Source organism: Oryza glaberrima, chromosome 2 (genome assembly GCF_000147395.1).
Source record: "Oryza glaberrima chromosome 2, OglaRS2, whole genome shotgun sequence".
Taxonomy (NCBI): Eukaryota; Viridiplantae; Streptophyta; class Magnoliopsida; order Poales; family Poaceae; genus Oryza; species Oryza glaberrima.
This window is the reverse complement of record NC_068327.1, coordinates 26,709,103-26,770,050: the sequence shown is the minus strand read 5'-3', so window position 1 is coordinate 26,770,050 and position 60,948 is coordinate 26,709,103. Positions and strand designations below refer to the sequence as shown.

The 60,948-nt window shown below is 43.3% G+C and overlaps 5 protein-coding genes across 5 annotated transcripts; 1 reads left to right on the top strand and 4 right to left on the bottom strand.

The window, feature by feature from the left end:
* Positions 1–8,383: 8,383 nt before the first annotated feature.
* Positions 8,384–10,139, bottom strand: LOC127761477 (ethylene-responsive transcription factor ERF027-like). The gene has a single exon (XM_052285775.1). The coding sequence runs from the start codon at positions 9,572–9,574 to the stop codon at positions 8,789–8,791; it is 786 nt and encodes a 261-aa protein (XP_052141735.1). The 5' UTR covers positions 9,575–10,139; the 3' UTR covers positions 8,384–8,788.
* A 6,168-nt stretch (positions 10,140–16,307) lies between these two features.
* Positions 16,308–19,993, top strand: LOC127762629 (uncharacterized). Its single transcript, XM_052287107.1, has 3 exons — positions 16,308–16,465; positions 18,739–18,896; positions 18,975–19,993. Exons 1-3 carry the CDS (start codon positions 16,308–16,310, stop codon positions 19,991–19,993), a joined length of 1,335 nt encoding a protein of 444 aa, XP_052143067.1.
* A 4,066-nt stretch (positions 19,994–24,059) lies between these two features.
* On the bottom strand, positions 24,060–29,336 carry LOC127761550 (RING-H2 finger protein ATL7-like). Its single transcript, XM_052285859.1, has 3 exons — positions 28,606–29,336; positions 26,077–26,174; positions 24,060–24,963 (listed from the first exon to the last, which is right to left on the bottom strand). Exons 1-3 carry the CDS (start codon positions 28,828–28,830, stop codon positions 24,624–24,626), a joined length of 663 nt encoding a protein of 220 aa, XP_052141819.1. The 5' UTR covers positions 28,831–29,336; the 3' UTR covers positions 24,060–24,623.
* A 9,056-nt stretch (positions 29,337–38,392) lies between these two features.
* Positions 38,393–40,448, bottom strand: LOC127761879 (protein DETOXIFICATION 49-like). Its single transcript, XM_052286214.1, has one exon. The coding sequence runs from the start codon at positions 40,263–40,265 to the stop codon at positions 38,616–38,618; it is 1,650 nt and encodes a 549-aa protein (XP_052142174.1). The 5' UTR covers positions 40,266–40,448; the 3' UTR covers positions 38,393–38,615.
* A 9,519-nt stretch (positions 40,449–49,967) lies between these two features.
* LOC127763016 (lysophospholipid acyltransferase 2) lies at positions 49,968–57,749 on the bottom strand. Its single transcript, XM_052287574.1, has 8 exons — positions 57,316–57,749; positions 53,608–53,663; positions 52,905–53,125; positions 52,433–52,829; positions 51,793–51,878; positions 51,212–51,275; positions 50,997–51,109; positions 49,968–50,466 (listed from the first exon to the last, which is right to left on the bottom strand). The coding sequence occupies exons 1-8, from the start codon at positions 57,615–57,617 to the stop codon at positions 50,326–50,328; spliced, it is 1,380 nt and encodes a 459-aa protein (XP_052143534.1). The 5' UTR covers positions 57,618–57,749; the 3' UTR covers positions 49,968–50,325.
* Between the last annotated feature and the right edge of the window lie 3,199 nt (positions 57,750–60,948).

Here is a 60,948-nt window from a genome sequence, read left to right as displayed (position 1 = left end):
ACATAGACTAATGACAAACCCATTCCATAAACTTGGACTAATTCGCGAGACAAATCTACTGAGCCTAATTAATCCATGATTAGACTATGTGATACTACAGTAAACATGTGCTAATTATGGATTAATTAGGCTTAAGAATTATGTCTCACGAATTAGCTCTCATTTATGGAACTAGTTTTATAATTAGTCTATGTTTAATACTACAAATTAGCGTCTAAACATTTGATGTGACAGGAGCTAAAGTTTAGTCCCTAGATCCAAACACCATCTAAGTCAGCACTCAAGTAGTGTGGTGGTGCCATATTGCCAATTGTGAGAGAGAAGGAGGGCTGTGTGTGTCGTTGGTAGTGGCTTTACAAAGTTGTTAAAACGTAGCTAAGAGTGGAGAGGATTCGAAAGGTGCAAGTTGCTAGAAATAAATGAGGTGTATCATAGAAGGGTTGTGCGCCAGATTAAGTTTATAACGGTGTCAAGAATATGGTTGTAAAGTGAAGGAGGGAGGAGGCATCAAGGAGGGGTGCAATGATAGGTAGGCTGCAGAGAGAGACACCGTGCAGGAGCAATGGCTAGAAGGTTAGCACGGTGTTAGTTTGATGTGAAGTATTACCATGATCTCGAGTAAATTTGACCGTCAAACATAACTTTTTTTAGGAACTACGGCGGGTGTGAACACCAGCCTGAACTTTATTCATATGGTAAAAATCTTCACAAAGGGGGAGGTACAAAGGGACGGGGAGAAGAAACTAAAAATTAGTGGTTAATTACAGAAAGATTTAGCGCCCAAGAGTGAAGTTGTTGTTTGCCTACAACGTCGTTACATCGGTTTGACCACAACTCGATATCGTTGGCGCAGCGACGAAGAACTAGCGTGTTGGTTTCGTCGATGGAGATGAAGATCTTGTTGTTGCGGCGTTTCCAGATGTTCCAAACGGCGGCGAGTAAGATGGTGCACCAGACCCGAGGGGTGAGAGCATTGTCAGGGAGTGGGAGGCCCCATAGGTCTTCGAGCTGTGCTAGGGAGGCGACTTGCTGTTCATCGAGTCCATAGGAGTGCCAAATGGCTGCCACTCCGAAGCAGCGAAGGAAGAGATGTTCCACATCTTTGTCGATGGGGCAGAAGTGTCGATGGGGCAGAAGGGGCATCACGTGGAAGTTGCTAGTCCGCGCCGCACCCGCCCGTCATTGGTATAGATACGTCTCTTGTGCGCCGTCCAAAGGAAGATCTTGCATTTGGTTTGAGCATGGTTGTCCCAAGTGGGCCCAGCAAATGGGTCAACCGGTAACTCAGAAAAGCTTAGATCATAGGCAGCTTTGGTAGAGGGCGGTTTGTTGGCAAGGTGCGATGATCCGCTATCCTATTATCCAGCACAAGGGTGGATAACAAATTGTTAAAAATATCATTCAACTACCGAATACGTACTCTCTGTTTCAGATTATTTGTCATCCTAAAAAATCTCATACGGAATAAGGAGTTGTGACAAATTACATCCTAATTTCATCGTCTCCCAAAGTAAATTAAACTCTGGTTAACAGTTGTATATGCCTTCATTGATATTACCTCCGTTTTTTAATAGATGACGCCATTGACTTTTTCTCACATGTTTGACCATTCGTCTTATTTAAAAATTTTATGCAAATGTATAAGATATAAATCACATTTAAATTACTATGAGTGATAATACAACTCATAACAAAAATAAATTATAATTACGTAAATTTTTTGAATAAGACGAATGGTCAAACATGTGAAAAAAAGTCAACGGCGTCATCTATTAAAAAACGGAGGGAGTAAATAGTAGAGATGGAAGGTAATATCTGAAAATGTTGGAATGTGAAAATGATTAGTATTTTTATAAAAAAAATTAATCGTTAGAATGACAAGTAATCGCAAGGAGTTATAATTATGAATCCCATTTCTTTGAGATAGTTGTACACCTAGGGGCACGCACATGCGGCAGTGCAGCACTAGGCACGCATACCGTACATGCATGTGACAGTGCTCCCTAGCTAGATCGTGCTAGTCATATGCCATGCTGATCCAAAATTTCAAACCGTTCCTACGGCTTGTAGCCTTGTACTGTTGTACAGATGCCTGGGCTCGTCGCTGAGTTCATGTGGTTTAGTTGATTAGTACTCCCATAATTATTTTCTCCGAGGGATGACACAATTTGAATTATGTCTGATTCACATTTTTTTGGTAGTCTACTCTCTTGGACCGACCTAGCTGACGACGACGCACACTAAACACTTGGAATAAATTAAAAATGGATAAAAAGAATGGCGACAACTCTAAAGTTATCACCTGACACTGTCGAAATGTAGCTTCTAGTACTACCTATAGCTAGCAAAGCGTCTTTCCCGGGCCGCCATTAGAGCAAGTATAGTAGTAGGCTATAAGCCAGCTAAATACTGAGGTGGAGGAGAGAAGAGAGGAGAGAGAGGAGAAGCGGGCTGTAAACTTACAGCCGGCTTGGACACAAGAACCAAGAAACTCTGTGAGAGAGACAAGTGAGCCATGTATTAATTGTAAAGAGCTAATTATTATATGGGTAGACTGAAAGAAGGCTAAAAAAACCTTATAGCCAACAAATCGGCTGTATTATTAGTCTTGCTCTTAACCCGTACATGAACGAGTAGACTGGTAGCTCTAGGACATGCACGCTAATTATTCGCCAGCAACGCCCATGTGTCGATAATCTAGCTTGGTCATGCAGCCGCCTTAGCCGGCCCGAAGTTTTTAGAGTTGGGTCGATCGATCAGCCAAGCCGTGCATGGCTTACCTGGTGGTCCAGCCGGGTACGGTGGCCCGGCCGGCAGCTGCATGCATGCCATTGTTTGCCCTTGTCCGTTGCCACTAGCTAAGGCTTCAGCGCGCGGTAGCGGACGAGCGGTCGCGCGCGGCGGGGACAGGTGCACGGCGCGCGTGGTGCGCAAACGTCCGTGACGTCGCGGGGGCGTGGGGCCGCGGCTAGCTAGTGCATAGTGGCCACCATGGCGTGATTCCAGCTCCGGCCTCGCGCCGGCCGGCCGCGGCCCACCACCGGGGCGACGCCGCCCTGCCCACGCCCCGTCCGTCGTCGCTAGCCTCCGCCGTACAGGAGGGCGCGGGGGCGCATGACCCCGACGCGACGGCCGTGCCGTACCCCTGGCGGTAGGGCCTGTCGCGGAATGGATCCGTCGTCTTTTGGCCCGCGTAGCTTGCTAGCTACCGCGCGCGCCCACTCGCGCGCGTGTCCGTCCATTTTGGCCAGCGGTCGGGACGGCGTGCGTATCGGTCCGTCCGTCGTCCGTCCCATGCACACGATGCCCGGACGGCCGGCCGTAGTCGCGCACTGTGCGGCGGTGTACGTATGTACCTACCGGCAAGCCCATGCGCTCGACGGCAGCGAGCAAGATGGCTGCGAGAAAAAGGTCGATCGATCGGTACTTGTCGCTGGTAGCGTCACCTCCACTAGCACTCATATGTAGTCTCACGTCCGGTTTCTCTCCCGTGTTGGGGCGGCCGGCCGGCAAGTACCAAGGGCCGGGCCGCCGGGGATGCATTGGTGCATGATGAGGAATTGCACTGTGCGTGCATGTGCTGATGTGCTAATTTGGCCATGGTACGTAGCGTACGTTGTCTTTTAGTAGTATTATCGTTTTGAGATCCCTCTGTTTTTTAGCTAGCTATACTAGGTGCATCCTATTTAGCAGATATATCCTGCATGCAACTACTCCTACAACAAAATGTGGTCTAGACCAAGTTGTAGCTTAATTTTCCATATTTTGATAAGCCTCAAATTTATAATCAAAGTTGTTTTTTTTTCTAATAACTAATCAAAGTTGTATTCAGTTTGGAATTTTAATTCCTACAACATGCAGAATATATGGGTTTTTAACACTTTATTATATTAAATGCAGATCTAGGGCATATACGATCTATCTAATTGATGACCAGATCTTATTGTTTAGTGTGGGAGCTTCTAAATAGTTTTTAATTAGTATAGATATAGAAATTATAACTCATCTCACAAATAAGAGAATAATTGAAATTTGATATTTGTATCTGTTTTTCAAGTTTTCTTTAGTCCATATGACTATGAGAGTATCGATATAAGGATACTTAATATTAGTGAGTAGGTATATAACTACCAACTAACATTGTGAGTTATATGTATATAATCTTCTAAGGACCAGATAAATCTTGACATTGTCGATTATATATTTTTGTGCTGATTAGTTTAGCTCTTAAATAGCGGGATGTATAACAAAGTTTAACTACAAATAGGATTACTGATTGATTGCCCTCATATGAGAGCTAGGCCCATGCAGAAGAAGTCTGGTGGTATAGGCCGGATCGTGTCCACACATCTAGTTGCTTCCATAACCAGAGGAAACTAGTTGAGAGTCGCCTTGTCCTCAAAACATAACACAAATTACAACACTAAGAAATGTGAAACGTGTGGATATTACTTCTATCTTATCTTAATAAGAATTAAAAGCTACTTCCTTCATCCCAGTTTAACAATCATCTAAAATTTTTGATATCTTACTAAAATGATCATCATCTAATTAACAAAAGTCTTTTTGTTTATTTGTGTAAAAAGTAAATGGACATCATTGAATACGTTACATGCACACAACCAACTAACATTAATTTCTATCGGTGCAACACTATGTAATATTTAAAACATGATGCAGTCTATGGAACACAAAGTGATGGAGCATTTTGATCTATGAGAATTAAATTCATAGTGAATGAATGATGAAGGTTTTGTTGCCCTTGGTTTTTGGAGGGTTTTTTTCTCCTCTCTTTCGTTGCCCAGTCTCCTTTTCTGGAATACAAAGAGAAGTACCCATCTAAAAAATATATATACACCTAAAATTCAACTTAAAAACCACATTAAAAAACAAGATTACCTTTGACTTTTAAGAAAAAGCTGACCGTCAGGTTTTAAATCATGACGTAGCTTTGTGCTCACATGTGGATAGCTATGTGCTCGCGCTATCAGTTTTAGAGCACATACAAATCATGACGTACGAACTTCCACGGCAAAACCAAACCAGCACTGACTTTTAGAGCGAGTACAATAATCCACAGTGGACTGACGATATGGAGGCCACATCAACTGTCGTGATTAGCTGGAGGAAAAAGGGGAAAAGAGAGAACATGAGCCGACGACAGGGTTATTTTTTTTTGCGCTTTCGAAAGTTCACAATTTTCTTAATTTGATTGGCGGTCCGACCGCCAAGAAGATATTTTCTTACGGTTAGCCGCCAAGAAATCGTAATGTTTCTGTCTTTTTAAATCTGGCAGTCGGCCGATGGAATAATTAACCTTGGCAGTTTTTGACCGCCAAAAAAAAATTACGGATTCTAGTAGTGAGAGCTTGATCCGACAGTTTTCACCAAGTTGCGGTTGCTGTATATGGTTGATAGCTCATGAACATAACTCGTGGACCACGTAATCTGCTTGAGACATGCGTGGAATGAATATGCACACCCATCTTAATTAAAGCCTTAAAGGAGCTATATTTACTTAATTAGTGGTACTCAAAAGTTAACTTGTGAACACTATTATACGTGCAAATATTATTTTGGCTTGCATTTCATTTTTAACTGCCTGAGAACATCTAGTAGTATTCTGGCTAGGTTCACAAGACGGTGGGCTAGACGATCCGGGTTCGAAGCCTCACCCATTCTAATTATTTAATATTAGGTTTTTTCCTAATATTCATTTTTTTTTCATTTTTATCTGCTTACATATCTGTTGATTGCAATGGTCGATCCTCAGTCCTTTGTCTAATGGGTGAAAACTAGCAAAACTTTAGGGCCCCTTTGAATCGCAGGGTAGAAAAAACGGAGGATTAGGAAAAACACAAGATTATGACAAGAATTGAAGTGTAAAACAGAGGATTGTAAAACACAGGAAAAACACAGGAATGGTCGTTTGATTGGAGCGCAGGAAAAACACAGGAATCGGATGAAAGAGATAGACTTAAAGGAAATTTTCCAAGAGGTTGGAGCTCTTGCTAAATTTCCTCCAAAATACACATGCAATGTGCCATTCCATAGGAATTTCATAGGATTTGGAAAGCTTAAATCCTTTGAATCAAAGGGCTAAATAGGAAAATTTCCTATAGGATTTAAATCCTATGAAATTTCTATATAATTTTTTTGATTCAAATGGCCCTTAGTGAAGACAAAGGTACATCGTCCCTGACTCCTGTCGATGTACAATTATGACCAATATAATCAGTCAAAGGTATATCCCTGACTCACATGCATGTGAATTGTGTCTCACAAAATTGTCATGAATTAATGCCAGATCTAATGATCTCTGAAATGCATCATGAGCAACGTAGTTTGATCTCAAGATCCAATTAATCGTTATTAGTGACACCTTTTTTTTCAGTGCAGGAGGTGAATATGAGTATTCGATATTTTTATAAAATTAAAACTTTACTGATGCTCGTAGGAAAAAAAGCCCTTACATATACTTTCAGCTTGTTTGTGATATTTGGCCATAGTGAGAAGACCACGGTACAAACTTAATTAACAACACAGTATCAAGTTCAAGGATTTTAATGAACAGTTTTTTGGGGGGTTAATCCCAATGACCGTACCCGAAATTAATTTGATATGATGGGCCATTTGTAAATTTTCCACTGTTTTTTTTAATTTGTAAGGATGTCACTTGAATAATGGTTCTAGGGACAATCTTGCAGTAATGATTTAAACCAGTGATAAATTTATAAGTGCCCCTAATTAGGTAGTACTAAACAGTTTAGTCACACATGTGCTTGCAGCTTGCCTAGTCTACTCTAAGCAAAACTTAGACTTTCGACCGAAGGGTTAGCTAGGCAAGGAAAGTCTTTAAAAATAGCTTCAGACTCTGTTTAGAAGGGACTAAAACTTTTAAGTCTCTATTATATCGGATGTTTGGACACTAATTATAAATATTAAACGTAGACTATTAATAAAACCCATCCACAATCTTGGACTAATTCGCAAGACGAATCTATTGAGCCTAATTAATCCATGATTAGCCTATGTGATGCTATAGTAAACATTATCTAATTATGGATTAATTAGGCTTAAAAAATTATCTCACAAATTAGCTTTCATTTATGTAATTAGTTTTGTAAGTAGTCTATATTTAATTATTTAAATTAGTGTCTAAACAAAGAGACTAAAGTTAAGTCGCTAGATCCAAACACCACCAGGGGAATCATTCTACCCAAGATGTGTTCTAAACCTTTTAAAAGAAATTTAAAGCTCCCTGATTAATTACTACTCCCTCCAATTTTATTTGTTTGATGTTGGTTAGTTCATTTTTCAAACTAATCAAAAGAGGAAGGAGGGAGTATTTGAGAAGCAACCTGAAGCATATGTAACTGTGATTAACCCAACTCTATAATTCCTATCACATATTTATAAAATACTTAAATGTAACACTATGTGATTATTTTAAGAAAATCTAGCTTTTAGACAATTAAAATAAATCTAGCTAACGGAATATCGATAATTTACAAACTACCTAATACATGGTGATATTTGAGAATGAGTCCTACCATACATATATATACATGTCGTACGATTAGCATTCGACCGCGTCTCATTCACCAATCCTTGTGCTCAGCTTCTCTCCATGTGGATCTAGGAAAACAACAGTTATGTCTGTGTATTAGTTGAGTTGGAAATGGATCGTACCCATTAAATCATGAGTGCGTTCAGAATAGCTCGCTGTGACAGCTGCAACGCTGCATCTACAAGACTGTTTTTCGCGTAACAAAGACTCAGTAAACAATTTATACTAGGAGGGCTGCAGCGCTGTGGCTGTACAACCACAGTCCAGCTGAATCGAATAGACCCCATAGCCATTTCGTTTGAGAATTTGCTACTCCATGTTTATAACTCTAGTCTCACGTAGTTTTTTTTAAGGATAGACTCTACTCTCACATAGTTCCATGGGCATCAAATCTTCGTATTACTATTGAAGAATGGCAAACATATATTGTCTGAAACAATAACACAGTATAACTTAAAGAATGCTCACCAAACTGCTTGCTCTGGATCTGTTCAACGGCCAACTTCCCCAACCTGCATATTCCTATATATAAGCTACAACAAAAGGTAATACAGTACAACATCGAGAAAAGGCTTAAGTGTAGCCATGCATGCATGTCTGCACCTCTTTGCTTATCCACCACTAAATATTTTATCTGGTTTACAGTTACAGTGATGGCACCCCTGTACATATATATAGTCCGCAAAAGTCTCACTGACATGAGATCCACTTGTCACTTAGAAAAAAACACGTGCTTGCATGCTCTTATTCTAAAACGAGCAATAATTCAAGTGAATCAGCAAGTGGACTTTGCTTAATCACACCGAATCACAATTGAAAGGAAAAATGAACTGCCAAAAGTAATAAAAGAAAAGAAAATTGCAAAGGTACTTAGCTAGCTAGCTAGCACACAAAATCGAAGCTATGTGTAACTGCATGACGACTGGGTACTGGTCTACTGATAGCTAGCACATATATAGGAGTAATACACAACACACATACTATATATTACCAGATGGAGGACGCTGCGGCGCACCGGCCTCTTGGGTCCATGTCGATGTGTGTTAAGTGTACCCTACCTCTCTCTCTCCTTATCTTGCCATGCATATGATTAATTCGAGCCGCTAGCTAGCTAGATGCTATAGTAGTACGTACTTAGATTTTATTAATTACCGCCCAGCTCACCAAGACACGGCGATCGGTCGTCGATCGATCGATGGATGCAATCGGAGCAAGCTGCTAGGGATCACGGTAGCTCCACAGGCTCTCGCCGGCCTCCGACGGCTCCGGCGACACGTCGGAGGTGGTGGGGCTCAGCCTCGGCGGGCTCATCATCATGCCAGCCGCCATGTTGCGCAGCAGCTGAGGCAGCTCGAAGATGGCTTCTTCGTCCATGAAATCGTCATTGCCAATCCCTCCCTCCATCGGCGGGTAGCCTGAGACGTCGTCGGCGGCCGGACTGCCACTGCCGTACTGTTGCTGCTGCTGCTGCTGGTGGTGCTCCGCTGCGGCGGTGGCAGGATAGGCAGTGCCGGTGGGGCCGTACGGCCGCTCAAGGTGCGCGGCGGCCGCGGCTGCTGCGGCCGCCGCGGCGCGTATGTCGGCCGGGGATGCGGACGCCGGGACAGGGCGGGAGGCGGTGGCGCCCGGGAAATTGAGCACCGCGTCGGCCCCGCGGAGCGCGCGCGCGGCCACGTCGTAGGCCGCGGCGGCCATCTCGGCGGTCGGGTACGTCCCGAGCCATATGCGGCGCGCCTTGCGCGGCTCGCGGATCTCCGAGACCCATTTGCCGCTCCTGCACCGGATGCCCCGGTAGAAGGCGTGCTTCCCCGAGGACCGTGGCGACGGCTCGCCCGAGCTCGCCGTCGTCATCGTCGACGCCGTGGCTGCCCCGGGCGCCGTCTTGTCCCCTTGCTCCGACGGTGAATGAGGCGAGGCAGGACCCGGAGAAGCCGCCGCCGGCAGGCCAGCTGTTTGCACTTGAGGAGGAGCAGTCGGCGACGGATGCTCGGTCAGGTCAGCCATGTACCATTAGGGCACACCCATCGACATATATACACCTTGGGATGACCTATATCCGCCAAATTAAGCTACAGTGCACCTACTCCCCCCTAGCTATGGCTGCTGTACCAAGAGAATATCTGCCGGCCAGCTGCTAATTAAGCTAGTATGCGTCTCAACACAATCGAACCTAGCTTGCAAGAAGTCGATATGATTATGCAACAAGAGGGAGATAGAGAGAGTATAGATAGGGAAGGGAAGAGGAGATCGAGGCCAGCAGATGGCTAAGCTAGTAGGTGTCATGGAATGCACGAGGGGGATGGGGGCTATATAAGGGGCGGTGAAGAAGCGGGCGAGAAGCGGGAGGTCCGCCATGGTGAAAAGATCTCTCGAGGTGGACGAGCAGAGGGCCGTGCTAGCTAGCTTAGCTGCAGACGAGGAGGCGCGCGGCCGGGGAGGAGGAGACGCGTAATTTGAGCGGGGAGATGGATGGATGGATGCGTATGCTTGGCTTGCGATGAGCTGGTGCCTGGGGAGCAAAGCCGCACAAGTGGTGAAGCTAAGTGGCGCCACCTACCTAAGCTAAGCTATAGCAGCATAAAAACCACTTACTACCGGTTTGCTTAATTAGCCTGGCTGAATCCTCTGCTTCTTCGTCTTATCTTCGCGGGAGCAAACGCGGGGGTGGCGCCGTCGCTGTCTTCCGCCTCGATTGCCAGACTAGTACTCATGGCCCCCAGTAGTTCAGTTTTTAATTTCGTGGGGTTCTAAATTCTGATTAGCCTCCTACACAATTAGCGAGTGTGTGATTGGTGGTAATTCCCGTTGGTCGCTGACGCGAGGAGAACAAGAGATACGTACGGCCGGGCCCAGTGATTGGTGGATTTCCGGTGGCCTGCCAAGTGGGCCTCTCATCGGCCATAGCTTTTCTTCGCTTTCTGCGTCATGTATCTGGCTGCTTCCCCGAACCTCTGCGTGGCCGCGCGCAGTTGATCATCAGAACTAGTATCTCCCTATACGCTTCGCGATATCGGCGCGGTGTTAATTTCAGACCGGGGCTTTGACAAAGTTTCTCCTGCTTCTGTTGGAATGAACAGCACATGCATGCACCTGGGGTTGGTGCCCAAATCCCAAATATAAACCTTAATGATATGGTTTAAGTTCCGTTAGGCGATCAACGAGAGTCATCAGATTCATACTACGAAGCTATGCCACTGGTCTTTTTTGTTTCTTTTTGAAAACTATGCTACTGATCAAGTATATTGCCACTGGTCATTTTGATAATTGTACCTATACGGATCAACCTGTACATATTTTGTACATTCTGTACATTTCAGGCAGTCACGAATTAATAGGAAACTTTTCGTATAAGAGTTCTATGATGAAAATCGATCTTTCTAATGAAAATTTCCAGATTTTTTTTTTGGATAAATATCCATACGAAAGCTTTGAGATGAGAGCTTTTAGGGAAAAAAAAAGGAGTGATGGAAACACACGTGCACTAAATTTCTACCCCTTTTTGGGTAGACTACCTAGCGGATACGAAAATGTTGTAGGCTTACAGCGTATAAATGTAAGTGACATTTTCACCCTTGAGCTTGCAAACACGGTTGACCTAGGTTGAGTTATGTTAAATGAAGTGGACCACACTAGTAAAAAAACATTTTTCCATACGGTCAAATCCGATTTTCGTAGGTGGCTGGACGGTTCGCATGCACCCAGGTGTCTGCAAAAGTCACTATTTTTGCATGTGGGTGGCGCACCTGTACATAAAAATAAAAAACCAGAAAAAAATCAAAACCCTAGCTCCCCAATAGTGGCAGCGGCGTGGATCTGGTCGTCGCAGGGCTGGCAACGGCATTAAGCCGGGAAGGGGATGGAGCCGCTCCCAACCGCCTCCTCATCGGCGGCGGTGGCGCTGCTCCCAGCCGCCTCCTCGTCGTCAGCGGAGGGAAGAGATAAGGGAAGACAACAACGATATCTTCGAGCTCGAGAGAAATGAGGAGGAGGTCGTGTCATTGTTGTTGTCACATTGTGCTCCTCACCTCATCCTCATGTCGTGATCCTCCTTCGCCTCTTTATGCTCGGCCACTAGATCTGGGCGTGAAGTGGACCGCCGGATCCAGCCGCCTTGAGAGCTCTTAGGAGGGGAGCAACGGGCACCATCGTCGCTGTGACCGGATCTAGCTCCCACCGTCGTCGTCGTGACTGGATCTCGCACCTATCAATGTTGTGCTAATGAATTTATTAATAAAAAAAAGTTTATACACATAATAGTACAATATTATACTTAGGAGTGTCAGGTTAGATATGTGCTCCATCCTAGCTAGGGTCAAAAGCCTTCCCTCGTCTTTATTCTTGGTAGGGTTCCATCTGCTGGAAAATTCTTTTGTTTATATGCCTTGACATTTTGGTGACTTAGATAGGGATAGTTTATGGTTCTTGAGAAAGTATTTCACTGGTGGAGAAACCATCTTTGGTCGGTCCGGCAAAATCCACAATAGTCCCGGATCCAAAAAGAACCAGGACTAAAGATTGTTTTTAGTCCCGGTTATAAAAATTGGGGGCTGAGAATCTTTAGTCCCAGTCGGTGTTAATAACCGGGACTAAAGATCACCACTTTAGTCACGGTTGGTAGTACCAACCGGGACTAAAAATCATTTTAATTTAGTCCCGGTTGATAATACCAACCGGGACTAAAATAAAACACGTAGTATATAATCCCTATCACTTATCCTCTCCTCCACAGTTACAACTTAGACAGATCGAATCTCACCCCCTCTCCTCAGATCTATCCTCTCTAACTCTCTTCCTCATCCCCTCTTCTCCAACTCCTTCCCTTCCTCCTCCCCCCTCCTCCCCTTCCCATCTGGTGGGCCGGCCGGCGGCGGCAGCTGTGGCGGGCGGCGGGGCGGCGCCCGGCGGAGGGCGGCGGGCGGCGGGGCGAAGGCCGGGGGGTCCGCGCCTGGCGGTGGGCGATGGGGCCGCGCCCGGCAGTCGTGGCGACCGGCGGCAGCAGCGGCATTCTTTTTTTTTAAAAAAAAATTGTCATGATTCACTGAGACGTATTTGACTGAGAAGTTACAAATTTGTGATTCATTGTTTGGATCTGTGATATATTTGAGTAATTTCTTAGGATATTGTGATGTATTTGATTTGTGTGTATAAGTAACTTTATGATTTGTGATGTGGATTTGGTGATGTGAATTTGGGATGTTAGTTTGATTTGGGGATTTGCCTACTTGATTCGGGAGAAAATAAAAAGGAAAAAAAGAAAAAAGAAAAAGGGACCATCTGATACTGCCGCTATTGTCTCTTTAGTCCCGGTTGGTAACATCAACCAGGACTAAAGATCTCCTTACCAACCGGGACTAAAGATGTCTACCATCTTTAGTCCCGAATCCTTACTCCCGGTTGAAAAACCAAGACTAAAGGGAGTTCCCAACCGGGAGTAAAGATGGTTTCTCCACCAGTGTTTCGAGGTGCTTAGTATTTGAAGTTATTAAATTTTACACTAGAAAGTAAGTATAGTATATATCTCCCTGTGAAACATAAAAGAAGTTAATTAATTACGTTACTACGTGCAATAGTCAATGGTGACTAAGAAGAAAAAGCAGAGATAGAATATATACTATGAACTACATTTACAAATTACACGTACGTGTAAAAATATCCAACTAGCTAGCTAACCAGGTGCATGCGACATTATCCGCAAATACACGTACACGTAATATATACTTGAGCGAGCCACGTAGCCCGTAACATGCTGTATGTGCAGCGCCCGAGCCAAAGTTGCGGTGGGAATCGATTTGCTTTGGTACGAAGGAACGCCGCGCCGGCCACCCAATTAACCCGAGCGATCAGCCGAGATCACGTACTCCGCCGCCAGCGCCGCCGCCGCACGCGCGCGCGTATCATCGGCATGCGCATGCAGGTCGGTGCATTTGTCACGGTCTTTGGCTCCTCGCCCATACCTGCCACAGATGCCTTCCTCGACGACTTCCAATTCGAATGGCCACACAGGCGCACACGAGATCACGACGCGTCCCGGCCTATTGCTCGGTCGCGCGCTGCATCCACGCGGCGTATTGTACTACGTTGTATGCGTTGGGTGTGGTTTTGACCACGTGACGTACGGTACTACGGTGCGTTGGCGTATCAATATCCGTGTAGCTACAGTATCCGACAATTAGCACGTCACCAACAGCGACAGACATGCGTGTGTTATGCCCACAATCTACTTATTAATATAGGAGTACTACCAAAGCTAGGGGGTACACATGTTGCTAGTACTTACAAGATAGCAGTTCGATCGAGTCTTTGATTTTCAGGTAATTTAGCACTATATATTAGAGCGTTAGTAAAATGTAAAAAATTAAGTCGGTGTTTATGCGCGACAGATCGATCGAAGCATAGACAAAAGGTGCTAAATCGTTGCTTGAAATCTATATGGCACATCACACCGTACCCTAAATTAGTATAGTCCTATATATATTATTATCATTATTATATCATCTCTTGATCAAGAAAAGGTGCTCAAACTCTTCCTTAACATCGCTTTCACCATAGATTAACAAGACCTGTCACTTGATCAAAGAAAATGCGATTCAAATATTCCTTGAAATCACTGTCATTCCAGGTTAATAGGACCCACCATACGGAAAAAGTGGTTCAAATCTTCGTCACAATACAAAAAATTAAGAACCATTAGTTTACCTTGGGATTCATCTTTGGAAAAAGTGCACCGGAGGTCCCTGAACTTGTCACCGAGATACGAAAACGTCATTGAACTACAAAACCAGATATAAGGGGTCCCTTAACTATAAGAAACCGGTCACCCGAGGTCCTTCGGTGGTTTTGACCCTGGTTTTGGTCTATGTGGCGGTTGAGTCAGTGTGGGACCCACGTGGGCCCCACATGTCAGCATGCCACGTCAACACCATCTCTCTTCCTCTCTTCTCTCCACATTTTTTTCGCTGACGTTGCAAATGTCTAGGCCCACTCGCCAGTCATGGTGCGTGCATGAGGTGCCGCCGCCGCCGTCGGGAGTAGGAGGTTGGCCGTTGCCGGTCTTAGCCCTCACCATGCTCGCGCACAGAGACGCCGGAGATCTCGGTGGAGGCGGCAAAGATGAAGACTCGTAGTTTCCCCAACCTCGTCGCCGCCGCCGACAGAGGCACGAGTCTAGAATGGGGTGGCCTACCTCGACGAATCAGTCGCGCGCGTCACCGATGAGGCCGACACGGACCCTTGGCGCGTGTTGCCACCCGTGACGAGCTCGCCGAGATGTTGCCCGATCCGCCGCTTGTCACGCTCGTCAACAGCGTCGAGCGGATCTGGAGGAAGAGGGAGGGGAGAGAGGAGGATGTGACCTCGTCGCGGCGGGTCCTTGAGCACAGCGCTTGCGGGAGGCCGGCGCCGCGGCGAGGAGGCGCGGGGAGGCTGGCGTCGGCGTCGGCCTGTCGGAGACGGAGGCGGCGGGTCCTTGAGCACGGCGCGCGTGGCGACCAATATCTCCTCGAACCGCGCCGCCGCTGGACGCGGTCCCGCTCCTCTAATGGCATGTGCAGCATCTCCTCGAACCGTGCCGTCCTACTCTCCACGTCCCCCGCCACCGCAGCCTTGGCCGGTGCAAGAATCTGACCCGGCGCGGTGGCCTGCTCCCGTGTCGCAGCCGCCGCCGCCAACTCGTCGCACCGACGATCTCCTCCCCATCCGCCGGCCGGCTTGCAGGAGAAAAGTGAAGAGAGAGAGAGGAGAAAGGGAGAGAAGGGGAAAGAGAGAGAGGGAGTGATGATGTGGCATGCTGACATGTGGGGCCCACGCTGGCTCAGCCGCCACGTAGACCAAAACCGGGGTCAAAACCACCGAAGAACCTCGGATGACCGGTTTTGTATAGTTAAGGGACCCCGTATATCTGGTTTTGCGGTTCGAGGACGTTTTCGTATCTCGGTGACAAGTACAGGGACCTCCGGTGCACTTTTTCCTTCATCTTTTGTTTTAGTCATGGGAGATTATGTGGAAACAGAGGGAGATCGAGGCTTGGTAGCATAATTAACAGTCAAAATTAGATATACTCCCTCCGTTTCACGATGTAAGTCATTCTAGCATTTCCCACATTCATATTAATGTTAATGAATCGAGACATATATATCTATCTAGATTCATTAACATCAATATGAATGTGGGAAATGCTAGAATGACTTACATTGTGAAGTAAGAGGAAGTAGTCTTTAAGATAGTGTTGAAACTAAAATACCCTTAATTACTAGGACTAGGAGAGAATGAGTATATGTTATATTATTAGAACGTAGCAAAATATCTAGGAGTTACCACGTTAGTTGGATAAAAGAGAAAGATCGATATACATCATTAAAACATGGAGATGTGTGATTCAAATTATTATGCTGAAGATTGATCAATATAGCTATATGGTATATATATACAAATATAAATGTGTTTACACATAAGCAATTGGTAAAATTTGCTACAGGACACTCAAAGTTTGTGGCATTTGCTGTGAGACACCCAAAGAATGTGTATCTTCTCATAGACACTGTAAGAATGTGGTAATTAGCTGTTGGACACCCGCCTCATTATTTTATTATTTTCGGTGAAAACGGAGAGAGAGAAAGAGCGTTAAAAGTACCAAAATACCCCTGGAAACTGTTCTTCTTCCTGCTTCTCTTCTTCTTTCTTTCTTTTCCTCTCACACTGCCACAGCAGACCAACGGCTCCATCTGGCAAGGGCAGCACGATGGCATCCAGGTACATGCTAGCCCCATGTAGCAGATATCCCCGTTGGCCTGCAGCAGCAGCAATGCCAAGCCAAGCCGTGTGCGAGCCGGAAAACGGCGCTGATTCGCTACCCCTTGGCGAGTGCGAGCAGAGTAGGAAGGGCCCCAAGGGGAGCAGGTATGCTGTATGCCCCTGATTTCGCTCGCACAACTGCTCTTTGCGAGGTCAAGGACGGAGAGGAAAGACAGAAGAGGGGATCTCAAAAGGGAAAAAAAAAATGAAAAAATGAGCCATCCATGTCGATCAACCAGTGGCGGAAATGGCGGACGGGGCACGCGTACCGCGCCAGGATTTGGCCAACGGCGGCAGCGCCCACTTCGTTGCTGCCTCATCCGAAGCGGAGCCCCGGGGAGGACTCCTAGCGGCAGCGCGCTGCCCCATGCTCTAGCTGCTGCTGCAGTGGCGGCGCCCACTTCGCCACTGCCCCATCCGAAGCCACAGGAGGAAGAAGATGAACAGAGAAAGAGATAAGAGGGATTGACAAGTGGGTCCATGGGCAAACTTGTCTTTAACAAACGTTTCTCTCTCCGTTTCCACCGAAAATAATAAAATAATGAGGCGGATGTCCAGCTGCTAATTACCACTTTTTTGCAGTATCCACGAGAAGATACACGTTCTTTGGGTGTCTAATATCAAATACCATAAACTTTAAGTGTCTTGTAACAAATTTTGCCTGAGCAATACTGCCCAGGATTTGTATATCAATGTAAATAATATTTCTCAAATATATGCAAAATTTCATTGAAAAATCTATTAGTTATTATAATTACAAAAAGAAGATATATGTGCACATAGAACTTTCTTAATTTCTTTCAAATTTTCCATGGTGTTTGTTGTTAATTAGCATTCCACATGTCTTACCGTTGATTCCTACTGCGAATTACCCTTTTTCTCGAGAATCCTTCAGCGCATTTCATATTAGCTAGTTTGCTAGGTACGTGGAAAATTGCTCTGGAACAACATTTTAATATATAATAATAAAACCCCAGCTATAAGCAGATCTAAAATCCTGTAGTAGTAGGGTTGCTGCACAGTGTCAAATTGGCCCATTTGCATGTAGGATGCAAACGGGGTTAATTAAACACTTAAAAATATGTAGGAATCCACACCTAACAATAACAACTATATACACAGGTGGCATTTCTACATAATGGGGCTAAACAATGATTTTTTTCACCCACTCTATCTTCTCGTATTATTAAATTGTATATATGATTTTGTGATGTACAATCGCCTTGATCGATCCTACACTATTTTGATTGTCTCTTCGTAAGTATAATTTGTATGTGTGACGTGGTTATGTTACGCGCAATTAGACAGCTTCTTACATTTATCTACTCTTTTTAATTTATTTTGATGAAAAAAAAACATGTATCATGTTATTTATCACCACGAGTACGTCGAATGTAACATAGAGCACTGAAAATGCCATTAGAGCATCTCCAGCAAGGACCTTAAATTCAGCCCCTATTCAATTTCTGAGAGTTAAGATAAAAAAACTAGATCCAGCAGGCACCCTACTACGGCCCCCAAGATGAGAAGGCCCTCAAATCCTCCCCCCAAGGCCTCAGTCCTGGGGGCTCCGAGCACGGCCCCCATCGTTCTTTTTTTGGCGCGGATAACAATTTTGCTTCGCGCTTTTTCGTGTTATTCCCGCACGGCTGCGACGAGGGATCTTCTCCGGCGACCACCGACGAACTCCCAGCATCTCTGCCAAGCCTGTCCCAAAAGGTAAGACTTTTCTATACATTTGTTTGCCCGTCGTCCACAAGGCCGGCGGCGGCGGTCCATGCGCACGCGCGGTCACCGACCTCCCGCCATCCGCCTTGCTATACGCCGGCCGTCGCGTGCCCTCCGAGACTGCCCGCGCGCACATCACCCACTTGCATGGTGTCTGCCCCCACGCTGGCCTCTGCCCGATCGTATTTTCAGATTTCACTGGCCGGAGCATGTACACCGCCGCTGCCCCATTGATTTTTCTGGAAAAAACTTGAAGTTGGTCATGTGGTGTGGTGGTTGAGTAGTAGAGGAGATATGAATAGTAGAGTACCAGTCAATTTTTCTGAATAAACTCGTTCTTGACTACCTGTGGACGTGGTGATAGATGGTTCTGGTGGAGACTGATTTGTTTTTAATATTTTTTTGAAGAATTGTAGTGGACTGTCGGCCAGGACAATCTAAATTCTCAACTAGTATATATCACTGTACTTATAGTAGCACTGCATTGTGTAGCACTGTACAATTGTTGCAATGGATCGATTATAACCATATATATATATATATATGCACTGCTTTTTATAGATTGAATGTTGCATATTGTATATGTGTAGTTGGATACGTGTGCATATGCTCTAAATTTTCTTATTAATTTTATGATCTTGTGATGGCAGTGTTTTTTACATGGACTTCTACGGTGATGACGACGACGACGACGATCTCATTACCGAATGGTGGGATCAAGAGGAGTTGTCTGACGATGATGACTACTACATTGCAGCTGCTCTTCTTACGGACATAGAGCATAAGAGGACCAAAAGAAAGCGTCGTGGTTCGGTCCCAGGTCGTGAGATAATTTATAGGGACAGGTTTGCTGGCAATTTGCGCATAGTGGCTGATTATTTTGCAGATCCTCCTGTATATAATGCAAAATTATTTAGGAGGAGGTTCAGAATGTCAAGGGAGCTCTTCTTGCGCATCGTGGCTAGTGTGGAGGCTCATGATGACTACTTTAGGCAGAGACCGAATGCAGTGGGTCTTCTCGGTGCTACTGCATTGCAGAAGGTGTATGGTGCAATTCGCATGCTTGCATATGATATTCCAGCCGATAGTCTTGATGAAGTCGTGAGAATTTCAGAGAGCACCATGATAGAAGCTTTCAAGCACTTTGTCAAGGTTGTGGTAGATGTGTTTGCTGATCAATACTTGAGGGCACCAACTGCTGAGGACACTGCAAGGTTGATGGCTATAAACACTCCAAGGGGGTTCCCAGGGATGCTAGGTTGTATTGACTATATGCATTGGAGGTGGAAGAATTGCCCAACAGGTTGGAAAGGACAATACTCAGGGCATGTGGATGGGCCAACCATGATTCTTGAAGCTGTTGCATCTAAAGATTTATGGATTTGGCATTCCTTCTTTGGACTATCAGGTTCTCTTAATGATATCAATGTACTACAGAGATCACCACTCTTTCAAAGGCTTACATCAGGGACAGCTTCTGAGCTGGAGTTTATGGTGAATGGAAAGAAATACACTATGGGTTACTATCTTGCTGATGGCATATACCCTTCTTGGGCCACTTTTGTGAAGACCATTTCCAATCCACAAGGTAACAAGAGAATACATTATGCAAAAGTTCAAGAAGGAGTGAGAAAGAATGTTGAAAGAGCATTTGGTGTTCTACAAGCTCGCTTTGCAATGGTGAGGGGTCCTGCTAGATTTTGGGATACAGAGACCCTATGGTACATAATGACAGCTTGTGTAATCATGCACAACATGATCATTGACAATGAGCGAGATGAAGATGTAGACTACGACTATGATCAGGAGGACAGTGAGGTGTTGAGAAAGGAGGAATACCAACGGCGTAATAAACCTGTGTTAGAGAAGTTTCTAAAGATACATAAAGAAATTGAAGACCACTAAGGATTTCATCTTTGGACCAGAAGCAAACAAGAGGTGGAATACCACAAAGAGAAAGGGTACCCCATAAAAAACAAGTTCTTGTAATTGGAAAGTATTTTCTTAAACCACCCATAAGAACCATATTCTGACTTTTATCTGGTGAATATCCAACAAGAGGTTCCATTGAATAAATAACAGATCCGGATCCCAAGAATAATAAAGCTTTCGAATAAGCATGAGTGATCAAATGGAATAAAGCAGCTTGATAAGAACCTATACCTAGAGCTAACATCATATAACCCAATTGAGACATTGTAGAATAGGCTAAGCTTCTTTTAATATCTCTCTGAGCAAGAGCTAAAGTGGCTCCTAAGAAAAGTGTTAGTGTACCTATTAAAGAAATGAAACTCATTATCAAAGGTAGGGATATGAAAAGAGGAAGAAGTCGAGCTATAAGAAAAATCCCCGCAGCAACAATAGTTGCTGCGTGTATAAGGTACATGAGCAACTTCGAGATGATCTTGTGGAACATTTGTGGGCGCTTCATGGTGCTCGGTAGTTTGTTTCGTTGCATTTTCTATCATGTATGGGTTATGTTCAATATTTGCTTGTAGGATATATCATTTTCATGTTTGAAAATTTTGAATTCAAATTTGAATCGTGGTGTTTGAAATTGCAAATTTCAATATGGTTGAATTCTACGCGCTAGAGTTATCTATGTTTGAATTATTGTGTGTTAAACTAGATATAAATATAAATTCTATACTAAAATAAAAGAGAAAAAGAAATAGGGGCTAAGATATGGAGACTACTGCTAGACATAAAGGCATATTTAGGGTCTTAAAGCATTGGCGGCAGCCCCCATTTAAACTTTAGGGACTCTAGAGTAGGGGCTACTACTGGAGATGCTCTTACCGAATAATTAGTGCGCTCTTGAATTGAAGGAGTTGGAGACAAATGAAATACAAAAATCTAGCAAAACCTCAATAAGGGAAGCAATAAAAGCTGTTATGGTGAATTATGTGAAAGCAATAAAAGCTATTATGGTGAATTATGTGTAGATCATGATTGAAATCTTACTGTCCACGAATATTGTAAACACGTGGGTACGCAGGGTTTTATTTTTAACTAAAACAAGTAAATTGTTATTTTTATGATTTATTATTTTCTTTGTGTCATAGCATATTATTTTTTGGTCATGTATTTTTCTATAAAAAATGTAAATTGTTAATTGTTTTCGTGCCAACACAAATAATATTTTATTGGATTTATGATTTAATATAACTGTTTTTTTAGTCACGGTACCCAAAAAAATTGCAGATTGCGGTTACAGAAATTGCAATGAATGCAATCTACAGTTTTAGTACAAAAATATATATAACCATCATCTGAAAAAATCTAAAATTCAGACACCCGACTTGTCATAAAATTCAATCTCGTCTTATTCCGTCTTCATTAATAAACAAGGGCATTCTGATGACGCAAGGAAGTTGGAATTAGGTTTTGAGTGCAAGGTAATTAAGTTCAGATAATACTCATGCGTGAAGTAGCTGTTCAACTCTTCATGAAATAGCATGTTCATCTTCCTCAACGCCATCGTCGACCGCGTATTTCCTGTTCAACCCTTCATGGAATAGCGTGTTCATCTTCCTCAACGCTATCGTCGACCGCGTATTTCCTATATACAAGTTTGTTAAGCATTCGCGAGCCACATGCGGCGAGCTGATTATGGTCATCTAGAAAAACCAGATCGTGGGATTTATTTTCTGTTACGGAATGGAATGTACAGCGTTTAGTTTAGAAAAACCGGATCTTACGTCGTATTTAGTTTTTCTCTTTCAATTTTTAGCTGTGTTACCAACCTTATATGTAACCCCGACCTTATGGAATTTCAGGCATTTTTGTCCTTTTAGGCTTGCAATTTTATTTCGTGAATATATTATATATCATCATATATCCATATTTTTCACTCGAAAAAAAATCTCATTTTATTTAGAATGATTTTTTAAATGTTTTATTTTCTGGTACACAGGTTGATAATTGTCGTGCTGTAAAATGGGTGCATGATGTCAATACATATGCACCTTATGTCATAACTAAAGATTTAATGAACAAACTATTAAATTTTTAATCTTTTTTAATGTTTTGGATATTTTTCATATTAATTTTGGTTTTATTGTATATTCTAGAGTTATAGGAGTCTAGTATCGAGTATGCGTGGTATATCTAACGAAGGAAAATTAACGTAAATTCATTGTTTTAGATTTATTTTTTCTTAATAATTTTGACTTTACTATATAATTCTAGAGTTATAGGAGGAGTACCGAGTAGGCGTGGTATATTTATGGAAGATAAAGGAGTACAAGTTCGTGTGATTGAAAACAGAGATAGTTTTGGATTCCTCTGAAATCCATATGTAATAGTAGTACCATATGTAATAGTAGTACAGAGTAGGCGTGGTATATTTATAGAAGGTAAAGGAGTATAAGTTCGTGTGATTGGAAAGAGAAGATAATTTTGGAAGGCTGTGGAATCGCTAGTGATATTTTTCTCTAGATTTTCCCTCACATATGATTGTTAGGTGTTTTTTTCTCTAGTATAAATTTATGATTTTTCTTCAAAAGTAAGAGGCGCCACGTGGACCAATTGGAAGCTAGCAAAAGAACCAGCTTTAGATTATTAGATAGGACTACAATAAACTCAATGTATTTTACCACAAGTCTATGTCCTCCAATGTGCACTAGTGGATGTATGTGTGATGCGATCTTAGTAGGTGACCAGTTTACCACCTATTATCGTCTTCTTTTTTTTTCTTTGAATAATTATTGTCGTCTTCTTTGGGAAGGACTCATGCATGCGTATATGCATAATTTGTGTTGCGGTGTATACGTGTCTTTTGTGTAATCGAGAAAAACAACAACCTCAATGAAAGCTAATAAAAATCATTTTTTCTCATATTTGGAATTATTAGTGTTTTTCTTTCTCATATTTAGAATTTTAAGTCGCTTTCCGAATAATGTTCGTAACAAGTTAGTGTAGCTTCTTGAAACAAAGGATTGGATTCGTTTCATTATTAAAAAAATAAAAATCCCTTTCCCCTAGTCCGAAACCTGAAAAGTTAGAGCACGAACGAATCCACGGGCATATAAAAAAGTTTTGTCCGGGCCAGCACCTCTCACGCTGGGTCACCTTCTCTTATCCGTTCCATGTACACGACGCAAGCACAGTGCACCCTGGGCCAGCCCATCCAGGCCTAGACGTCGTTGGGGCGCCAGGAGGGCCTCTCCCTCGCGACTCCGACCCGTCGTCACACTGGTGGTATCAGATGGAGTCGTAAATTTGGTCACGGTGATCCACAGTTCGCACACTGGGGCTCCCTGATTAAATAGGTCGGCTCAAAACAAGAACACAAACGTGCCCTGCTGCAGTGTAAGTCGGCTCAAAATATCGGGCTCAAAATACACACATCTACAAAAGGCGGCGGCTTTGCAAATGTCAAAAACCGGTGGATTCTCGGCACGCCATAAGCAAAGCCGCGTGGATTGACGGAGCGCTCGTGCGATCGCGACCCTGCGCGACTTTGGGCGCCGGCGGATAGCTCCCTGCGCTCCGCGGCTACCAGGCACCAGCTGCCTCGCGACGGCTACAAGCCGCACGCCCGCATCTGACGCGCTCGTCCGCCGCCACCCCGGGCGGCCGGGCAGCGTCGCCACAGTAGTTAACTAGTCCCAGCTCGCAGCCTTACCCTGACAGCTGCAGCTTTCCTCTTTTTTTTTCTCCCTTTCTTGCGTGTAACAACACGATTATTACTACTTACCAGTACTACACTTCGCCGAGCGTTGAACCATTGCCAGGCTGAGCTGACACTGTAGAGCTGCGACAATGAGGTGTCGAAACAACCGGTCGTGGACGACGATGTGTCCTTTACAGTCGTTCACAGTGCAGAAACAGGGGGCACCCTCCTCGAGTCGTTGAAAACTTAGCGTTGTCACAGCTGTTGATGCAAAAGTAACACCCATGAATGCTCTCGTTCGGAGTGGGGGAAAGGAGGGGAGTGAATTATCACAGGATGTGATTTATCTTGTAACGCATTGAAACTAGAAAATGGATCGTAGAGTCCCAAGGGTGTGTTTAGTTCACGTCAAAATTGAAAGTTTGGTTGAAATTGGAAATATGTAACAGAAAAGTTGAAAGTTTATGTGTGTAGGAAAGTTTTGATGTGAGGAAAAAATTGGAGGTTTGAAAAACTTGTTTGAAACTAAACTCGGCCTAAGACGCCCTGTTCAAGCTGAAGATAGCAGTGATAAACTGATGATATCGACGGCGCTGCCACAAATATTTTCGCGGCCCCGAATCTGATCAGTATTGTTAATGCTTCCTTTTACACTATACATCAAGGACACATAAAAAATGAACAGAGGGGCAAAAGGCAACCCGCTAATCTACACCCTCAAATGTACAAAGAATGCCTAAAATCCAGTCCTTTCGTAAACAAATTCCTTGCAATTCTGTGCCAAAGCCGAGTACGTGCTGCCCTGCTGCTGGAAGAACGCACGGCGTTTCTGCAATAGAAGATATCTTTGTTGCTCAACCGAAAAAAAAATAGTTTCATCAACTTCTATCGATATCTCGCCTCTATACATCCATGTCCTCAGTGCATTTCTTGTTGGATTTCAATGACCACCTCTACTGTTTCTTGTGAAGCCGGGCTGCTTTCTCTACCTCCAATACGATCACGATGGATAGGAAGTATCCAATGAGGTGATCGACTCACTGAGCTTTCAGGGTGGCTGAATAGTTGAGGGAGACTACGGACAGGGGACTCGGCAGGTTTTCCACTGGGTAGGTCCTTCAATGAGATCCGGCATATCGGACAAGTAGTTTGCTTTTGTAACCATACATCTATACAGGAAAGATGAAAATTATGACGGCATTTGGGCATGATGCGCAGAATCTCTTTCTCATTGTATTCACCTAAACATATGGAGCACCTGTTAAACAAAAAAAAAAGGTCAAATAGCTTATAACATTATTTCTGCAAGATGGTAACTTTCTCCGAGCATGTCGCAGCACAAATAAGGAACCATAATCATCAACCAGTAATATTATTTTTGACATGATAGTCAGCCCAGTAATATAAATCCTAACACAAAATGGTATTTTCTCTTGATTATTCCATTTTTTGGCAGGGAAGACTCGGTTACAAATGATATCTGTTGGACAAGAAAGTAACTTCTTGCCATGAAGACACAGATCCAAGATAAAAAAGAAAAGACAGCGAAGCATATGCAGGTCCAGTGCTATTCTGTTCACCAAATAAGTGCTAGAGACCGTTTTTAATCAAAAATATAATTCTATTCAACTGCCCTCTTTTCCACACATAATTCATGTTATGCATATCCGATACATCATGAAACACAAGCACACATACACACAAAAACTCTGATGATTATCTGTATCAATTTCACCGGTGTTTTTTTTAGGCTACCAGTAGTTTTATTTGATTGATTGCTCACTATCTTCAATAGTCATGTTAGATTAGCAAGCATGGGTCAATGTTCAATTATCAGGTCTGCTTGTTTTCCTTTCCTCCATTCAAAAATGGGATAAAAGAATAACAACAGATAGCTCATGCAATTCTTGTTCCCAAAAGCACTAGTATGCTATATAGCTTGTAAATCACAACTAGAGAGCTAGTCTGGCTGGTGAGTTGTTCCAACATATTTCAGTTTCTTAGCCAGCTGTACCACATGCTTCACAACACATGAGATCACCAATATTAAATATGAAATATTTTTCAGGCTATCAGCATCGGATCATCATTTTTGGAATGGAGTTGTTTGCAATTGTTCATCTAATATTAACATATTATGCACACTAACAAACTTCTTGAATATTCTTTTCAGTGAATTTCACTGACAATTGTCGAAAAGAAAAACTGTACAGGCATTCCAGCAGAGCAAAGAAAGTTTGATGCAGGTAACTGGACAGTTGCAGATACTACCTCATGAAGTTTGCTGCCAATCCAGAACAGGCAAACATGATAGACAGGAGACCAAAAGATGGAAGCACGTAAGTAGCTCTACAGTATACAGTACACTTACTGGGCATCATCTTTTGATTGGAAGGCCTCGTAGCTGTACTTCATTGTAGGAATTGCAGCAACAACAAAAGGTTCCAATCCACTACGGGTATGCTCAATCTATTGAAAAAAAAAGGAATGACCAAGTTAACTTCTGAACACAAGCACATACCTAATTAGCACAGTGGTTTTCCATTTAGTATTACAAATATCTGATTTTAGCAGTTCAAGCATCATTTTCTAATTAGGAATGATGCAACAAGTAAATAAGGACAAAAGGGAGCCCATCAAAAGATACAACAGGAGCACCTTAGTGTGCCATTACATTTGGAATTTGGAATCTGGTAATTGTTGTGTAACTTTTCAGTAATATTGTTATATTATCAATATATATACAATACTACGATAGTTTGCATGAAGAATTCAAAACTCTCAATAGATTAGAAGTTTATCTTCCCAAAAGGCTACTCACTGAAAATATTATTGCCATCAACAAGTGGAAGTTAGCATGTCTGTAAAGGTGATCAATGGGCACAAAACTGGCAAGAATCTGGTCCTAGGCCTCTAGGTTGTCCGTAAGCAATATAAAAGATGCTTTATATATGGAGGATGGATTCTAATCTCTTGGGTGGACGTCCACCCGTTTCTTGCATGCCACCTAAATGATTATGAAAAAATTCCAAAAAAATTCACAAGATAGGTTAATATGTAATATATCACTTCACAAACATGCAAGTTCAAATTCGACTTCTACAAGTTATAACAAAAAATAACTGTTATTTTTTGTTATAACTTGTAGAAGTCGAATTTGAACTTGCATGTTTGTGAAGTGATATATTACATATTAACCTATCATGTCAATTTTTTTGAAAATTTTTCACAACCATTTAGATGACATGCAAAAAACGGGTGAACGTCCACCCGAGTGTTTAAAACAGTTTCCCTTTATATATGAGGATGGATTCTAATCTCTTGGGTGGACGTCCACCCGTTTCTTGCATGCCACCTAAATGATTATGAAAAAATTCCAAAAAAATTCACAAGATAGGTTAATATGTAATATATCACTTCACAAACATGCAAGTTCAAATTCGACTTCTACAAGTTGTAACAAAAATAACAAATCAAACTCTAACTAGTATACGTATATTCACAGTCAAATTTGTTATTTTTTGTTATAACTTGTAGAAGTCGAATTTGAACTTGCATGTTTGTGAAGTGATATATTACATATTAACCTATCATGTCATATTCACAGTTGAAACAGACAGCGCAGATGTCTAATCTTCTATTGAGTTATAGAAAATAATGTGATATTGACATAAATTGGTGATGAGAGTAATTCAGACACTCTCACAACAACCAAGAGAAAAAATACACTATGACAACTCGATTATATTGTGACCAAGCATTAGACATACATCAGAAGAAAAAACAGGTTTACATTATGTTAAGTAACTTGAAATTTCTATGGCTGGTTTGATTAGCAAAGGAAATCTTTGGCATAACTATATGGCCAACACGAACTGCATTTATTTTGGAACAAGACCATGTCTTCTCTCTCTCTTTTTAATATAACTACAAAATCTTTTTTATTACGATGTTTACTCAAGTTAATAGTTTTTATTAGTAGGATTAGTAGTACTTTTGGTTCCCAAGTTATCACTCCTTGCTCAATTCAGACACATAATTTCCTTCTCCATTTTATCACCTCATTGTTACTAGGATTTTTCAGACGTATTTGGAGCAAGCATTTTTTCCACATTTGAAGCTTAGTTAGGTTTTAAAAAGGCAATGCCCATCTATCTTTCTGTTAGAAAGAATAGCTTGCATTGCAAATAGTATGCATCAATCCTGAGTTAAAGTGTGATGTGCATATATTGCTCAATTGCTATATAACAGAATTTGCACGTCATGCACAACTAAACAAGTTTGAAGCATTGAATTGTTGTCTAATTTGTATCCAGGTATATCCAGGGTTCAAAATTCCGGAACGAAATTTCGATCATATCGGACCCCCCCCCCCCCCAATGATATTATTTTGGCCGAATTTTTTTTTGTGAATTTGGAATTATTTTATTCAACTTTGACTAAAATGTCTTCAAAATTTCAGAACGAAATTTCTGCAATTTCAGTATATCGGCACCCTCTGATAGAAACGTCCAAACCGAAAGATTAAACCCTGGTTATAACTGAAATCAAATGAAGGAGCCATTCATAAACAAGCTTGAAGCCTTGAATTGTTGTCTAATTTGTATCCAGATAATTGGAAGTAAATGGAGGAACCATTCGTTTTTTTTTTTAGATTTTCCACTGCTGGAACAAATTAAATCAGTGTGAGGCGTGGCGATTTGTCATTTCCGTGAACTGGTTTCCATACCCGTAGAAATTGCGAACTATTGGACCAATCGCTTATGGAGTCATGTTAAAAAGCAATTCAAGCGGCACAGCATCAACAATTCACCACGCAGCAATGCGCACAGAGCCATCCCACGCCAACCAGCTAAACGCTAGATGATGTTATTACCGGAGTAGAGCACAGAAATCTTACCGTGCGGTCGAGATCCGTGGCCCGGAACTCGACGTCGAAGTCGAACGGCGCGGGGCCAGCCGCCATGGCCCGCGCGGCCGCGACCCTGCCCTCGGCGGCGTCGGCCTCGGCGTCGGCCCGCGCGGCGCGGCCGCAGATGAGGCGCGCGCAGACGAAGACGATGAAGGTGGCACTCATCCCGAAGCCGATCACCGTGGTCACCAGATTCAGCCCCGACCCCAGCATCTTCCCCCCAACACCTCTCGCCCACCGCGCAACACCAACAGGAAAAAAGGAAAAAAAAAAACTCGCGCGCGCGCAGCAGGCGGATCAAGCGGGCGTGCGGGGCCGTGGCTAATAATACGGTTGCTCGAGCAGGACGCTGCCGCTGCGGCGTATAAGAGCGGCGGTGCGGCGGCTGCTGCTGCTGGGGTCGGGCTGGGCGACGGTGGCCATCGGCGCGGGGTTTGGGATTTGGGATTTGCGTGGGGCGCTGGCAACGAATGATGCGGCGCGGGGGCGGCGGAAATGGAATCCGTTGAGTTGGTGACGAAGCAGTCAGCACGAGTCGTCGCGAGAATGAGAAGTATCTCCCCGTGACTTGCCTGATGCCTGCCTTGCGTCTAGTAGCTAGTACTAGCTGCCCTACTACTACTACCCCGCCTCGGCAGTCGGCAGATCTGCTCCTCCGCCTCCACCTCGCACTCGGCACTCCATGCCGTCTGCCGCGCCCTCTCCATGACGTGTGGGCACCCGCACCGGGGGTCCAGCTGTCACTCGGGAAGGGCTGGGTCGGCGGCCGTGGCTAGTAGATGCAGATTTGAATAGTGGAGGGGAGGAGAGCGCGCGGGGCCCCCCGCGGCGGCGTGGGAGCGTGGGAAGGGAGCAGGTGCGCGCCGCGGAACAGTCCAAGATTTGGCAGTCGCCACGCCACGCCTGATCAAACGATGCTGCGTGGTCTGCATGCTACGTGAATGATACGGACTTTCTCGTGTACTTACATATCTTGAAATTAAAAAAAACAAGGTACTTCTACTTACCACCTTTCTTCGGGAACACAAATAAAAGATGGTTACCATGCGCTGCGAGCCTGCGAGTGCCGAGGTGGGTGGTACACGGCTAGTACTACGCACTAGTACTCGTGTTCGTGAACAACCCGCGGGCGAGGAGGCGTTCACGTCAGTGAGATGGCATGTCGGCCTTCTTCACCGCGCAAACCTTACCTAATGCACGGCATCGTACCGCACGGAACGTTCTTGATAGTGGCCTGAAAACAACTTGTATTTTTCAGGCTCGGACTCCCGGTATACAACTCGTTGAGACTTGAGACTGCGTACTCGTTTTGCGTATGAACAGTAATCTCGTTTTATTGACACGTTCGAGCTCGGCCCATCATCCGGGGCTCCTACTACGAGGCGACGGCCCATTTGAGTATATCGGACGATCAGCATACGGCCCATAGGACAGCCGCAGGCCCGCAGCTTACAAACCCAGAGAGGCAGGCACCGCAGATGAACATGTACACGAATTAGGTCAGGTTATATACTCCGTACTTGTCACTCCGCCTAAAATCCAACACCGATCAGCGATCAGGCAGGCGGCAGGCCTCCCTCCGTCAGCCGGTTGCTTCAAAGGGCAGATTTGCTTTTGGCCAACGGCGAGATAGTAAGGTCAGCTTCTCTACCTGGCACCTGCTGGTTCTTATCTGACTGGGCACGCACGGCAGGTGCTTGTTGAAATGCCTCTTTGCACGAGCAATCTGATCTGGTCTTAGTCCTGAACTCCTGATTGCGATATCTTGCTTGCTTGCTGAATGTTCGGTTGATTTTTAGACTGGTGTTACCTCTTCCGTAGGAAAGATCGTGCTTTTAAAACTTCTTTATCGAATAGTGGATGCAATTAATACCGTAGAATGCAATACTTTGTAATCTGTATACAAGAGATTTGTGGCCGACTTCTGTCATACTGTTATACTACATGTTTTTCGATCTCAGAATAGATTCAAATAAAATGCTTTAAATGATAAGTTTTCTGTTCAGGCTAATTTGTTCCTTAAGTTTTCGTAAAACATGACAAACGTCCCTGACTTTTAATTGAAGTTGATGTAGCTAATTTTGTTGCATTGGTTCCTATTGATCCAACTCCTATCAATCAACTGCAAGGTTTACGGCACAATTAACAATGAATCTACCTTATTTCTGTGGAATGCATCTGCTGTAGTGTGCACTGCAAATGATGGGTGTATAATCCTACTGATGCTGTGGAATGTGTGTGATGCATCTCACCGTCACTCGGAAAACCTATTATGCTGTTGATTTTGGTTGGCACGTGATATTTGGGCCAAATTTGATGTTGGGCCAGGCCGTTCTCCTGTGACGGTCTGTAATCACAGACCACCACCAATTATATGTACTTTTGATAGTACCTTTGATCTTTAGAAAACAGTAGCATCTTCTTGAGCATCTTGACAGAAGATCTGTTTTCAGGGATAGTAATGGCTGAAATTGCATCTGAATGAAAGTGACCACGGATAAATGCAAGACGTTTAATGTGGAATTGATAAAGGCCCTTCCTTTGTTCCCTTTGTCAGTAAGAAGTTCAGAAAATAGGACATTGTACATTGTTTGTACTCTTGTCCCCGACGGCCTAGTCTTGTGTTGCAGTTTTGAGACCAACACAGATATTTGAACATTGGATCACCCCAGACTGATTATAGTATTTTGCCTTAAAATATCCTGTCCATTATATTATTCTATCAGTCATCTGACCCTTAGTGCTGCTCAGATGTTGATCAACTTATTTCTCGATTGAACTCTCCTGCTTGTCTTCAATAAGGATACAATGTACTGATAACTTAAGTAAGAAGCTGATGCGTCAGTTTGACCTAAATACCATTGGCTAAAGCTGCATTCCCTAAATTTGGTCAACTTGAACAACTCAAAAGAATTATAGGTCAACTTGAATCCTCCCAATCCCTTCCTTTTTATGTTTGACATTTTTCAGTTTTTGCAATATAAATGTAGTTGACTGTAGCTGTCATTTGTGCATTGCATGTTGTGGTTTCTTAATGCATTGACAATGAATATAAAACTCATATATAGTATGTAGTTACTTATAGTGTCATCGATAGTCAACAGGCTCATTGCTGAGGAAAAAAAAAAAGATAAATCCAGTTGTTACTTAAACAGCTCATGATGAAAATTATATTTGCAAATGGTACCACTAAATTATTCTTTTTATTTTTTTATCATGTACTCCTATACCTCACATTTGCAGTTCTTTGTGCTCACCAGATTTCTATCCTGGTCTTTTCTTTCTGAGGGGACTCATTATTGAAATTATTCTATTTTGCTGAAGTACTATATATTTTTAAAATAGGTTGTTTTTTTTTCGGTCGTACTTCTATGTTCTGTAAGTGCTTACTCCTTTTATCAAGCTACTTAACATAACCTATGTTCAGAAAATATATATTTATGTATAAATGGTAAAATGCTCATGTATTACATGTTCAATCTTGGCTGAAGGATGTTTGACAGTATTCCGCCTTTGTATCCATCAAGCAGTTGAAATCTACTACACGTCCGTGTAAAAGGCGAATGAAGCATTTTCACTGTATACCTTTTCAGTGTTTGTGCTATGTTTCTGGTGTTTTGACTTGATTTAATGTGATTGGCTTGCACTGATGGACTGTTAAAGTCTGCTGACTTCGTTGCATTATTTCCTCCATCCTTTCCGCCATGTATTTCAGGAGTTAATCGAACAGTTCTTGTTAAAGATTTATTGTCTTTCGGCCACTCCATCCGTTTATGTGTGTAAATTTGGTTCTCTTGTACTGCTAGTGTATATGCTCTGGACATGCATTTGGAGGTAAATGTACATCATGGAATACACATAGCCAGAAACTGCAAATTTGATTAATTGTATATTCCTTACTAAAGCCTAGAGAATCTGTCTTATCCGCTTTGGTTTGGTATAAAACTGCTCCTACAATATTGATGTGAAAGATTCTGTGGTTTTAATCTGGCTAGATGACTTCTGATACTTGATCAATCTCCAATAAAGAAATTATTAGCATAAGAGTCATTTGTAATCTACTTGACTAAACTAATTATGCCCACCACCAATAGCTAACTTGCCACCTGCCATGATTCCATTAATGAGAAGGGTTGCTGTCCTGATTTATTTTCATGTTAAGATGTAAGAGTAAACTTCTATACTTGCAGTAACAGATACATTGTTTGTTTCCTAGTCCTAGGATGAAGCCCTGATTGGCGTGATTAATTACTAGCTTATCCAAGGCCTGATTGTCGCGGAGCCTGATGTTCTCCAGCCTAGAAGACGAGCATCTTCAGAAAGGATAACGGATCAGACAAAAGAGAGGTACCATCCATCTCTTCTGTTCGTAGTTCTTCCTCTGCCAGCTACAAATACTACTCCTCCCTCCGTTTAAATAATATATATATTATAAGTCGTTTGACTTTTTTTCTATTCACAACTTTATTAAGTTTGATCAAGTTTATAGAAAAATTTAGCAATATCTAAAATATCAAATTAGTTTCATTAAATCTAACATTGAATATATTTTGATAATATGTTTATTTTACGTTCAAAATACTACTATATTTTTCTATAAACTTAGTCAAATTTAAAGAAGTTTGACTAAAACAAAGTTAAACGATTTATAATATAAAACAGAGACGGAGGAACGGGCAACGGCCGGGCAGTTTCGAAAAGACAAAGCATAACGATATAAACATCTCAAACCGGTCCTTAAATTATGGCTTAAATTCGGACATTTAACTGCAACTTGAGTTGACATGCCAAAAGTCAGCTTCCAGAAAATGCAAACACATGTCCCAGTTGCCCTACTGTAGGTTTTCCGCATGTCAACTGCATTATTTGATCAACAAAAAACGGTGCTTCCGGCTTCCGCTACTACCTGCAGCCAGCACACTTTTTTTTTGGAAACAGTACAGCCAGCACACTCTGTTGACGAGCCCTGATGGGTTTCAGTTTCAGATCCATTTCTATACGCTCAGTCACATTTTTTATGTATACGTTTGAGTACGCCCACCATACAGATATGTAGTTCAGACTTTCTGTGGTTGCCGTCCCGTAAGCAAATATGTCATGGATTTCGTGAAGCTGCTGCGACGTTGAAGTGTTAGGCCAGCGCAGCGGCCCGCTCGAGCCAGGCCACTAGCTTAAAACCGATCGAGAGACGCACGCGAGTGCATGTGCCACGAACGCACGACCGCACGTCACATCATCCTTCTGGTGCCGGACTACCCGAGTAGAACGACACACTGGCAGCGTGGCACCGTGGTCTATTGACTCTTATCTAGTGGACACGACTCGAGCAGCGGCGGGGCACTGAGCCGGGGCGGTGCGCCGCTGGAATTAAAAGACTCGGTCTCACTCACCGATCGAGTGGCACGGCGCACGCGGCCTTTACGGCTGGCCGCCCATCCATCGGCGACGTACCGCCCGGGCCGGCCAGATCGACTCGCCACCGCCGCCCGCGCCCGCGTGCGCGATTGCCAGGGATTGCTAGGCGTTCAACCCACGTCTCGCCGAGGTCCGCGTGCGCTGGGGGGGCGGCGATGCGTCACGACGCACACAGCGAATCACTCCGGGGCGGTGGACCTTTCGCCGCCCCACCGGTGGCGCTGCTCCCCCACCACTGGACACGCGCCCAGGTCGTCCCCGCTCGCACCCGGCCCGGCCGGGTCAGCCACGTACGTGCGTGCATGACCAACGCCCGAACCGCAACTAGCCTACGCGGCGGTGCGTGTGACAAAAGAATCCCCCAATTGTCTCGACGACCCTCGGGTGTTTGCGACGGCCGGGACAGGGACGGTCGCTTGTACTTTCAACGGGCAGTTCATTCCTGATCTAGACTGGCACGTGTTGGGCTGGCACGTCACTCCACTTTACTAGAAGTCTAGAACCAGGAGGGCATTGCGTATCTCGCATGTACTCCTCTCCCACAGGTTGGTTGCTTGATCGACTCAGCCGGTCCACAACTGTTAGATACTCCTACGTGACGTGAACCGAGTGTCGGAGGGGTTCATGCAAGATCGTGCAGCTAGGACGTGACCGTGACACTGCAGAGTAGAGTCAGACTGCGTTGGCGTCGTCTTCTGTACGTGGTCTTCAGGGCCGGCCGGGGGTATCGAGTTCAAGGACGAAATGCAACTCTGTTTCAGTTGCTGCCAGTTTTCAGACGAAAGTCGATTGTCCAGCATCGAAGGATCACTGTCGCTTTACAGAGAGCCATTGATTGGGTTTGATCACTGTGTGACACTTTGCTTGGCAATCAAGGGCAGCATGATGATTGCAGAGGGCTCCAGTTGACTTGTTTCCTTCTTTTCTTCCCCAAGAAAATCATACGGTAGTGATCTTACCGACGTAAAAAATACAGTACTGCTAGTGTCATGTAAAGAAGACAACTGATTGATCTCCATTATCTACCAAATCTGCAAGATTGTGGCCTGTTAGTTCCACTAGTGAAAGTCGGTCGAGATTAGCTTTAAAAATAAGAGAAAGTGAGAAACGTAGCAAATGAAGGATAGAATGCGTTTTTAAACAGAGTGATGGAAGCAGGGAGAGGAAATCAATCGTGTCTTTATATCGTGGGTTCTGACACTATTTATAAAAAAATTGCAGTGTGTAGCTAAAAATGTTTGAGTTGAGGGCCATGAGATTATGCATGTGATTATGATAGTACAATATGGTTTATGTGCATTTTTTTAGTACAAGGCGAGTTAGAACTGTCCTAGACTTCTAATTGAATATATGAATGGACGCTTTCAGCTCGAGAGTGGCCTTAAACTTGGATCAAGAATCGTTTCCTGAGGAAAATAACACCGAGTATCCCTGTCTTGATAGGGATCTTGACAGGGAGTTGGCCAACAAAGAAAAATCAGCGATCTCTGCTGCTTCAATATTGAACCTACATGATTGAAAAGGCTTCTTTTACAACAAAAAAGTGCGTTTATATACCCTACACAAAACAAAAAATCCCTTGCGCCCTCGTTACCCTACTACATGTCCACTTCACACTCAGTCAGCTGCACCCTTTCCTCGTGATGTATCCCCACTTTATAATCCTAACCACTTTGGTTTCTTTCCCCGTCACATCCTTGATTCCGCTAGAGAACGAAAAGAAATGGAAACAGTAATGAATTCGCTTTGCGACCAAGTCGATATTTAAACGCAATTGCTTTCATCCAAAAGATGATAATGGCTACAGCTCTCCAGCCGTTTATGCTAGCACAGCTCCTTCTAGCCTCAGCTGTAATGATGGCTAAGATGAGAAATTTATGTATTAGTAGACAAACTGCGATATCATCTGAGATACAGTATATCCTTGTCACACCGAGACTAACATAGACTGTTGATTCAAGCAACAAGTGTCGATTGCTTCCACGCAAACACGCATCTTATCGAACTGATACAGCTAGATCTCATCGCATGCCAACCCCAAAATCTACTACTACTAACCCACACTTATACGGATACATCGTTTTTACGACAAGTTTTACACCAGGACATAATGAGCATAATTTTCATTAAGCGTTGCATTAACCTGGAGGTAAGCAACTGCCATATAAATTACCAGTAATCCAGTACTTTACATTTTTATATTGGCTCTTGGGGTCATCCAAACAGTGGATATCTTCTCGGAGTCCGGAGAAGCCTAGTGGCTCAGTGAGTGCAAAAATGGCCGTTTCTGTTTTTTCTAATACTACTCCACTGCATAGGCCAGCCGTGCCGTTGCCGGTGCAGATGGTATAGCCGTCACGCCCACCAGTTAGCCACTGGAATCATTGTACGACCTCCGGTATAATTATGCGTGGCACAGGCGGATCCACCTGGGCCTCGTGCCGTCGTCGTTGAGCTGCGCCCTCCGACCGAACACCGGGAGCGAGCAGAGGAATCTCATCTCCTCGCCGGGATGTGTGAGGAGCTAGCTGCTGCAGCAGCAGCAGCCGCATGCATCTTATTCCGTTCATGACCTTATTTAAATTCTTCGGGCTATTAAATAGAGAAATTTTACGGTACAATACACTGATAGTATGTACTGACAGTATAATTGATCCAATAGTGTAGATTGATTACCTACCCACTTAATTAGATTTGTAGTATAATTCTAAAAAGGGTATTCTGGTCTTTTTGTTTTATTTCGTGGTGGCAATTTCGTTAATTCCAGCATACAAGTTCGATCCGATTCCCCATTCCCATCGTCATTCACCCTAGGCGGCGGAGTTGTGCCGGCAGCCACACAGTCGACGCTCGCCGTGGCAGCCACCACAAGCACGTCGCAACACTAACGCTCAAAATCAATTAAGCATGGTGATTTAGTACTAATCAATTATAGGGAACAATTAACATTTTGCAGTGCCACTGAACCCTAGCTCTACTGGGGACGCTCCCTGTACCATTGCCATCTTAAGGTCAGATTCTACAGATTAAAATTGCAGAGAATATTTGCAAGAACATAAGAGTACATAAGTTAATGCATGCATTTTCGTGTGCACAGATCGCGTGAGACGGTGGTGGGAGACGGCGATTGGCCGCATGAACAGGAAGCAAGCGCCGGTGAATCCAGCCGCCAAAGAGGACTAATTGCACCGCCTTGGCTCATCTCTCCCTCACCTGAATCATGCACACGACGGCGCCAAATTAAAGATAGAGATTGAACCTAAGAATAGATTATTAAAATGTCAATTACATTTTTTTAGCAAATTCCTATTATATCCTTGTAAATACTTACAGTATATACTGCTAGTATATTGTACCGTAAAAGTCATCATTAAATATCCCTCTGAAATCTTGTTATTTAGGAGTATTAAACGTAGATTACCGACAAAACCCATTCCATAACCTCTAGGCTATTTTGCGAGACGAATCTAACGAGATATATTAATCCATGATTTGCTACAGTAATCATCCGCTAATTATGGATTAATATATCTCGTTAGATTCGTCTCGCAAAATAGCCTAGGGATTATGTAATGGGTTTTGTCAGTAATTTACGTTTAATACTCATAAATAATAAGTTTTCGAAGGGCTATTAAATAGCCCTCCGGATCCAAACAGGCCATGTTTGAGCCTCACTCGCGGGACGCAGTTACACGTTGATTGGATCATCGCAGTGCCACTGTTTGAAGCATTCCAGTGTTCAGAAAATTACTAGTTGCTTTGCTTGTTCCATGGCCGTGCTTTGCTCTGATAGTTTAAGCGTACGAAAATTCCAAGTTGGCCATTACTAGCAGATCGTTGGTTCTTTGACGTTTAAATATAGTACTAGTGTATATATCAGTCGGATCATTGCTTATTCACATAGGCATGCAATGGAATCTCCATTGGTTATCGAGAACCACGAAACCTTCTTATTGAAATCTGATTGATTTCGACTCGAGCGTATGGTTTTACCTATGAGAATGTTATATTCCTGCTTGCCATGTCAAATTTATGGCCCCAGAGTCCAAATAATTGAAGCTCGTTCATAATGTCTTCTATGGAGATGATGCAATAGTAATTTTCTTGCCTCGGTTAGACTTCTGTTTAATAGCTTGTCTGATGTATCAAAGGTAAATCAATCCCATTTTGCTCCTTATGCTCCCTTTGGTATGGAGGAATTTTGCGGGATTTTCATGGAAATTGAGATTACTGTAGAGTTCATACGTTCGATCGAGCCAGAGGAGCCTCTACTTGTTTTCACTTCAAAAATTTCAAACTGTACGTTTATCTGCAAACATAAGCCGCCAATGCACACTTTGACCAGGGATGGCAGCTTTAGCGAAATGTTACTGTTAGGGTGACTTTTTGTCAGAGGAAAAAATCTTTGATATTTCCTTTGAATTTTTTCACCTTCTGTAATAACCATCAGAAAAGAATCTTTACAGATTACCAATTGGTAACAAAATTGTCATATGTTAGCCTCTGGTTTCTCTCCCGCCAAAAATATGGAAAAAAAAAAGTAAGCCGAGGAGCCGACGGCAATGTTGAACGCCCGCAGCTTGTCAACACTGCTCATCTGGTTGCTCAATCACTGCGACGTGATCGCCTTTGCCGCCGCAATCCTTGATGTCCGCCGCTCCGGTGAGCTGCTGCGCGCGCTTGGCCTCCGCGGTCCAGTCCGTCTCCCCGATCACGAGGAGCATGCGCACCACGCAGGTCGCCTGCGCCGCGAGGAGGCCGAGCCAGAGTCCCCTGAAGTCGTAGTGGTACCAGAACGCGAGGATGAGCGCCACCGGTGTGCCGACGAGGTAGAACGACCGGAGGTTGATGCTTGCGGCGTCCTTGGGCCGCGCGCTGCCGCGGAGCACGCCGCACCCGGTCGTCTGGGGGCAGTTGCCGAGCTCGCAGGCGCCCAGGATCGGCAGCACGGACGCGGTGAGCGCGACGATCGCCGGGTCGGCGGTGAACATGGTGGCCCACGCGCCGCGCACGTGGCACGCGAACGCGGACGCCACGCCGCCGAACGCGAACCCGAGCATGAGGCCCACCGTCGCGGCTCGGCAGGCGCGCTCGGGCCGGTTCGCGCCGAGCTCGTTGCTGACGCGGGTGGAGACGCCGAAGCCGAGCGAGGAAGGGAAGATGTAGATGAGCGACGTGGTCTGGATCAGGATGCCCATGGACGCCACGGTGGCCTGCGGGTTCGCGAGCAGCCCGCACAGGAGGATCATGATCTCGTACCACCACCACTCGAGGCAGACGCTGATGCAGCTCGGCAGGGCGAGGCTGACGAGCTCGCCCCAGCCTCGTAAGCAATCCGCCGAGAGCGCGAAGCCGCCGGTGCGCTTGTGCACGCCCTTGAACCATATGTAGCCAAAGAGGAAGAGGACGAGGTTTAGATTGGCCAGAACAGAGGCCAATGCCACCCCTTTGATGCCGAGCCCGAGGACAGAGACGGCCACGTAGTTGATCGGAAGGTGGAGAGCAATGGCGAGCGCCGCGCACACGGTGAGCGGAAGGTTTATGGACTGCGTCCGGAGGTAGATGCGTACGGGGTGGAGGAACGCCTGCAGGAGGAGGTCCGGAAGAGAAGCAAGAATGTAGGTCTCGGCGACCGCCGCGATGGCGGCGTCCTGACCGCAGAGCAGGAGCAGAGGCCGCATGTGCACCCACAGCCCGGCGATGGGGACGGAGGCCGCGACGAGCAGGAGCACGGTGCGCTGCATGGTGACGCCGAGGAGATCGTAATGGCCCGCGCCGAAGGCTTGCCCGCAGATGGGCTCCATACCCATGGCGAGGCCAGACAGCACTGAATATCCTGTTATGTTAGCGAAGCCGATGGCGAGGGACCCGCCAGCGAGCGCCAGACCACCGAGGCGGCCGAGGAAAAGCATCGAAATCATTGACCGGAGGTAAAGCAGCAGCCCTGTCAAGATCATGGGCAGCGCGAGTCCCAGTATCGACCGGGCCTCGGCGCCCGCCGCGCCGGCCGACATGGACGGCATCATCGGGAACGGGACGGACCAGGCTTCCTTCACCGCTCTAGCAAACCGTCCAGGCGGCTTGCACGTGAGCACCGGCGGCGGCTCCTCCTCCTCCGCCACCGGGGGAACGACGACGACGACGAACACCGCCTCCCCACCATCCCCCTTGTGGAGCAAGGACGCCGTGAGGTCGTCGACCGCGCCACGGCCATCTCGGCGCGGCGACGACATAGCCGAAACAGGTGGAACAACGCAACGCGCCGCGCGGGGGCGTTACGTTTCGGCTCGGAAACGCACGCGCGTGGGCGTGGGGCGCTTCTTGTCTCCGGTTCGGAGGCTAGCTCGCGATGGACGATTTGGCGCTCCACTCCCCAGGCCGGGGGAGGAGCAGAGGAATGGTTGACAAAAAACAGCTTGTTTGGTTGGTGCGAGGGGGATACGCCGTGCTCAGGGGGCTTTATATAGGATGCCGATATGGGCCCACCAATTCTATTTCTATTTCTTTTCTAGTAGTTTCTATCATTCTAGTATCAAACACTATACATCCTTAGTTTTCAACATTCAACGATCGGAACTTATTAGTGCGTTTGTTGCCGTCTTTTCTTAAGCACACGCTTGGCCATCCACTGCTACCTCCGTTCCAAAATAAACGAAACTGCAGTAGGTATCCGTGTCCAATATTTAACCGTCCGTCTTATTTAAAAAAGTTTATAAAAAAAATAAATAAAAATCACACATAAAGTATTGTTCATATTTTATCATATAATATCAACAAATATAATAATCATAAAAAATTTTAAATAAGATGAACGGTCAAACGTTGAATATAAACAATATAAAACTATACCTATTTTAGAACGAAGGGAATACTAATTGTGTTCCATTCCCTCACCGGGATAGATGACTTATTAGTGTTTTACCAAACCACCGCAAAGAGCATATGTGTACTGTGTAGTCATCATGCTATCTATTGTTCCAGTATTGTGGGGTATTAAGACTGTGTTCTTTGCTCAAGTTTCCAACCCCTCTCCCTTGTGTTTTTATGCACGTGCTTCTAAAACTGCTAAACAGTGTGTTTTTTTAAAAAAAGTTTCTATATGAAAGTTGCTAAAAAATCAAATCAATTAATTTTTTTAAAAAAACTAAAACTTAATTAATCACGCGCTAATGGACTGCTCCGTTTTCTGTGCATACTGTTCTGTTCTGGTTGGGAACCAGAGATGCCGAACACAGCCTAACTCCAAACAAATTTGTTTAATTTGGAATAGGTTCAATCAAACCTTAAAAATATAGTTTGGTTAGAAAAAGCAATGGCCAGAGGGGCATATAGCTAGGACACCGCGTGAGTATCCTAAATAACACACAAAAATGAATGAAGATATATCGGACCTGTTTGAGAGATCAGCTTGTGGCACTACGCAAGATGTACTACTAATCCTTAATCTCACAACGCAGTTAGAAAAGTAAACGACTAGATTTGCATACGGGCATATCAATACCGTGTGAATGTCCTAAATGATAAATAAAAGTAAATGGAAATAAATATACTCTATAGTTTTAGTCCAAAAATGGGGATATATATATATATATATATATATAGAGAGAGAGAGAGAGAGGACACATTGTGAATATCCTAAAATAACACACAAAAATAAATGATAAACAAAAAGGAACAAGCATACAAATACTTTAGTTTGTCGTGTTTGACATAGCTCCAACTCTAAATTTTGTTGGAGCTACGTATATCTAGCTTAGAAAATTCTTGTAGTTGAAGCTGATGATAGCTTAAAAATATCATGACGAAACACTGTTCATAGTTTAAACAAAATGAGAGGTTTAACCGATTGAGTTATTTTAGTTTTATATGTAAACTCCATTTTCTACATGAATAATCTACAAGTTGGAGTCATGTCAAACAGTACCAAATCCTACAATCTGATATCACTAGGTGATTCGAAGGAGATGATCAAATGAATAGTAGTGAAAAAAAAACATATCAAAATCATATAATCGGAATTTTAAAGTTAAAATAGCATGTATTCAGAAAAGGAAAGGAGAGATTAATTAGTAATATCTTACTGAGTTTGATCTTTAGTTTTGCAGAGAAATTGGTGGTACCAGGGCATAGGATGTCGTTCGTTGGCATTGAGGCGGCGCGCGCGTTGGTTGGTGCGTGACGACTGACGACTGATGATGGGAGGGCGATGAGAACTGATGATCAGAGATCGACGCGCGCCGTTCTCTGGCTAGTTTTCGATATAATCTGCCGTACGCTGCCGGCGCGGGCAATGTACTACACCGTGAGTACTGGGAGGGCCAATGCAAATGGCCCTTCATTAGGCCATGACGAGAACAGCCGGCCTTGCTGGAAGATGACCCTAAAAATCGTTCACGTGCACGTGGATGTGTTCTAACTGGCTGCATACATGTTAGTCTCATGCATGTTTAGGCCAAGCTACTGCTTGGAATGCGTGATTCTCACATGATTTTGTTAGCTAGCTAGCTAGGAGTTCCCATGTGTAATGGCAGCGACGTTTCCTTATTTTCCTGCATATATATAGCTAGCTGTGCTAATTAATCAGTAGATTAAAACAGTTCTTTGGGTTGACATTTCTGGCTTCGCTATATCATATATAGGTCAACCCCTCCTAGCTGTTTTAACAAGTATCTATGAGTTGACAAAATGTGGTTCTCAGGCCTTATATATTATAGCATATATAATAAATCAAAATTAAGTATGCACCATATATGTATATGAGAGGGCAGGTCAAATGCTCCAGCAGCTCACCATCTGGCACCCTAACGCTTGCTCTTGGCAACACATATGAATTGTCCTCTGCAATTATAATTATGTCGTCACGCCTATATACATAAAACATAATTATATTGGTTACATATTTGAATAAAAAATAATAATATTATGTACCTCGATCTGGTTAAATATTTGATATTTAGAATACGATTTCGTTGAACTTGTAAAATTATGACCGTCAAGATTATATTAGAATAAGTTTATAGGATCAAATAAATCTATGATTCAACGATAGTATTTTTGAGATAAATCAGCTGTATACAATATTATAGTGAGTAACAAACATAGAGAATATTTAGAGACCATGCATAACCATTTGGATAAGGAGAGGTGGAGAGAGAAAGGCAGCCAAGTCTTGTGGGTATGAATGGGAGTGATAATCCCTTCTAGGGTTCACTCATGGACATATTTAAAGGAGTGGAAGGGAAAAATTCCCTTTCTATACCCTTCACTTCACTTGCACGACCCACATAGGAGCAATTAGGTAAATTATAACGGAATATCTTAGGACATATTCCCCATATATATTATATGTATATTCCTTTAGATATATTCTTTAGTAGTGGGAATTAGTTTAACTATCTTGGCACCTTAATCGATAAGGTTGATACTCTTTGACCTATACTACTACCTCCGTTTTTATATATATTAACACCACTAACTTTTTTATAACATTTGATCATTCGTCTAATTCAAAATTTTATTATAAATATGTAAAAATATAAGTTAAGATTATAACTTTTTTAGATAAAATAAGTTATAACAAAATAAATAATATTTGTATAACTTTTTAATAAAACGAACAATCAAACGTCACGTCAAAATTCAGGGCATCATATATTAAGAAATAAAGAGAGGGTAATTGTTTTGTCTCTTTACATTGAGCATATGAGAAAATATGAAAAATGTTATTGATGGTCGGAGTTTTAAATGGTGATCGAGTCTTGTTCTAAACATCAAAAATGATTGAAGGGATCGGAGAAGCATCGAAATGAAAAACAATGAAGAGGTTTGTTTAGACCAGTATCATTTCATTTGAAATTGATACTGCTAGTCTCTAAAAAAAAAAAAAAGAGGTTGCACTTTCGCATTTGACAACTTCCAGCTGCAGTAACTTGAGATCCCTAAACTAAATGATCATGCTAGTGTAATGGCCGGCACTACCGCCAACACCACCACAAATCATGCATGCTCGTTTAAGTCACTTGAAACTATTTTAACCAGACCTAAGCTAGTAAAATCTGCTAGATACTAGGCATCTAGGAAATAATATGTCCACCGCATCTGGCCACCATTCTAGTTAGCTAGCTAAAAGGTCGCGGCCTAGCTGCCACTTGTCGCTAGCTAAATCAAATAGCGATTAACGTTGCTAATTAAGTATGATTAATTACAGGCTATGGGGTTTGCAAATGGTATAGCCAAACCAGGGGCGATCGGTGCAAAACGCAATCGTGTCATGTTGCCAAATCAGGAAAACGGTACATGCATGTCTGCGACGACATTGAGCAGATGCATCCACACGCACGTACGGTACAACACCCCATGCATGCATGCATCGATCGTGGAGATCCATCTGAATCATCTGCATATTCACTTTGCAGGAGATCGCATGCGCATGCAGAGAACTGATCGAACGTGCCTATGCCTAATGAAGATATAATGCAATTGGATGCTAGCTTGCAGATAGTACGTATCCAGTTAGTGGCATATGCTCTCTCTGTTCCGTTCCATAAAAATACGTATCAAATTTTATGAAGAAACTTTGATAAGCAATTGTTTAGATTATTTTCGAAAGTTTTTTTTTTTAGACGGAAGGTGTACTCCGGCCGCGATCGAGCTACTAGCTAGATGCGTCCATGCCATGTTAGATGCGTCCATGTCATGGCTGCAGCATGCATGCAATGGACCTAGCTAGTGACTACTGTCTAGCTAGTGAGCAAGTGACCATATTATACGGTAATTATAAAACGGGAGAATCCATCAAGAATTTTTGGGTCCCTGGGAGAGTCTTGTCATCATCCTACCAGGGATGGATTCCCCCTGCAAAATGCATATGTAGGCTAGAGTTGATTGGTAGCTTCATAAGTTACTCCCTTTGTTTCAAAATAAACCAACCTAAAATAAAATAAGATACTCTCTCCTTCCCAAATTGATTATCATATAATGAAATCTAAAATTTCTCAAATTAATCATTGTATAACCACATAGTTGCGGATTTCATCGTAATATAATTAATACAGCATGGAAGAATGTGTGCATGCTAGGGTGTAATTGGATGATGTTTTAATCGATGCATGTAGGAGAATGTGTGTACGGTGTCTTGATTGATGCGATTTAAATTATCCTTGGTCTTAGTGCATAAATATATATGAGTGCATAAATATATATGATGATCAATTTAGAATGGAAGGGAGTATAATATAACGAATCTGGATAAAATGATCTCAAAATAAACATGCCTGAAATATAATGAAATATTATTTAGTACAACAAATTTAAACAAACAAATTCGAATTTAGATTGGTTTATTATAGAACAAGGAGAGTACTAAGTAAACAGTGAGTGCATACAATGGACGACGGTGCAATTCAAGCCGTCCAAAGCTCTTGATTGTCCAGAACGAGTCCAGACAAATACTCACGTTGAGTTTGGGTAGCTAGATGCGTGGCTCATGCCTACATATGCTAGAGTATCTTCAACGGCATCTACCCCGGCCAGCTTAGTTAAACGAGAGCGCAGCACAATGCTAGCTAAGCTAGCTGCTAAGCTTTACATGCATAACCTTCAATTTGATGATTGCCTCCGTCATAATCTATCAGATTGGGGATAGTATCCATGTATGGAGGAGCAGTTGAGTACACCGAACTTTTGGAGTTCTGGGAGCACTTGTCCCTGTATATTTCTTGGCGGTGCATAGGGCTTTGTCGATACCTATACGCTGGTTAAAGTTGGGCGGGCGTTAACAAGGCTGTGTTTGGCCTGCAGCGATGCGGACGACGCACAGGTTGTGCATGCATGCATGCATATGCCGCAAATGCCATTTGCACCAGTGAAAGCGCCTCTCTTTTGGCGCCTCCGGTGTTTGCATTCGCATGCATGCGGCCGAAATTTTGTTGTCGCGGCCGGGTGATGGAGTCGTGTATTAATACTATAATATGTACTAGGAAATTGGTAATGTGTGCAGGCCCCTTGCAAATTTCCTTTTGACCTCTCCTCTCGATCTTGTGTAGGATTTGAATTGAATCTTCTCTCGGGAGCTTAAATTTGGGTACAGCATTGGGTATTAATTTGGCTGCCAGCAAGGTTCGCGCGACCGCAGGTGACTATATATATATATATATATATATATATATATATAACTTCTAAACAGTACGGTTTATATTAAATTTAAAAATATATATAGTTTTTAAAAATATTTTTAAACAACTTTTACTTTATAAATATTAATCCATTCATTTATACTCTCAATTATTATCACAAAATTACATAATCCATTCAGCTGAAAATTAAGAATTGGGATGAGAAGGCATGTATGGTATTAAGGTTTGAAAATACTCCCTCTGTTCTATAAAAAATAATCTAGAATCGGATGTGACATATTCTAATATTACGAATCTGAACATACATAGATAGAGTAGACACCTACCGCCTAGCTCAAAACCTAATAGAACTCTTTAGATGTAGGTTCAATTATCCATTTCTTAAGGACACATCTCAGAGCTGATCTGTGACCTTGAGACGGCCTCAGCCATCTTCACATGTGGATGAAAATTTATGCCACCTGTGAAAAGGAAAGCCTAAAACCTACAAATAAAATCATTTTTGAGTGGATAAAAACCTCTTAATTTTTTAAACTTTCTTTTCCGTATTACTATTTTTTTAGAAACCATGCAACTCGATTTCTGTGTTTTGGGTTTCCTACATTAATTCCAAAGGACCGTATTATTTTCTACTTCCTCCGTCCCAAAATATAAGTATTTTTTAGGTTGGCACGGGTATTAAGAAAGTATGTGAGAATGATTGAAGAAGGTGTGTGATTGATTGAAAAGAGAAAGTATGTGAAAAAGAATGGTTGTGATTGGTTGAGAGGAGAAGGTAGGTAGAAAAATAGCTTTATTTTATGATAAAGTACTATGCTAGAAATAGCTATATTTTGGGACGGATGTAGTAGAATGCAACTGGGCCGGCGATACGTACGTACACTACACTACCGATGCTACCACGATCAGCCATCGGTGTCAGCTACATTTCCTCTGATCTGACACGTACGTCAGCTAGCTCTACCAACTCTATCCAATTACTGTACGAATAGATGACCGAAAACCTCGAAGCCATATGCATATGCACATTTGGCAGATGGACAGCTCGCGCGCGCTCGCGCGAATCACATTTTAATGAATTAAAACGCTTGCATCATGTAAAACGATGCAAATGCACGCACCACACACACCGATATGGCCCGGGGTTCCTTTCATATGTCGCCGTTGTGGATTTCGCTTTCGTTATCTGAAGTAGTAATCAGATGAAACCAGCTGCAGCCTGCGGCCGGCCAAAGTAAGTTTTGCAATGGCAATTTATTCATTTATCAGGTGACTCTTAGCACACGTGGCGAGTGGCGACATATATATATATATGGAGGTCCGTGGACTTTGTGAATTATTATGTGGCCGTTTTAATTTACACGTGAATGTGATGGTTAATTAATTTAGGGAATTGCTAACCGTCGTCCAGGGGTAGAATACACCAAGGATTACATCGATGTCGATATATGTATCCACTATCCTGTTGCTGTAGGAAATTAGAAAAATATCGCTCGCCGTTTGTGTAGCTAGCTAGCTATATACAGCTCCGTAAAAGAACAGGGGTCGTGGTCAAAACTTACTGAACATAGCTAGACATGTCTACAGTCTAGTACACAGGCTGATGCATGCATGATCTACTGATAAACTAACACTCAGATCTCTGAGACTATGATCCCTGACACGGGCGGATCGATCCAGCGTGAGACGACCCAAACGGGCGAGGAATCTGGACCCAGGAGGGCGACGACAAGGCGACCCCAGCGTACGTAACCGTGCCAGTGTTTTATAGGTAGGGGCTGGGGCTTGATCAGCTCTGCGAGACTGCGATACATGCATGCAATGCAATGCAAGATGTGCAACGCATTTGGCGCAAAAGAAGAGCGAGCGATCTATCGGGCAAGCAAGAGCAAAGCGAGCGCCTCTGCTGAGCCGGCCGGCCGAGCGGTGGCACGCGCGGAGTGATCAGCTAGTGGCCGGAGTACGTACGTGGTGGCGCACGCGCCTGCACCTGACGTACACGTTCAGGTGGAACTGTACATGTGTGCAGCGTCGCGCGGGGCCAACGACGACGCGCCTGTTCGATTGGTGGATCAGAGAGAGGGGGGGCTAGGCACGTGCCGCGAGTAAGTACGCAGGTGATGTGATGAGTGTGCGTGATGGCCACCCCTCCTGCGGCCCGGCCTTGCCTTGAGCCTGAGCCTGTCTGAGGTGATTTCCCCTTTGGCTCCCGTGTTGCTGAGTCTGTGGGGAGCACGCGGTGGTGTCATGCAGGGTGTCAGGAACGAGCAGAGCTGTGTGTGTGTTAATTTGTGCTTGGCAAAGCTGGGTAGCTAGAGTGGTACCCCCAAGCTATAGGTAGCCGGCCGGCGGCAGTGCAGGTAACTGTAGAGGCAGAGTGGCCGTTTTTGACAAAAGATTGGGCACGGAATCCACAAAACTCCACCGGCCGATCGATCGACGACACGCTCGTTGCGAATCTCAGGTGGTCCGCTGTCCCGTCAATATATCCCCCACCCACCAACGCCAAGCCATGCCATGCCGGCCAGTTTTTTTTTCTCCTTTCTTTTTTTATACTAACAAAACTGTGGCCTGCATGCAGCTGCAGAATTAACCAGGCCGGCAAGGCTGCACCGCACGACGTACGCTTCCAGGCCTCCAGGGCATGGGCGATTGGGCGATGGTGGAGCGCGCGCCAGCTAGCGTCGCGCTGCATTGCGCTCTGCCTGCGTGCACGGTCGCTGCTGCTGGTGGTGGTGGTAAACTGGTAATACGCCCATGCTGTTGCGGTTATTAGCCGGGTGGAATACGGCAAGGACGCGTGCGGTGCGTGTGTGCCACCCCGGCCCGGCCGTGTGAGACACGGCCAGGTGCGCGAAGACGGTGGCGAAACCGTGCAGCTCTTGCGGCGCCGGCACAACAAAGATGAGACAGTTGAAAACGACCGGATTTTTAGGCGGTCGATCGAGTCTTCTTCCCGTAGCCCAGCCGGTGTCGCAAACGTTGAATTCATGGACGCGGATTGCAATTTGCAGTTTTGCACGCACCGCGATCAAAGCGATATGGGAGAGACAAATGCTGTCTAGAAACCGTAGCTAGCGAAGGTGATTTGTCTCAGGAATTGTATAGTGGCGATTAGCTCCATGAATTTCTAGAGAACTTTTTTGCGTTATTGTTTGAAAAAGCGGCTGCCGGTCCGGACTATTAGACCGTCCATTTCTCTGGGAAAAGATGCCAGGAGATTGTCTTTCGCACGTATACGCAGCATGCGCCGCATTGCATTGCACTAGAGATAGTGCAGCATGACTCGTTGTATATTGCAGTTTTTGCAACCAGGAATCTGGACGCCATCGGTCATTGGTCATGACCTGATCAACGCCACGTTACGTCGTGTCACTGGCGTCGCCTTTTCCCTGCATAGCACTGTAGCACACTACGCTGCCCTTTCTGGCCGCCCTGGGGTGACAGAGCAGACCACCACGGCTGGCATTTTCAGGTTGCCGAATCCTGGGACCCAAACACGACGCAGCCACCAGCCAGCACCAAACCTACCACCTCTGCGACGCTGCATAGTAGTAGGAGTATTAGTTTGGACCAGACCACCCACAGGTTTGCACTTCTGTAGCACCATTTATAAGACCAAAATGACCAGCAGAGGGCGCCGGATTCAGTAAGTAGTCTATGACCGCCATATGGCTACTCGGTGGCCACGAGTTTAGCTATCATGGCACCAAAATTGTGTTCAAAGTAAGCCATGAGTCAAAACATGGGTGCTAAACTGCTAGTGTTGTTGGAGCTCAGTTGGTAAGGACACATTGGATGTGAACCAAGAAATGATGCCCATTCACACCTCCATTTGGCTCCAGGCCAGGGAAGGTGATAAAAAAATACATCGCTTTGAATAACAGTCGGTCAGAAGAGAACTCAACAACCGAAGGCGCAAGGCCGATATCCTATGTAGTTGTAGTAGTAGTCATAACATAGAAGAAAAATCCAACGGGAGTGCCACGTTTTAATGTTTGATCAATCACAAGGGAGTTCAGAACTTTAAAGGTGAGTCATCACATTCTCCTGCGAAATTCCACAGTAGAATAGCTGGACACTAGTTCGTCATTATCGTCATTAAATGTTCTTCGTCGCTCCTATATGTAATGACCACTTGACCAGGTCAACTTGTTGCTCATTCTGCCTTCCGAGCCTTTGGCTTCACTGGCCTGGCTGGCTTGATAACATAACCCAGCAAGACAACTACAATGGGAACAATTGTGCCGATATAATATACGCTCTGGTAGGATGCTAGGGTTTCCTTGAAGCTCAGTACCTGGAGGAAACGAAGAGTATACAGCATGGTAAATACAAACTATACACAAAACAATAGAGGAAAGGCATCTTTTCACATTACAGGGTAATACTAGAACTACTGTCAAGAGACACAAAACTCAACCCACGGTATTTTCTTATTAATAAAATAGGACAGCAACTACAGTAGTGTATTTTCTTCGGGTGTGCTTGGTGAGTTTAAGGTGCCCTCTTACATAACCTCATAACTTCATGGTACTAAAATCACTAAAGTGGCACGATTGTTTAAACTTAGTTAAAGAACCATTCAGGCTTCAATGCTCTTTTCTTAAGATGGTGATAAAGTAAAAACTAAAAATGTTACTACAAAAACCACATATGTATGTACTAGTCATGAAAGGCACGGATCAAAACAATGGTATCTACCTTTTTTTCTTGTGTGTGTATGCAAATGCAACATTTTCATTCAGGATTCATTTCAACAAACACTCTGACAAGTCTTTTTTTTTCAGTTGCTATAAAGTAAAACAAGATTCAGAAGCTCAATCTCACCTGGAACCCAATGCATGAGTAGTTAAGGACCATCAAGGTGTATGAAAAATTTACAAAAACCAGGATAGCGTGGAAGACTGGATTGCTGACTGCTTGTTGCCATCTGTATATGACTGCATTGAGGAAAATGTCAGATCAACTACAACTTCATAATTCTAACTAATAGAGTACATCTCAGGAAATTAGAGCGGCTGAAATTAGAGAGGGAGAGCTACCTTTTGAACCATTTATCATCAATGCTGATTGAACAAAGAATATGATATATCCGGGATAAAGACCCTGTAAAACAGAAACAATCAGATCACTCAGAGTGTGTTTAGTTCACGCCAAAATTGGAAGTTTGATTGAAATCGGAACAATGTGACGGAATCGGAACAATGTGACGGAAAAGTTGGAAGTTTGTGTGTGTAGGAAAGTTTTGATGTGATAGAAAAGTTGGAAGTTTGAAGAAAAAGTTGGGAACTAAACCAGGCCTCAACATATTCATGTGAGATGAAGTTAGAAAAATATTAAGCACTACCTAATCCTTGGTATGAGAAAAGTGTCAGAAAACAAGTTTTTAATACAGTATCAGAATATGTCAGAAGTGAAAAGGACATTTTACAATTTACTTGTGTTGCCTCTACTTGGAAAGATGGGTACTAGGGCACTAGGACAATAGAAGCTCTAAATATACAGCATTCTAATTTCATATAGCAAGTATTGATGGAATTATGTTCAGGGCGCTATTCTATAGATGATAAGAAGTACAAAAAAGTAAAGTCAAAATATAATCTTCATGAAAAATAAAACTTACATGCCAGACAGCACTGACTGTCTGTGTACCCAGCAACTGGAGGAAACCAGGTTTCTTTCCTTTCTGAACTAGCCTCTCATAAACATCTGAAATAACAGTGGAATTGAAATAGTTGAATCAGTGTTATGGAACTAATAGTATTCAAATTGAATATCATCGGCTCAGGCTTTCAAAATTCATATTTATTAGTAATCTTGAACGAATGGTATCCAGTTTAAAAGGCAAACTGTTTAGTGCATACCCAGATTTTACACAAAATAAAATTCAAGTGGATGGACTTTCCTTACTCAACTAGTTAATTTCAAGGGTCAAACACATATATTAGAAGTTTAGACTTCTCCCACTTAAACTGTAAATTAACTTATAACAAGACTACATATTAATAGAGTATTGTTTCTATGCTCTTCTGCAAACTGAATTGCACATAATGTAGAAGTGATGTGGAATTATGGATCATAATAGGTCATTGCCGATCAGATCTTCAGTAAGCTTTAAAATCGTGCTATCCATTTTGGGAAAGCACAACAGCACTTTCCATACCAACATGGTAAACTCAATAAAAAAACATTCTATCATCCAACAAAGAAAGTTAAAAAAAATATTGACGATATGATGGATTTCATCAGGATGCAGAACTTACAGTATCGCAGCCATGTGCTCACTTGAATGTTCCACATAAGCGGCAACTGAACTGCACTTGTAGCTAATTCGACACCTAAAACATCAACATTTTTTGCACGATCCCATTTGGCTTTCGGGGGAGATGAATCAGACCAGCCGCTAAAACCCAGACCAGATATAATGATTGCAGCTTCTGAAAGTGACCATATAAAGTAGTATTTCCAACGAGCAGTAAAGCCTGACATGTACTGATAGAAGAGCCGGTGCCAGAAACCCCACTCATAATATAAGGGCTCGCTAAACCGTGAAAGTGGAAATTGAGGTGATAGATACAAATATAACCCCATACATGCGCCAGCTTGAACTAGAGCACGCAAAGTAGGCAATAGTGGTGAAGGAGTTGGGCTGGCCCATAACTGTTTTAGACAAGAAAATATCAGTAATAAACAAAACATAACATCATCCACACAAAGCAGACAAAAGCCACTTACTCCTTTCCGTTCAGTATATTCAAGATAATCTTTCATCTCATATACTGGCCCAGCAAAATGGCTGCCACAGCAGAGGCAGTAGCCAAAATATTCGATCAAAGAAGGAAGTTTAGCCAAACGATACTTTTTCTGGGCATCACGCAAACCCTCTTCCTTCAACATACCGTCACTGTAGTTTATTGCACATGAAATGATTTTCAATGTTAAAACCATTAAAGCACCTGCATTGCAAAAAGAAAAAAAATCAATTCCAGAAAGACACTTGAAACAGAGCACGATGTTTTTCTTAGGGGTGACACAAATAAAACCTTCTCCAGAAAACCTAAAGTTTGATGTTTTAACCTGAATGGACAAAATGTAGCCTCAAAAGTTAAGTTATTATGAAATTTGTTGCCTTTATAGCTAAACCCTCAAAAGGAAGGTCTAGTTCTTACTAGAAAAGAGGAACCGTATCCTCGTGGAACAGTGTTTAATTACAAGGAAGCAGGGCAGCAAAAACAGATGAGTAAAATTCCATAAGGTAATACTAGGGATCTGAAAACAATACATGTCTTATTTTCTATGCTTATTTCAAATATGTAAATCAGATATGGTCTAAAAACTTCCCCGAAGAAAAAGAATGAAATGATGTAGAAAATTAACCAATGAATATAGTTTAACTATATGAAATATGTATGAGAAACAATAGAGCACTATATTATACCTGTTGCATCAATGCCACCCTCCTTCCATGCATCTCCACTCATGTAGTACATGTGACTGTATAAGAGGATGAAAACCTGTTAGGATCTCTGCGTTTGCTTATTATTCCTTCCATGCATCTCCAAGACAAAAATCATGACTAAATTTGAATACATTAATACCGCAACTATAATTCCTAACAATCAAATGTTTCCCTAGTCTTAATGGTGTGGACTCAGTTTGACCTGCTACTTAGAATGAGTCCATAGCACTTGAAAAGACAAGGAGCTGGCAAAGGATAGCCCACCAAATTTTATATTGAGTTAAAGGTAAAAAGATTTGTTACATGAGAAATTTGACAGCCCTTGAGAGGTACCAAGAGGCAAGAGGCACTAAAATTTTTAGTGCAAATTTTCATACCTTCTAGTACTGGAGGTATCAAGAGGTACCAAATTTTACACTATAAAATGGGGTACCTATCAGTACCTACTCAAGGACTGTAAAATCACTTGTTACAAACACACACTTCAGGTGTCCAACCAGCCACATTCCAGTCCACAACACACTTTTAATAATAAATTGGATTAAGTTTAAACCAGTCTGTAAAAGAAGCCCCATCCAGATCCAAAAAACATTTTTGTTCCCTAACAGTTTGCTTTTCAAAATTTGCATATGCACAAGGGAATACCTTTTTACGGAAGATAAAGGAAATAATAGCGAACAGCACACTAGAAAAATAAAGCGCTAGACGACAATGTATTATAGTTTATCCTTTTATGTGAGTAAACAACGCCAGGACAATAGTTAATATAAAAATACATATATGTTCAGATGATGAGTTAGCTAACTTCAAAGTTGGCGTAAAGTGGAAACACGACAATATTTAGGACTATGATGATCGCCTGTTGGTGGCTGATCTTCTTGATATTGCGTGGATATGTCATCTAATATGTTAGCTAGATTTTGTTTTTGCCCAATTCTGACAGTAGTTTCTTTCCATCATAGTGCTCCATGTTCCACCAAAAAAATGGCATTAGTACCACTGTACCAGAAAGAAGTCAAGAAACTCAAGGGTGCGGAGTGCGGACAGAGGACATGGTATCAGGATCCCGCCAACAGAGAAATTATGGTTTCTAGAAATAGAAATCAGTTATGTATTAAGAATTCGAAATAAGCATACTTCAGTTTACAGCATCCAATCTGATTGTGGAATGTTTGATATTTCTCCCTTATCTTGATGACAGAGACTGCTGATCAGAATATTGAATGAAGGAAAATAACAGTTTTTTTTCCAATTAAGGTCTCAATCAGGTTCTTGGTAATCTCTGTTAGATGCTTAGTTTGACGCATGCAATGGCATAAGAATGGAAAGCGGGCATCATCTTAGGTACTAGTTGCAACATGGCATCACAGCCTGCCATATTGTTTTATCTTTTGGCAAGAAAACAGGATTTGAGAATAATGCAAAACTTACTACAGAACTCAGCCCATTAATATTGGAGCACATTTATAAAAAGGTAACTTAGTAAACGTTAGGATTTCCAAATTGGCAGGTACTCTCTATGAGATAAAGGGAGAAGCCTGACATAAATGGGAGTGAAATTACAATAGCATCATTGCTTCTGATTCACACTGCTTATCTAGGGTGCCTGACCACATTTTGAAATTTCGAATCAGCGGACCAGAGAAAGGGAGCAGAAGGCATGAACATAAATGGGAGTGAAATTAGAATAGTAAACTTAGGATTTCCAAATCCAAATCGACAGGCACTCTCTACGAGATAAAGGGAGCAGAAGACATGATTACTCTCTACGTGAAATTAGAATAACATCATTGCTTCTGATTCACACTGCTTATCCAGGGAATGACACAATCTCATTTTGAAATTCCAAACCGGCAGACCCTACTAGATACTTGCAGCAGTTTAGGATGAATTTCTTTAGAGATATAGGAAACACTAATACTAATGAGATTGTAATAGGAAAACACCTATATCTGCATAGTCACTGGAATGGGTTTAGATACTCAGATTGCCAATCTATCAATAGGCCATTCAGCAAATAAAACATCACCAGTTCCAAGTTTGATTGTTTCCTTCAAGAATAAACTAAATCCCTTCATTTCTTTTAGTTGACATACTCAGTTACAATCAACTGAACAAAATAATTTAAGGTGAATCAAACAGCACCATTATCATCTTAACGCTTGGGGATATTTGGGAACCACTCCTGTCAGCTGTCATTGTCAACTATTTTGCACATCACTTTTCTGTTTTGCAGTGATTTATCTTGTTGCTTCACCCTGCAGAATCCCATCTCTCATGACACCAAGTAAAACAAAATCAATATTCCTTGCAGATTCACAATAACCCTAGCTTGAACATCGTAGGACACTAGATGCAACACCAGTAAAAGATCTCTTGCGTGATTGCTGATTTCGATTCTTGAACCATATTTTAGTGTAATGCAGAAATCCTTGGGAGACTAGCGATGTGCTATTTAAGAATTGATAGCAGGCCGATATCCTAATTTTATCTTACCAACCTCCACCTCATACACATAAATATAAACTGCGGTGGATCACTAAGAAGGGTAAGACGACGAAAAAACCCCCAAACTAGTATAGATGAAAAGCTATCCCTTTTCTTCTGTTCATCAGTGCGTAGGTGCAAATATTAAGCGAGTAACAAATGGATGAATAAGCATGTACATGAATTAGTGAATTCCAGGAAATATTTACATCAGCACTTAATGGACATAACGCCTATCAGGAAAACTGACGATTTATCGTTCTCCATAGGCCATTTGACGACTTTCCACATATAGACTACTGCATGTGGGCCTTGTCCCACGTGTCATAGACATGAGTGGAAAATCATCAATTGCCGCTATTGGAGAGTGGCAATCCTCATGCAATTGAACACAGGGAACTAAAATAAAATGAGATTTCTGCAAAATAAACTGTAAATGCAAGGGCCTTTCCTGAACTGTTCTGAAGCCAGATACGGCAGAAACCAGAGAAAGATGGCATAAAAACAGCAGGTCTATAAAATCTGTTTTGGGCTGCATATGGAGCTTCAGAATGTTCCGATATAGTAATCTCAGCCTAGAGTATCTCTACCTTGCATTTACGTTCAGTAACCAAAATTTCATATTTGACCATGTGTTTTTCACATTAGCATGCATTACTATGTTATTTCAATAAAACATCACAAAGGGTTGCCACCAAACTACGGATAAAAATATAAGTGGACTATGCAATCCAAGCAGTAGTAATGAGCTTTTATTGCAAGTCCATCACTCCTATATTTTTGCAGTTAACAGGACTAGAAAAGCAAATGATTAACCTATTCATTCCAAACTTCACAGGATCACCAATTCGAAGTTTGCAGGCATACAAGCGAATCGACGCGGAGTTCAATAGAAGACCCTGTTCCCACGGTAAAAATCTTATGTTACGTAGGACCACATGAGTACCAGTAATAAAAAGTCAAAATCGTTTGAGTCGGCTCGAATATGAAATCTGGCACCGCCACATCACCACATACCCCTCCGTTCAAAAATTCCTCTGGTTTGTAAATAAACTGCCCTAGCCTTCTCTTTCTACTCGTCCTACTCGTGTGTCAACCCCAAATTAGGCATGCAGCTACGGCTTCTTCGATCCTAATCACCCAATAGCAGTATGCAAACCCTGGAGACAAGCGGATGGAAGGGGGGGAGAGTTTCATCACCATGCGATGAGGAAGCCGAAGGCGCCGAGGAAGGTGACGAGCCCCGCGAGCCGGCGGCAGAGGAGCATGGCGAGGTACCCGAACGCCATGGGCACGACGAAGAGGAGGTTGGATGTGGCCCCGAACGAGAGGTAGGAGAGCGCGGCGCCGGTGAGCCCCGCGTAGAGGTGCCGCCCCGCGGCGCCGGGCACCGCCCGCCACATGAGGCCCGTCGGGATGGTGGCCGCGAAGCAGAGCAGGAAGCGGAGCACGGGCACCGACACGCCGATCGCCGCCGCCATCCCCTCCATCTCCAGCCCCATCGCCGCCGTCGCCGCCGCCGCCGCCGCAGAGGGACGCGCAGATGCGGGTGATACAAGACTAGAACAAGGATTTGGTTTGGATTCGCTCGCCGACGAGCGATTTGTGGGTGGTCTCCCAAATTTTTTTGCGATGCGAGTCGCGTGCACTACATGTGATGCCGTGCAAATCTAATCTAGGTGTGGTAGTTTTGTACACAAGGCCCTGACGATTTCCTGAATTGCTTTTTTCATGTGACGATTTCCTGAATTAGCAGTGTAGAAACTGTTACACCTCCGGATCATGGCATGTTTTTTTCTCCGTTACTTGAAAAGGTAAGCGCTTTTTAAAAAAAGTCTATAAAATCCTTGAATTTGGAAGAAGCCCATAGATATGCAGGACCGCACGATGCTTTGACTTTTTTTTTTTTAAAAAAAAGAAAAACTCTGCCGATGTCAGTGAGAATATCTTATCTAATATTCCATAGTAATCTACGCTAATTCTTGAGTGTGGATTTGGCTTAATCTCGTACTAACAATATAAATTTTGTAATAATCAGGAGAATAGTAAACTCCATACATGACCTTTATAAAACTGGTCTTTAATCTTATATACTGCAAGTAAGCTCCACGGAATTTCCAACCATCCGTAGTTGTCTTATATGCTTTTGCTGGAGATCACGCTGTAGTCAGGCCGCATATGTCAGTGTATATTCTTACATATCCTTCTATGGTTTGTGTCTCTAGCAATCAAAAAAGCGAGGAATCTAATATTAAGCTTAAGAATATTCTCCCATATACTCCCAAAATCACGCATTTTTGGTGATTTTAGTTTGGATGTATCATTATTAAAATCAGGTCCATACAGAGATTTCTTCCCTACCAAAAAATGTAAACCGAGTTCATTCATAGTAATCGGTCAACGAGTTAGTAGAGCATTTCTTTTTTTCTGGGAATACCGGCGTGTACGTTTTCTGGGAATCTAGCTAGCACTAGTGCACAACCCTCTACAGTATACGCAACATACACAGACACTCTTCATTAGACACAAACTATCCAGGTTGGTGCATCGGGGATATCGAAGGAAACGTGTTTATCGATCACTATCAAGACCGGAATCTCCCCCATACGTTGTACCGAAGCACTCGTAGCTACTACTACCTCCGTCCCATATTACCTGTTTCTTTAAGTTTTTGTTTATAATTTTTGATCATTCGTCTTATTCAAAAAAATTTAGAATTATTATTTATTTTGTTTGTCAATTGATTTATTATCAAAAGTATTTTACATATAACTTATTTTTTTTATATTTACACTAATTTTGCAAATAAAACGAATGGTCAAACGTTGAAAGTACAAAGTCAAAAACGTCCACTATACTGGGACGGAGGGAGTAGCTTTCAACATTTAACATACAGAAAGGACGTCTTAATAAGCCGTTCTCTTTGTACCTTTTGCAGCAAAGCATAAATAAGGTACCTTTTGTAATGATCCCACAGTTGTCGCCGTTAGATCAAACGAACTACTCCATCCATCTCTATTTGAGCATTGGGATCCAAATAAAAAGATTCACTGCGTGTTCACGCGTGAAATTCGCCATTGTGCAGGGACTCGGACGGCATTTGCCGGACCTGGCAGTGGCAGCTAGCGAGCGTACTAACACGCACGGTGACCACGGAGGCACGGACGGACACGGGCAGGCAAAACAGGGAAAGCGTTAGACCCGGCGTGGCAGCGATGGGATCCGGCGGCAGCCTTTCATCAAACGCCCTCCAGCCTGCGGACACCCCACCGATTTATTGCGCGGCGCACGACCAGATCGCGTGCGAGGCGGCCCCCTCCGTCCGTCGTCGCGACTCGCTCGCAGTCGCAGGGGCCTCGCCTGCTGCAGGAAGGAGCAGTGATGAGTAGCGCGATGTCGCGCCGCCCTCCTCGCTGGCCGAGACGACGATGCTACAGCCCTTCAGGCCGGAAGGTAGCGAGCGCAACAAAGGCTCCATCAGCTCGCGGGACGAGCGAGGGTCAGTGCTGCTCACTGACATGTGGGCCCAAGGGTCTGTGGGGCCCACATGTCAGTGAGCAATACTGCACGGATCTGAATTGCGTTTCTTTTGGGTAGTAAATACATCCGTCCAATCACCGGCCGGCGGTGCGGCAAATTAAAAAGCTCAGCTGCTGCTGCTGTACTACTAGTATTAACCCAAGAAACAGCGCAGTGGTGCAGTCCGGTGCTCAGCATCCTGAAGTACTCCTGGACTCGGTACAGAATTGCAGTGGTGGTACATGGTAGTACTATAGTGACAGTATTTTTTTTTTTTACCTCCTGAGACAACAATCGAGTGGTGTGTGTTACTCCTTGTGAACGGTGATTTCTACCGGCCCTTTTTCTTTGCTTTGCTCCGCTTTTGCTTTCCTAGCGTGGTTCCCTGTGTCTTAAAGGTCATCAACCGTGTGGAGTACATATTTTGAAGTTTGCCGGTGCTGTGCTGGGGTTGGAAGTTGGAACGGAATTTTCTCCTTTGTGATCGTACGTGTGAGTACGGATGCATGGGTTGACATGATTACGAAGCATATTAATTTTACTCCATATTTTTAATAGATGACGTTATTAAGTATTAACTTTTGAACATATTTTTGATCATTCATATTTCCAAAAAATTTATGCAAATATATAAGCTATATAAATAATGTCTAAAGTAATTTGTGTGATAAAACAACTCACAACAAAAAAAATTATAATTACATGGATTTTTAATAAGTCGAATGATCAAACATATGACAAAAGGTCAACAACGTCATTCTATTAAAAAAACGGAGGTAGTATTAGATAAGATTATTCCAGCTTGCCGTAGAAAGCCAATATAAAACCAGTGAAAATTGTCTGTCGTATTGCTAGTGCACTTACATGTGATTCTGGACCCACATGTCAGCCACTGCTACTGCATCAACAGTATTGCAAATAATTTACATCCAATGCTGCAAACAATCGTTTGATTAGCTTGACGGTTCATGCGCAGACTCCTTCTCTAGCTTTGACGACTCCCAACAACTCCGACGGCTGTCCAACGGTGGCAAGAATATGGTGATGACCTCGAAAACAATAAGGTGGCAGTGGCACTTCTAGGGCCACCGGGCAGAGGAGAGCTGTTGACGGTGGAGACTACGAGTTGTGAGGCTCAATTGGTAAGGAGGTGACAATCAATGATGGAGGCTCCAGGTACAGGGCCACCGCTAGTGCTAGAGGATGTAGGTGGGAGGGCACCAACGCCCAAGCGTTTAGGAGACGACAGTTGATGGAGACGAGGGCACACCAGGGGCTAGCACAGTAATGGTGGTGGCGGGGCATCACAACCTC

Coding starts and splice junctions, on each gene's coding strand:
- LOC127761477 (XM_052285775.1), bottom strand. CDS start 9,574: ATGGCTGACCTGACCGAGCATCCGTCGCCGACTGCTCCTCCTCAAGTG.
- LOC127762629 (XM_052287107.1), top strand. CDS start 16,308: ATGGCATCCAGGTACATGCTAGCCCCATGTAGCAGATATCCCCGTTGG. Junction 16,466..18,738: donor AAGGGCCCCAAGGGGAGCAG/GTATGCTGTATG, acceptor TTGTGATGGCAG/TGTTTTTTACATGGACTTCT. Junction 18,897..18,974: donor GACCAAAAGAAAGCGTCGTG/GTTCGGTCCCAG, acceptor ATTATTTTGCAG/ATCCTCCTGTATATAATGCA.
- LOC127761550 (XM_052285859.1), bottom strand. CDS start 28,830: ATGCTGGGGTCGGGGCTGAATCTGGTGACCACGGTGATCGGCTTCGGG. Junction 26,175..28,605: donor CCACGGATCTCGACCGCACG/GTAAGATTTCTG, acceptor TTTTTTCAATAG/ATTGAGCATACCCGTAGTGG. Junction 24,964..26,076: donor CAATCAAAAGATGATGCCCA/GTAAGTGTACTG, acceptor TTTGTTTAACAG/GTGCTCCATATGTTTAGGTG.
- LOC127761879 (XM_052286214.1), bottom strand. CDS start 40,265: ATGTCGTCGCCGCGCCGAGATGGCCGTGGCGCGGTCGACGACCTCACG.
- LOC127763016 (XM_052287574.1), bottom strand. CDS start 57,617: ATGGGGCTGGAGATGGAGGGGATGGCGGCGGCGATCGGCGTGTCGGTG. Junction 53,126..53,607: donor GGGTGGCATTGATGCAACAG/GTATAATATAGT, acceptor TTTGCAATGCAG/GTGCTTTAATGGTTTTAACA. Junction 51,276..51,792: donor CAGTCAGTGCTGTCTGGCAT/GTAAGTTTTATT, acceptor TCTGTTTTACAG/GGTCTTTATCCCGGATATAT.